The 50,672-nt window shown below is 38.1% G+C and overlaps 6 protein-coding genes across 12 annotated transcripts; 3 read left to right on the top strand and 3 right to left on the bottom strand.

The window, feature by feature from the left end:
- The first annotated feature begins 794 nt into the window (after positions 1-794).
- Positions 795-7,912, top strand: LOC131307776 (beta-1,3-galactosyltransferase 7-like). Of its 3 annotated transcripts, none has more exons than XM_058334460.1 (11): positions 795-1,218; positions 1,820-1,919; positions 2,397-2,455; positions 2,989-3,200; positions 3,275-3,338; positions 4,014-4,086; positions 4,197-4,317; positions 4,430-4,517; positions 4,627-4,752; positions 5,289-5,398; positions 7,328-7,912. In XM_058334460.1, the coding sequence occupies exons 1-11, from the start codon at positions 1,127-1,129 to the stop codon at positions 7,342-7,344; spliced, it is 1,062 nt and encodes a 353-aa protein (XP_058190443.1). In that variant the 5' UTR covers positions 795-1,126; the 3' UTR covers positions 7,345-7,912. The 3 variants fall into 3 exon arrangements, with proteins under 3 accessions (XP_058190443.1, XP_058190441.1, XP_058190442.1); XM_058334458.1 differs by having other exon boundaries at positions 810-1,218; positions 7,374-7,912; XM_058334459.1 differs by having other exon boundaries at positions 951-1,218; positions 1,820-1,889; positions 7,374-7,912.
- A 1,464-nt stretch (positions 7,913-9,376) lies between these two features.
- On the top strand, positions 9,377-16,682 carry LOC131308078 (vacuolar protein sorting-associated protein 9A-like). 2 transcript variants are annotated; one of them, XM_058334896.1, is made up of 6 exons: positions 9,401-9,654; positions 10,918-11,065; positions 11,839-12,009; positions 14,005-14,184; positions 15,322-15,792; positions 15,900-16,067. In XM_058334896.1, exons 1-6 carry the CDS (start codon positions 9,545-9,547, stop codon positions 15,915-15,917), a joined length of 1,098 nt encoding a protein of 365 aa, XP_058190879.1. In that variant the 5' UTR covers positions 9,401-9,544; the 3' UTR covers positions 15,918-16,067. The 2 variants fall into 2 exon arrangements, with proteins under 2 accessions (XP_058190878.1, XP_058190879.1); XM_058334895.1 differs by having other exon boundaries at positions 9,377-9,654; positions 15,322-16,682.
- Positions 16,683-17,218: 536 nt separating this feature from the next.
- LOC131308180 (histone acetyltransferase of the MYST family 1) lies at positions 17,219-24,313 on the bottom strand. Of its 2 annotated transcripts, XM_058335012.1 has the most exons (9): positions 24,001-24,313; positions 23,471-23,559; positions 22,729-22,788; positions 22,423-22,632; positions 21,388-21,456; positions 20,829-20,990; positions 18,634-18,727; positions 18,279-18,421; positions 17,219-17,782 (listed from the first exon to the last, which is right to left on the bottom strand). In XM_058335012.1, exons 1-9 carry the CDS (start codon positions 24,278-24,280, stop codon positions 17,579-17,581), a joined length of 1,311 nt encoding a protein of 436 aa, XP_058190995.1. In that variant the 5' UTR covers positions 24,281-24,313; the 3' UTR covers positions 17,219-17,578. The 2 variants fall into 2 exon arrangements, with proteins under 2 accessions (XP_058190995.1, XP_058190996.1); XM_058335013.1 differs by lacking the exon at positions 21,388-21,456.
- A 1,117-nt stretch (positions 24,314-25,430) lies between these two features.
- On the top strand, positions 25,431-27,469 carry LOC131308319 (glucan endo-1,3-beta-glucosidase-like). The gene is made up of 4 exons (XM_058335229.1): positions 25,431-25,569; positions 26,106-26,488; positions 26,650-26,950; positions 27,061-27,469. Exons 1-4 carry the CDS (start codon positions 25,485-25,487, stop codon positions 27,315-27,317), a joined length of 1,026 nt encoding a protein of 341 aa, XP_058191212.1. The 5' UTR covers positions 25,431-25,484; the 3' UTR covers positions 27,318-27,469.
- A 252-nt stretch (positions 27,470-27,721) lies between these two features.
- On the bottom strand, positions 27,722-32,767 carry LOC131308671 (uncharacterized). Of its 2 annotated transcripts, none has more exons than XM_058335642.1 (5): positions 31,778-32,767; positions 30,970-31,676; positions 30,825-30,887; positions 28,429-29,154; positions 27,722-28,210 (listed from the first exon to the last, which is right to left on the bottom strand). In XM_058335642.1, exons 1-5 carry the CDS (start codon positions 31,881-31,883, stop codon positions 28,094-28,096), a joined length of 1,719 nt encoding a protein of 572 aa, XP_058191625.1. In that variant the 5' UTR covers positions 31,884-32,767; the 3' UTR covers positions 27,722-28,093. The 2 variants fall into 2 exon arrangements, with proteins under 2 accessions (XP_058191625.1, XP_058191624.1); XM_058335641.1 differs by having other exon boundaries at positions 31,775-32,763.
- Positions 32,768-38,017: 5,250 nt separating this feature from the next.
- LOC131308672 (uncharacterized) lies at positions 38,018-46,481 on the bottom strand. Of its 2 annotated transcripts, none has more exons than XM_058335643.1 (5): positions 45,175-46,481; positions 44,372-45,078; positions 44,200-44,289; positions 39,745-40,473; positions 38,018-38,492 (listed from the first exon to the last, which is right to left on the bottom strand). In XM_058335643.1, the coding sequence occupies exons 1-5, from the start codon at positions 45,284-45,286 to the stop codon at positions 38,376-38,378; spliced, it is 1,755 nt and encodes a 584-aa protein (XP_058191626.1). In that variant the 5' UTR covers positions 45,287-46,481; the 3' UTR covers positions 38,018-38,375. The 2 variants fall into 2 exon arrangements, with proteins under 2 accessions (XP_058191626.1, XP_058191627.1); XM_058335644.1 differs by having other exon boundaries at positions 45,178-46,479.
- Positions 46,482-50,672: the final 4,191 nt, after the last annotated feature.

Genomic DNA, 50,672 nt, shown 5'->3' on the forward strand with positions numbered 1-50,672 from the left:
TTTGAATGATCGGTTCTATTCATTTTGTAGGATTCGGCGAGAACTTTAATCATACCACAAATTATGTTCATCGAACTTTAGTAGATACATGATTGGTACACGTGAAATTTAAAAAAACCAAAACTAGGTCCAAAAACACACTGAATCGGAACCCAATTTTGATTTTTTTTTGTGATTTTCACACATGCCGATCATGTATCAAATAAATACCGATGAACACAATTTTTAGTATAAATAAGGTTCTCACCGAACTCTACAAAATAAATGGAGCCGATCATCAAAACATGATCAAAAAATGACCGAAAAATAAGAAACGGACCGGACCTTGATATCCCCGGTATACATAGAAGTTTCTCCCTGGGCTGTCCGAGTCAATCAAGGAGTAAGACTTATTGAGCACATCTGGGCCCTTTCTGATGACGTAAAAACTAGTACTAATTTATAGAGAAACTGTATAAAACATCCGCCAAAATCAAATACTGAATAAATAATAAGTTAAATTAACTGTCTATTCATATTCCATTGAAATAATTTAAAAAAAAAAAAAGCATTTTACGTAATCAAACCAGTCCGATTATTTGAACGGGAGTGGACCCCACACAATTGATACGGGGCAATCTCATTTATCCCAAAAATTCTTGTACTTATGTGCGAGGGGCTTTTCGGGCCTGTGAATTGTATATATTTTTTTGTCTATGTTATAAATTCAACAGCCAAAAAATATTTCGCCACGGAGGCACCCGTTTTCGGGCAGCTTCTTGACACCGATGGATCGATTCGTTCGTCGCCTATTGGCAGACGACAAAGCTGCAGGCCGAACTGGGGCTCGACCAAACACCCCCGTAAGAAAAACATTCCACGCGTTTAAGAGTTTACTTTGACGCTCTCCAAACCAATCACCTGTTTTAATGGCCGTCTCCCAGATTCCGTAAATCACGCGCAAAAATTCCCCCCCAACCCGACCCCCCCCCAAGAATAATCAAAGCATCTTACCATTTCTATTCCCAGGTCAATAGTCGCTCTGGATTCTGTAATTTCTATCTTGTCTATATATACTTACGTGCATCTGAATTGAGGTTTACTAGTAGGAGTATCAGTTTCGTCTCTCTGAAAGATAGAAGGCAAAATGAAGAGCAGAAACAGTGGGAAAGTCTCTGCCAAATGGCTTCCCATTTTCTCCCTCTTCTTCTTCTTCCTGGGCATGCTCCTCACTAACAGGTCTCTCTCTCTCTCTCTCTCTCTCAAAACCCTTTTGGATTGAGGGGTTTGATGAGAAAAGAAAGGAAGGACTAGAGTTTCTGGCCAAATCACTCATTTGGGTTGAGTGATTTGGTGAGGAAATGAAGAGAAAAATTACAAAAATGGTATATGTTTTGATTGGCTCCTTACAACTTCTCACATGGTAAGATTTGGTGAGAAAGGGCTCTCCTTTCTTATTTCGCAATCCAAAGGGGCTGGGATTTTTGTTTTTTTGGAATTTGGGTATGCTCGTAGTGAAAGCAATCTAGGGTTTTAATTACCTCCTGTTGTTGACGATGACGATGCTGTATGTACATATATTTTAGTGTATGTACGTATTTGTGTGATTTGGTGAAAAGTTTCCCAAAAAATGTCCCTGAAAGAGAAATGAATGGTTCAGATTCACTTTGATGTTTGGGTCTTATACAAATATCAAAGTGAATCTCAATAATTGAATTCACTTTCCCTGACATTTTCGGGAAACTTTTCCTGGATCCTAACATTTTAGTTTGGTGAGATCGAGATGGGTTTGTACGGAATTGGTTGCTAATTTGTGACTGGGATTTTGGGTCTTTCTCAGATTGTGGGCTCCACCTGAATCCAACAGCCAGCTCATATCGCGGCATCGACAAGATCAAGAGCTGCAGATCGTATCTGAGGACTGCACTACTAAAAAGAAGGTTTGTGTTTCACACACCCAAGATTGTATTATCTAGATTCAATGTGTTTGAGTGGAGCCAATTTGGCCTTGTGCTACATTCAGACCCACACAAAAGCAAATAAAAACACATAGTAGGCTCCATTTGAATAGATTTGCTCTTTTGAATGAAGGAATTTGTGGTAATTAGTCAATGTGTATGACTTGAATTTAAGTTTGGGAGATGTATGATCTATTGCGATCGATTTGAAATAACTATGCAATGGGATTGAGTTGGAATCATCTATGCTAAGGGTTGTAGTTATAAAATGATCTCACTGCGATACATCTCTTTCAGTTACAACTCTTCGTCCACTTTAGTTTCGACAAGCCACAACTAAAGCTCTTATGTTTTCGTTATAATTAAACATCAGATCTCTTTGTTTGAAATCCACATCTTTTCAAGCGGAGCCTTGGTTTTTTTGTTATTAATTGATGATTTTCAATGTCGATACTGCAGAAACCTGGAAAAGATAAGGATGTTACAGAGGAGGTATACAAAACTCATGAAGCGATTAAGTGAGTTTGAACTCCTTATACTCAAAAGTCTATTGTATTTCCACTTTGAATGACTATGGATCAAAGGAAAAGAAAAAATGAAGAGAAAATTCTAGCGTCCCTTTTGGTTAACAGCCTGCAATTTTGTATCTCACAGAAACTTTTTGAATACACAAGCATCATCATTTTTAGATTGGGTTGATTTTTATGGTTTCGGAATATGTAAAAATAACGAGCGAAACCCTTGTTTTGTGTCGCTGAGACATGCGCCTAAGGAAAAAGTTTTTGCAACCAAAGTGAGCCAAGGAGCCGAGCGACGTTTCCGCAAAAAAATGAGTTCTTTTCCGAGAAGTTCTTAGAAAACAATTTTGGAAATTGTCAACCAAACAAGTTATGGGTTTTTGTGAAAATGAATCTAGAACTCAGATTTTGAAAAATGCAATGAAACAGGCCAATATCCCTCCATGAATCTATGACCCCAATGTAGCCTATATGTCAGTGGACCAGTTGTAGTCTGTTGTGATAATTTGCTCTTAGTTTTTGAGTTTTGTCAGATCTCTGGACAAGACAATTTCAATGCTTCAGATGGAGTTGGCTGCTAGTCGTAGTTCTCAGGAGATGGGCAAGTCTGATGGCTCCTCTGTCATCTCTGCCTCGTCCCATGACAGCCCGCCAAGGAAGAAAGCGTTCATAGTAATTGGGATAAATACTGCTTTTAGTAGTAGGAAGAGGCGTGATTCAGTTAGGCAGACTTGGATGCCTCAAGGTCATAATCTGATACTTTGTGCGTGGATTTGGTTGATCCAAAATTTTCCTGACTGGCGTTTTTTGTTTGATTAGGGGAGAAGCTTCTTCAATTGGAGCAAGAGAAAGGAATTATTATCCGGTTCATGATTGGCCATAGGTAAATGACATGTGTGCATCTTTTCACCAACTGGTTAGCATAGGATTGTTTGAAGACTATTGAAAAGTGTCGGGCCAATTATCTCAATATGACATTGGAATATCAATCCATTGGATTTCCTCGGTATGATTTGTCAAGAGTCAACTGATTGCTACAACAGGAACGTGTTACGAACTTACGATAATACATGCAGCATTACGTCACACGCAGTGAAACTAGTAACGGTGGCAATGCCCTGGAGGTTGGATGAGTTAGATTTTGCTTTGAATAGATATCCAGGAAGTTGTGGCTTAACTTGTTCCGAATATGAACAATCTTAGATTGTTTCATGTTTTCGGATTCTCTAGTGGTACTCAAAACCCATAATTATTTCACTCGGCTATTTTAATAACTTGCATGTCAATCATGTTTTGGCTAGGAAGTACATTACACATGCAGGGGTAATGTCCTTTAGTATACTCTTTTGTTAATTGACAAGTCTGGAAAAAGACAAACGAAAGTAGTCTGGAGACGTTTGTTTCTTTCTAATATTTTTTGGACCACTGGAAACGAAATTGGTTGTGCAAAAGAAACCTTACATTGCATTGTAAAAAGAAATTTTCATCTTCTGCTCTTGCTACAATATATTTGCATCTGAGGCAACTACACAAGTGACAAGTGTTTTGATTGGTGCAGTGCAACGGCTAACAGCATATTAGATCGAGCTATTGACGCAGAAGATGCTCAACATAAGGACTTCCTTAGGCTGGTAAGGATGCATAAATAAGTTGTTGCTTTATAGATACATGTACATATATGATATTTTGGAGATTTCACTAAAAGTTTGTTCTAAGACTTGGTTCTATTGTGGTCTTGGAGGAACATGTTGAAGGGTACCATGAATTGTCTGCAAAAACAAAAATTTTCTTCTCCACTGCTGTTGCAAAATGGGATGCTGATTTCTATGTCAAAGTGGATGATGATGTTCATGTCAATTTGGGTATTTACGTTTTTTCCATCTCTTCTTTCTGGTTTCTCTATTCTTGTTTCCTCCTCGCTTTACTTTTCAGTTCATTAGTGGAAATTTGGTGACACATGTTTTGCCTCTGTAGGAATGCTGTCTGTAACTCTTGCCCGCCACAGATCAAAGCCCAGAGTGTACATTGGGTGTATGAAATCTGGACCGGTTCTTTCCCAAAAGTAATCCTTAAGCTTCAATATTGATTACTTTTGCCTTTTGGAAAATCCCTTCTCACAGAGGTGCAGTAATGTAATGTTTCTTCTTTTTTACTATTGCTTTGTTTTCTAGGAATGTTAAGTACCATGAACCAGAGTACTGGAAATTTGGAGAGGAAGGCACCAAATACTTCAGACATGCAACTGGGCAGATTTATGCTATCTCAAAGGATTTGGCCACATACATCTCAATTAATCAGTAAGGGTTGAGTTTGTATTTCGTGAGCCACCTTTACTTTGTCCAGAATTCGAAAACTGGAAGGGATATCAACTCATGGCCATTTTCCTAAATACAGTGACAAGCATTGCTTAATCTACATGTGTTGTATTCTTGCATCAGCCACAGTTCTTCAAATTGTAGATTGTCATTTTAGGCAAAGCAGGATGAATGTAATTTCAGTTTTTATACTTCATGCATTATTTTGGTTCCACAACATAGCGTTGACCCTGGAGTTCCTTAATTTTTGGTGGTATAAGGGGGCTGCTATTTGAGTATAAGGGGGCTGCTATTTGAGTGGTAAAACTTTCTAAGAGCAGCCACTTTATGCATATATTGCCGAAGGTTAGGTTAGTCTCTAGTCCTCCCCGTCATATCCTCCGATTGGGGATTACATGGGTATTGTTATTGTTGTGTTGTCAACATGTTAAAACTGCAAAACTCTCAGTTTTTGGAAAATGCCAGAATTCACATAGAATTCATATATATAACTTTTGACTGATGTGGCTCATCTACAGGCTCATATTGCACAAGTTTGCCAATGAAGATGTGTCACTTGGTTCATGGTTTATTGGTCTTGAAGTAGAGCACATTGATGACCGCAACATGTGCTGTGGAACTCCACCAGGTATATTTTTATGGTGTATCCAATAAGATGGTGTCATCAAAATATTTGTAACAAATCCAAAACAAAATGAGAAAGGAAGAAGAAACATCGCCGGTCACTTTGACTAAGTTTGGCGCTTGTTCAGTCTTAAAAGTCATCTACAGAGGGCTGTAAACAGGAAACCAAAATGGTTAGACTATATGTTTAGTGTACTTCAACAACCATAGGTACATACTGGGTACTGGTAATTGCAAAGTACTTTTGCATGCATACCGTGCACGCGAAATTAACTTGATGGGAACTTTGTTCTATTCTTAGCATGCTTGTGGAATTAAGATTTGCTATATAGGCTCTTTAATGTAATTGTACTAGCGCACGGCTCCGAATCGATGGACAAAAAATTATTCTTGAATATCCCTCTAACCTCTTTAACGCAAAGGCCAAAAAAACTCAACATAGCATTCCTCCTTTACTCATCAATTTATTTTAAAAAACTCAAAATAGTTCAGTTTTTTTTCCCAAAGAAACATGTAGAAGAATTATGTGTATTCTTATAAAAAGGGTTGTTTTCTTTTCGCGTATGAATCAAAAAATGATTGTTTTCTTTTTTACTGTAGGAAAATCAAACTAAAAGGAATCAACTTAAAAGTAAATATTGAATTGAATGTAAGGAAATCAACTTTAGAGAAATCAATTGAAAAAGGGAGGGGTGTATATTTTTCTATGAGGAAAACGTGTAACTTCTTTTTTTACATTAGTGTAGGTGGATATAATAGAAAATATTCATTCAATCTGACGTCTATAACCTTATTAGAAAGTACGATTGAACGGCTATAGATGCTACTTTGTTTGTATGCCTAGACATTTTTAAAGAATACCGCTCTGTTTTATAATATAGATTGTACTCTGATTGGTATCTTACATTTGGCATTAAATGTGGTTTGTATGTTGCATCCTGATCAGCGAAGCCATTCAGTATTTCTATTCCCTCATTTCTGAAGCACTATATGTAATGCATTCCTCAAAATTGTGAAAATATACTTTTCGCGAACACAATCCTACTGCACTTATTTTTTTTGACACCAGATGCTTGCGCGCACGTTGATCAATTTCGGGGCCCTGAAGTTAATGACCGGGATAACCATTAGGGGCCCCAAGGTTTGGAATGTTTGGCATTTTCAAGATTCGAACATGCAACCTCTTGGGGGCAAACCATTAAATTGCTTTCTCTCTCATACCCACTTGGCCAAACCCCTTTGGGTTACAACCCTACCATACTTGCACCATACCCTTTTAGTTTTGCCTTAGACTTACAGGTATCATGTCAATGCTCAAACTCGTATTATTGCACTTGCTCAAAGGTTAAGAACTTCCAAATAACTTTGGCCATTATAAACCCAACATCTCTAGAAACTGCAGGTATCAACTTTGTGTAAGTTAATATTTTCTGTTTTCTGAAAAGGAGAACATGTTTCAAATTTGTTTTCAGTTTCCACAAAAATGGTAACAATTCTCGAAGCTAATTTTATGATACAAAAAAAATAAAATTAAGGTGTTCTCTCTCCCTCCCTCCCCCACCATCCCCTCCTGCCAGCCACCCTCCATTGGCAACCTCTTCAGCCACCACACCTGCCATGGGCGACCATTCCAGCCACCCCCCTCTCACCAGAAAGCACACTTGCTTTTTAAACAGGTGGTTGAAGATGCGACACGCATGTTTTTTTGTTTCCCTTTATAAATAAATAAATAAATGAAAACATGGTTTCTTTTTTCTCTTTCGCCAATTTACCAGAAAACTGACATCATTGCCAGCAATGGCCAAGAAGTTTGTTCTCCATAAACAGTTTGTAGTTGCGGGTAATTCATGTACAGTTCATATATTGTAAATTAGTTGAGGGACTTGGTCTATTTTATGCTGCCAACTTTTCCTATATTTTTTGTGATTTCCAGGGAGTTTATTTTGTTAAATTGTATCGGTATTCCTACCACATTGCAGATTGTGAGTGGAAGGCACAGGCAGGCAATGTATGTGTTGCATCATTCGATTGGAGCTGTAGTGGAATTTGCAAATCGGTGGAGAAAATCAAATCTGTTCACGAGAGGTGCGGTGAAGGGGATGCAGCTGTTTGGAGTGCTCTAACCTAATGTAATCCTCATGGGGGTTGTTATTAGGTGCCAAACCTGGAGATAGTGAGGCAGGTTCACAAGTCGAGATAGGTCAGTTGATACATATGACAGGAACATTGGAGATGACACTGCGTAGATACTTATAGTTCCGGTCCAATGTGGTTAGACGAGTTTTGGTATTTATACGCAGATGCGTAGTTCTATACAAGTAGATTATTCAAATTGGAGATGACAATGTAAATTGGGTTTGGCCGGGACTTTAGTATGATGGCATTCTTCCAAATCCGCGTATAGTGCTTGTTGTGCAGCCCCTCTCCTAGGTAGCTTGAAATGTCTTGCTTCTTAAACTTGTATCGATTGTCCTTCCAAAGTCAGTGATTTTGTTCAATGAAGCTTCACTTAATGTTATGTTTGTTCTAACGCATGACTAGACGTGCCTGATTGGTCGATTAACGCATTTGTTAGACTATGAAATATGAGTTACACCCAATGACATGTTCAAAGTACTGATCTGGATTCAGTTCTGCGTATGAAGATTTACCGGGTGAACTGACTATACTGAGGCAAGTTCCTATAGGGAAGAGCTATTGGGAAAAATTTCCTTCCAAAGAGTTACCAAACAGAACTGACTAATTTTAAGAGTGGGAAATGAAAGATTAGGAATTGATATCGCAAGTAGTAATTTGACTAATTTTAATAAAAAACAGTTGGAACAAATATTTGGATTCCAATACTCTAGGTAATGGATTTGAACCAGAGGTAGAGTTATATGTTCGGATAAAAAAAACTATATATCTGTTACGCTCGGGTCAAAATTATGGCTCCGCCACTGATTTGACCAGCTCCATAAATTTTGGAAAGTGTGCATTGATAGGAATTTTTCCTGTTTCAAATTATCTTATTTTTTGGAATAGTTGGGTATGTTGAAATGGTCAAAGCATAATTTTGGATAAAAAAAAAAATTTTAATGATGACATCACTTCATAGTGCTTTTCACTAAAAAAGCCTCACTACATTACTATGTATGTAGTATATATTATAGAGCTGTGCACAGCAGCCGTTTTCTCCCGCCTCGGGTCGCACAAAGATGATTGGAGCCGCTCGTTCAAAATATATCGTTTAAGGTCTCTGTAAAAAATGAGCTTCGTTCGATATCGTTTGAGGCGTTAACAAAACACCCAAAATCACTTCAGAATTTAAGCCTCTTTGTGCGACCCGAGGCGGGAGAAAACGGCTGCTGTGCACGAATCATTTCTGTATATTATAATGATTTTTTAAATTGAAAAGGAAATTAAGAAGTTAAAATCACAAGAAAAAATCCCAATAATTATTTTCATTTTTAGATAAGTATAATTCAAATTCTCGGACTACAGTTAAATAGTTTTTTTGGCTAAATAATCCATTTGGATTATTTTTTTGTCCTTATTCAAAAAAAATTGCATTTGTTTGTTTTCATCAATTTTTTTGTAAATAATTGCTTTGTTATGACGAGAGGAATTTAAAAAGCAAAAGATTAATATTGAAACCTAAAATTTTGAATAAAGAAGAAAGTAAACCTCTTATGGCTTATTTTTGTTTTTATTAAAAAATAGATTTTGATCTTAAGTTTTTAAGCAATAATCGGCAAAAAAAATTAACGAAAAGTTAACAAATGCTAAAAAAACAAAGGGAATTGATTTCTACACTCCAGTTTTTGATAACCACACTCACTTTTTTGAATTTTTACCGTTGAAAGTATATGTATTGTTTTGCTAAAAGAGAAAAAAAGAGTGTAGAAATCAAATCCCCAAAAAAAATTGGATAAAAGACAAAAGTTATTTACCAAAATGCCCTTAATAGAGTATAATTTACTTCACTGAAACGTGTGATCCTGTGGTCGACAAATAGTCGGTAGACCTCTCTCTCTCTCTCTGTTCTCTCTTCTCTCTCTGTCATTGAAGCTAACGAAGATTCCAACAGCTCTTCTCCACTCGAAGTTCTCTCTCCCCGATTCCACCCATACCTCCGCCACTAAATCTGCCGGAATTTTTGCTGGCGGTGATGGAGAACGCCGACGTGTTCGGCTCGTCAACGGCGCCTCTGACGTGGCACGACTTCCTGGAGCGCATGCGACAACCCTCGGCGGCCGATTTCGTCAAAGCCATCAAAAGGTCACACCTTGCACCACCGTACCACTTAATTGTCCTAGTTTTTCCTCTAGTCAATCAATGCTAATCGATCACTGCATTTTTTTTTTTTTTGTTGTTGTAAAAACTTCTTTTGGTATGACGCGCTCCAATGAGCAAACCAAATCTGAGCATAATTTGAGAGGGATGATTGCAAATTTGAGAGGGAGAATATATCCTTGTGTCCTTGTCAAATTTAAGTCTCCCTTCATTTGAGTAAAACTTGATTTTAGATGGCATGAGTAAAACTTGATTTGGTATTAGTTTGAGTCAAGGAGTGGAGTTGGTTTTGAGGGCTTTTTACTCAAATATTGGTTTAAGTGAGAAAAGGGCAAGGGCTAAGGACTCTTCTAATCCAAGTATATGCGTACAATGGGAATATGCCTACTATGTGTGTGTGTATATATATGCACACACACACACATTGATACTTTCACTGCTTCGGATTCCAAATATGAATTTAGTGGTTTGATTTGAAACAATTAGTGCTAATAACTGTTCTAATCAAGATCATGCGTGCGTCGATTATATATAGGAACATCTACTAGAGGGTGTGCACGTGCGATGTGTGTGATGTGGATATAAAAAATTGTAACAGTTTTAGTACTTAATCTCTACAACAACAATAACAGAACCCATCTAGTCCCCAATCAGAACCCGTTTCGTACTTAATCACTGTCAGTTGATAATTGTTTGAGGTTGAGAAACGTCAAAGTTAGGTTTGTACTTTGTAGGGGAAATTTGGTATATAACGTGTATCGCACCCAGCTTTAGTTTTGCTTTCATATCAAGGGGTTTGGTACCTCACTAAAATTTTATACAGATGAAGGTTTTTTTTTTTTCCTTTTTCTGTTTCTAGTTATTGTGGTCCATTGGCCAGTTACCATTACTTGACTTGATCGTGTGCCCACATATGGTTTTCTGACCATCCTAGGCAAATAAAATGTCACCTTACTTGAATTTTCATCGATGCCCTAAAATGTATTGACTTGATAAGTACCCTTTATAGATGGATTGAAAAATGTTGTCTATACCCTGTTATTCATTATCTTTGTACTTTTGGAAACATATTCTGGTGTTGTACCCTGTGCAGACAACATTCTGATTGTACACAATAAGATATTTTCATGTGAATTATTTGTAACTTATGTCCTTTTATGAGATGAATGCAACACATCTTCGGGTTATCTTGCACATTTATTGCAAGTCACTCACAGGGTACTGAGTGGTATATATTCCATGTGGCAGTTTTATTGTGTCATTTTCAAACAACCCACCTGATCCAGAAAGGGACAGTGCTGCTGTACAGGAGTTTCTTTGCAACATGGAAGCAGCTTTCAGGGCTCATTCTCTTTGGGCTGGTTGTTCAGAGGAGGAGTTGGAAAGTGCTGGCGAAGTAAGGCAGCCTTTCTTTTGATTTCACCCACTTTATTGGATGATAGTGATTATGGTAGTCTTTTGTGGTATGCAGTACCTCAAGTTTAGATTAAGTATTTTGTGTTTCTTTTAATCTGCCGAGTGTGCCAATGTATGATATTGCTCATATCAGTCGGGTAGACTCTCTTTTTTGACATTCTCATGATGCTCTTGAAGCGTTTAAGTAAATTGCTAATACCCATTATTAGGAACTTGTTCTAATATCTGAAAAAACAAAGGAATACAATGAGATACTCCAAAGCTTTTCCTTGTTCTCCTCTTTCTCTGCAATGAGATTTGTTGTTCTACAGTGCTTAAATCTCTTTAGTCTTTTATCCCATGGCCGAATTCCATAAAACTTCATCTTGTCATTTCCTCGTATAGTTTGCTTTAGCACCCAAAACCTTAATTAGTTGCTATCCAGAATTTCCTACGAGTGTGCCACAACCATTCGGAAGTCATGAATGTAAAACACTGTTGAATCTAAGCAAAACACAAATCAAAATCTTTTAAAGATGAAACAAGGAAGTTTTTCTTTTTTGTGTGTATGGATCAAAGAAGAATTTTATGTTTTATTTTTCCTTTTCTTTGGGGACCAACTACAGTATAGGAGATTTTCTTGCATAATTGTTTTCCATTGTCAGCGTCATGCAATTTCTTGCAGTAATTGTGCTGATATTGAAGGGTTCTGGTATTTATACGCACACGTATATTTGTTGTGTCACATGACAAATTAATTTCTCTCAATTGCAGGGACTGGAGAAGTATGTCATGACGAAGTTATTTCCTCGTGTGTTTGCTTCAGTTCCTGATGATGTGAAAGTTGATGATGAACTTCACGAAAAGATGGCTCTAATTCAGCAATTTATACACCCAGAGAACTTGGATATCCAGCCAATTTTTCAAAATGAAACCTCATGGTTGGTGAGTGTCGATAGCAATGCACATAACTGAAAACTTCTGTGATATGTTGAATTCCTTTCCCTGTCAATGGTCCATCTAAAGGATATTTGTTGGAATTATAGTCAGTTGACACATGCTACTTCTACATAGGAATTAAAATTTCTGTTACTTTCATTATTATAATATTCAGAATAGCATGTTTTATTGGTCTTCAAAAAAAAGAAAAGAATAGCATGTTTTATCAAGTATGGGACCCTGTATGAAGTGATACTCCCTCCTTCCGGATTTAATTGGCTTATCGTGGATGCAAAATGATTGACTGACCGGAATTGGGCCGGAACATGACTGATGTGTTGAATCATAGCTGGATGGTGAAGTAGTATAATACGGTAATACCATGGCAATTCATGTTGTGGACAATGCGTTCCGAAGCATGGGACACCTCTGTCCCAAAATGGTGAATTTAGCGATCTAAAACAATCCCCCAGGATTTTCAAAAGCTCAAATGTACTAAAGTAAAAATCCAGGGACACGTGGGTTTTGAAAAGACAGGGTAAACAAGTTAGTCATTATGCTCCTGTAAATGTGTTTTTCAGGAATAATTTCAAAATTCTAAAGGATGTTTATCATTTGAAGGAAGCACAATCAAATTTTGTACTCTATAGAGGCCTATCCCTAACGTTACCACAATTAGGGCATGTGGCACACCAAGTTCCCTTTTTTGTTTCTCGTAACAGGTTGATCGGCGATCCGGGCAACATATTGTGGCCCAAATTTACATCCAAATAGCAGAGCTCATGGTGGATATAGAGAAACGTAGATACCACTTATACCCTGTTACATGTCATGAAAACATAAGCACTGACGTGAAGTAAACTAGTTGGGTAATATGTATTTGTAACCATATGTGTTATATGTCTACAATCTAAGCCACTTGGCGGAATCACAAAAAGGCTTAAGGCTGTGTATAAGTACTTCTAAAATTGTTAGCATGGTTCCCCCCGGACCGCCCCGATCCCACGAGTGAATCGGAAGTTGGATCTACATTGGATCTCACATGACTTGCCCCATCTATTCTCCTGAGGAGAAATTTGATTTATTCACCCCACCCATGAGTACCCATTTGGGGAGAGAATTCCTGAGTATTGCTTGGGAATAGTTCGTCTTCAACATACTTTTCCCTTTCAATATTTTTCAAATTGGAGTTTCGCTCATTCCGTTTATCGATTACAATATCGGGTAATCCCGCCATATATTAGTAGCACGTAAAAACCTACCAAAGTCCTGAATAGACAAAGTTCTTGTTTGTTATCATATGGTTCACTGATTGTTCCTTTAGTTTGAGAATGTGGTAGCTGTACGCGTCGAAGAACCTATGTTCAGAGGCACGGCTTAAGGGCACCAAATCATTGTCATGCACTGCTGGATCATGGGGTCTTGCAGCTTGGAGGCATTGGAAGGGTTTCTCCTGGTGTTGTAATACCGCGACACAACTGACTTGGGCTAGTACACTAACAGAGGGAACCATCACTCAGCTTACGTATGTCGAGACAGATTTTGGACTAAATCACATCTTTGTCAATATCCTAACAGAATGGGGTAATATCTGGGACCAAGGTTAGGACCGCCTGACTAGCCTTCTATGGGGAGCTTCTCCTAGACCTCTGGTAATTAATTCTTTAGTGCTTCACTGCCTCCCTATTTGTTAGCGGGACTCTTTCCCTTTCTACCCCAGTGTGCCATTGGATCTTTGGGCATCTGAGACGTAGCGGGATTTGGACCTCCAATACGGATATTTACCTGCATATATTGGTGATATTGGCCGATATTCACCTATATATGGCTGTATCACTTTTACTGATACCGCTAGTGACCGATTTTTTCCTCTTTGCTATCTAAAGAGGTTTCTTTTCTGACTTTCAGTAGCAATTCCCATCCTTTTAGCATAGATAAAAAGCAGCCTCAGTTCCTGTTTCAAGAAGCCTTAACAACACTATTGTGCTTCCATTATGTCAGCTTGCACAGAAAGAGCTACAAAAGATCAATATGTACAAGGCGCCAAGAGACAAGCTAGTTTGTATCCTCAACTGTTGCAAGGTCATCAATAACTTACTGCTCAATGCTTCTATTGCTGAAAACCAGAATCCACCTGGAGCTGATGAATTTCTTCCTGTTCTCATTTTTGTTACTATAAAGGTAAGGTTAGTATGCTGCATGTAAATTCCATTTCTCTGGTACTTTTTCCCAAGTGCTTTGTCCTTATTTTGGCTTTGGATCGTGTATTGTCTAAATGTCAATGAAGACTTTTTGTTGCCTCCGAAGTTGTCTAATAAAAAAATTGCTCTTTGGTTTTTTGTCATCTTCAACCATTGATTATCTTTTAAAACTTCATGCCATCTCCCTACTTTCTGACTGTTAAAAAAGATTGAAAATGTGTCTTCTTTAGTTTTGGATAAGTTGAAAAGGGGTCAAAACTTAGTACTCGCAGAAAGAGAAAGGTCTTCTCAGAGCTACACTGAGGGTGCCGGGATGGAAAAAAAGTGTATGTAATACTCACCCCAAAACTTGTTGAAACTTAAGAACTCTTGAAATTGGAATAGATGCTCAGAATTCTGAGGTTCAATAAACTGGTGTAGAGGCTTGGTTTGGTTCGATTTAAAGGCATAAAAGCAAAAGGTAGGCCTAGCACAATCTTGGTTAGGATATCAAAAAGGCATTACTGCAAAGAACTCTACTTCATCGATTGAAGTAGTTAGTACTTTGACAAAGACGTCATCAAGTTGATTTGTTAATAGAGAAGTCTTCATCTCTACAATAGGGAGATTTTTAATGCAAACCACGGAAAAATGAGTAGAGCAAATTGCCAAATCCACATAGGACACATTTGGGACCTTGTATGTTTCTAAAGGCTTGTTGGCTGCACGTACCATGTTTTGTATGTTTCATTAGGTTTTACGAGTTAGAGACAATACGAGATATTCTAGGTTAATTGGACAAGGGCTATGTTCTATAATTTGGTCTTCGGGTCTTATTCTGGGTTTTGATTTTAGGTCTTAAATATAGAATATATGAAGTCAATGGAAGGTTCTTGGACAAAAGAAATTTGCTTCCCCTTTGTTTTTGCTTTCTAATGAAATTTTCTTGTCTAAAGACATAATTCTAGTTTTGGAATGGTGTTTGGGATGGTACTTAAAAACTAATTTTTAATGTCCCAATGGATTTAATTGTTGTCATTCTCATGCATACCTTTTCTTATGATGTGGAATTTGAATATCTCAATTCAACTCAGTTTGACTTGTATATTGGACTTTTCGATCGCATCTTATCCTACAGGCAAACCCTCCGCAGCTACACTCCAATTTGCTATACATACAACGTTACAGGCGGCAATCCCGACTAGTTGCAGAAACAGCCTATTTTTTCACAAATATTCTCTCAGCAGAATCCTTCATTTTGAATATTGATGCCAATGCCCTTTCGATGGGCGAAGCCGAGTTTCAAAATAACATGGAATCTGCCCGAGTCCTCTTGTCTGGCCTTTCAGCAGAATCTGATGATACGTCTAGCCAAAGTGATAAAAACCTTATTGCTAGGGCAGAACCCACTGAGCCTAAGCAACAAGCTTTTACTACAAACAAGCATCAGGACCCTAGAGTGCAATCTCATTTCTCAGTTGGATCATCTGAAGCGAAATTGGGGAATAAGGAGAAAGCATCTGGAAAAGATCAGCAAACAATATCCAATGTTCTATCCACATCAGATTTGGAGAATATAGGAGCATCTATGCTTATGATGGAGGACCAAGTGAGCCAAATCTTTCAAGATTTTCCGTATTTATTCTCCCAAGCCGGTGACCTAACAGTCAGTAATGTAGAAGAGCTCCTAGATAATTACAAACAACTTGTTTTCAGGTATGTTTGTCTTTCTAAAGGAATGGGAATTTCGATTCCATCTCCTCCGTTGTCCAATTCACACCATCAATCTGAACTTATAGCCAAAAATGCAAATGAATCTGAAGATACCAGAGCAGAAGAGTCTAATTATGAGACGGAAAAAGATACTGATAGGACTGATGATGACTCAAATGGTGTCTCGCTGCCTGTAGTGGAAAAGTCGGAATCCAAGATAGTACAAGATGAAGCATTGGAGTCTCAAAGTGTGGTGAATGATTAGATTTCCCCAAGATAACTCGCGAGGCATGCTCTACATGCAGGATATACGTGGATTTATGGAAATGGTGGCCATCCGAGCTTTCTAGATTTCTCAAGGGATAAAATGTCGGTGTTGGGTCCCAATTTGCAAGTTTGGCAGTTTGTTTCTGGATGGACATGGAGAGAACACAGACTGAAGCGAATCCAGAAATTTGAGCAGGAGATATAAGGCCCGAGTAATGTACTTTGCTTCAGAATCATTTTGTCTTCCTCAATGTGTTGAAGCTATTGTTGCATGTGAATGCTGGGGGAGCGGAAGCCCCTTTCAGATGGTAGGAATTGGCTGTCGTCCAGTCTGATTGTAAAACTAGTTGCCATTGTTGTCTAGATCAAGAAACGTGATTTCATGATCTGTTTTGGGAAATGTGTTTTCTTGAAAGTTCCCTTGAAACAACTTTTGGGAAAGCACACTTTTATTGTGTTAAGTGAATTTTTGGGACCTACCGTGAAACCAACGAGATATGATACTGATGTCTTTTCAAATGAATTTGCATTTATGGTACAGCAACACAGAAAATTGTGCAGATCAACTTCCTTACCAAAATCGGGAAATCTTTTTAGCTTAACACTTCTTTTTTGAAAGCGGATGTCCATATCAACTTGCACACACTTTGACTAATCCCGGAGTTCTAAGATTAACAACCGAACAAACCCTCCAGTGACTCAAAAGTTTGAAATGTTCAGCCGTGGTTTTAGTCTTCACACTTCGTTTGGAATGTTTGGCCATGGTTTTAGCCTTCATTTTAGCCTTCACACTTCGTTAACGAGAGGATTATAGACTGCGCAGACCGGTGAGGCAGGCTAATTTATATCCTCCATTTCTATCTTTTCTGGTTTCCCTTTGGACCAATGGTAGCGGACCCTATACAAGTGTTACACCCATTTCCTCTCTCTTTTCATTATTCCAAATTTTTCACTCTACTGAACCATAAGACCTTCATTAATGAAAAACAATTCAAGAACTCCATGAAATTTGCATTTACAACAGCAAAATCAAGAAATAAAGAGACATGCTAAAATAAACTGAAAAGGGCAGACTATTATGAAGCTAGGTAAATGATGTTTTTACCTACTCAAACACTATCAAATATTAATAAGTTGCAACAAACAAGCCCTTATAAGCATTAGCATAATCGAAGACTATACTATATCCTACTACTACATCGATCTTTGAATCTACACATCAGCTATTGTTATACAACTTAAACACAGAAGCTGCAGAGCACCAGCAAGCCAATAGCTTGGAAATATAAACAACTCACTAGTTTCCTACCCTTGCAATCTGTGATTTCTTCAAGTTTATACAAGCAGAGTTGTGTCACAACTGAAGGCTAGTAGAAGCCAAAGACGGGTTAGGAAAATACAAAGGTTTTTGACCGTCAACTTTGCTCTTTATAAGGAGTCCATATCAATTTGCTGACATCTACCTCAAGACCGCCACGGCCTGCAGCTTTTAAATGACGATCCAACACCTTGGGATCTGCACAAATGACGTGCTGCCCTTTGCGATACTGGATCAGTTCTAAGCCCTGAAGAGTGGTCAATATATCCTCTGCCTTAATGGCTGTCATGTCGCTAAGCTCCTGCAGGGAGCACAAGTAATTTAAGAGAACATATATCGTTTTAACAGAAAAAACAGCAAGTAGAAGAATCAAGACATCACAAGCAAGTGCGACACATTCAACAAGAATTCACATGTTCTTCAATGAGGAAGAAGAACACAACTCTCTTCCTTCTTAAACATGCATTTGCTCTTACTAGGCTCAAATTTAGTTCTTTGGGCAGATAAGGTCAAAGCAAAAAGCACAGCAATGACCAATCATAACACCAAAATTTTGAGGCAAAAGATTATTTTGCTTTTTGGCGATAACGTTAATTGCTGCATTTTAAGGAACAATACTGTCTTGTTACATAGAAAGATAAGTATCAAAGACATACATGTACTTCTATGTGGATGGCTCCACTCCAGATGATAATAAGTAGAGGGTGTTTAAGAAAAAGAAATAAGATACAGAGAACAACTAAATGGAGCAATTGAACTAAAAGTTAGATAATTCAAGCACATATTCCGACACCTACCTTGATAGATATGTTGCCCTTGTGCTTCTTCAAAATATCTAACAGAACCCGGGTCCAGTATCCTCTGTAGCTTACCAGCCCCAGGTCCGAAAGGGGTCTTTCAGGTGTGCCAACTTTACTCTCTTTCTTGGAAAGTTCATAAGCTTCATCATGTTAACAATGGCATTAGCGACTATACGGTGACATAATGTTGAATTACTTGCCCTTATGAGCAAGTACATGCACCATTTTGGACAAAAGCAAGTATGCAATATTTATGCGACCTAAAGATTAATATGCAAAAAAAGATGGGGGAAATTAAATGGAACTGAGATGATAAAAAAGAAATGGAGAATTAACTGGAAGTTAAGCTTACAGAATGCAATTAGGAACTTCCCATAGCCTTTCCTCTGATAGGGAGGAAGAGTCAGAATGCATGCCAAGTTATAGGACTCTTCTGAATGCTTTTCCTGCACCATTGGATGACAAAGCTTACCAAGATGGACTTCAGAAATGTCTAAAATATTAGACTGCCTTCAGGTCTCAAAATTTTCAAATAAAACGTTTCTGGTTATAATAATTAATCAGATACAGCCTAACTTATCTCAACGTTCAAATTTATTCAGCGAAGAATTACTAGTTATATGTCGTTCCTTAAGCTGACAGACCACCCAGCAGAATACAATATTCTGAAGACAAACGGTTAAAAAATGCATCTCCTTGTGAAGAAGGAAACTGGACTCTGACATTAATAAAAGAAGGAATGCATAACAAGAGTAAGCAAGTTGAACCTAGTCAGGCAACATCCACTTGGTGATTTCTGGAGTAACCAATACAGAAACATGATCTAAATTGAATGACATTGACCATTATGGTTTATATTTCTCTTACAGGTGCCATCCCATTAACAATTTTTTATTTCAAAGGCATGTTTACCAGTGTTCTAAAAGAAGGATTTAATCGCCGATTAATCGCCGATTAATCGGAAATTTGGCCTAACCGATTAGATTAATGCCTCGAAGGTTGAATTAGTAGGTCAGGAGGTTAATCGGAGTTAGTCGGCGATTAACCGGCGATTAGTCAGTCGGCGTCTAGCAGCGATAAGTAGATTAATCGGTTAATGGGCGATTAGTCGGCTATCGGCGATTAATAAGGGTAAAATCTATAATTTTGGAAAATCAAGGGGTGTAACTGTTATATACTCATACCAGTTTAAGGGTTTTGAATCACAGTATTTAGGGCTTGTTCAACACCCAGTCATCGATTGATTGATCTCGGAGTCACCTGTCATATCTCTGTGTAAAACACGAGATTTCCGAGCCACCTATCGCCTCTCTTTCTCTCAAATTCGAGATCTCCTCTCACTCCACGTCTCCACCGACCTCGAACATTAGTGTTTTTTTTTTTAAAAGCCCACACCCATATTGACACGTTAGTGATTCTGGAAACAAAGTGTAGTAATATTTTTTATTAAATCTTAACACGAAGTGTAGTATTGTTTGGTGTATATAAATAAAGTTATTATAATTGGTAAGTGACTAATAAATGAACGGCCCATACCAATACCAGTTGGTGTTATAATCATGTTAACAGTTTTCTGTAAAGGAGAGATTTCTATGTCATATTTGAAAAACGATTGATGTTGGATTGATAGATGAATGTTTAATTTTTTATGAGAGTTGTCATTGGGGAGTATTTATATATAAATAAATAAAAACCCGACTAATTGCTACAAGCCGATTAATCGGCGATTAATAGGTCTCGAAGCTCGAAGGTGGTGGACCGAGCGACGAACGCCGAGCGACTTTTAGAACATTGATGTTTACAATGCGAAGCTCCTGCCTAAAACACCAGAAATGCTGATTCCAACTTCAGAATCTTGAAATACCTTCTCTAACTTGGCCTTCTGCTTCAGAATCTTCGAAGCCACAAGTTACCACAACTATAGAATGCTGAAATACCTAATTTCACTTGTTTGCTCATATAGTCATATTTGTTTGATTTGAAGAAGTCCACAACTGACTACACTGTATAGTTATACATGTCAAGTCAGGTTGCTCCTGCATTTGCTTATTAAACCTAGAGTGGTACGTGTAAATTCAAGTCCAAATCAGTATGCATTTATGGACAAGGCTTGGTTTGGTTATCAGTACGCATTTATGTGATATAATAGGAGAATGGATGACTTCAATTTCTCATCCACTTTTATTCAAAAGATAGGCCTTTACTGGCGCCTAAAAACAAAAATCAAACAGGTGAACTACAATGTAATTGGTGAAAGACACTCATTTAAGATTGTCTTATTCATCCTAGGATACTAGTTAACATAACCACGCCAAACAAAGCATCAATAGCTACACGTACAAATGAGTGGATATTCAGCACTCAGATACAAAAACGATCTTATTTAACCCTCCTCATACAACATCCTTCTGTTGCATGCCACCAAACTGTGTGACATCAGATAATCTATACACACTGCATCAAACTGCCACTATAACTTCCCACAAAACAGAACAGGACAGCAATAAGGAGGATGATTTCAAAAAACCTTTCAAACTTATTAAATACCTTAGAGAAGTAGCCAACCATGTGGCATCCCCGATCATCACATTCACAAAGCACGTAAAACAGAAACAAGTCAACGTCATAATAGAGAGTCTTGTGATCCAGAAACAATTTTGCCAGATAGCAAAGATTTTGTCCATAAACCTTGTTCTTCTTGCCATCAATCTGTTTCAAAATAATACAAGTCAGAAAAGCTAAACAAACTTCAGAGATGGCATCCATGACACAGTGATAATAAATTGCCACTCAATGCGTACCATACAGAGAAGAATGGAGAATTAGATTTATGTAGCAGACCCCAATTTATCCAGACGCAAGGCTTAATTTGATTTGGTGTAATTCATGCGTAAGATAGAACATTAAAAAGCGGATCAATTGAAAAGCACTAGTTACGTTTGAAAACCTAGCTGAAAAAATATACTCCATACTACAATCTTGAAATCTCATCAAACTAATCAATGATGCAATGTGTAATCTTGACCATGATGAGATTAAATAAAATGCAGGCAAGCTACATCCAAACCAATAGCAAAAGGGTATATAATACAACATGAGAGCGCACCTCAAACATTGACAAGGTGCCACTTCGATATATCTCATCACCAGGGGGATGCTTGAGATCGCATTTTCTCTTCAGAAAAGAGATTAACAAAAAAACAGAAGAATGAATTTAGTCTTGATTGACAAGAAGATGAAACCTTAAGATAACATTATAGAAAAAGAACCAAAACAAATGGATAAAACCCAAGACTTAGAGACGCAAAACCTTTAAGTTCCAATTCAAGATACTACAGGGATTATTCTCCATATATTACTCCAGAACATGAAAAATGTCATCCATTTCAGAAAAAAGAACGTACTCACAAAATATACCACTACGAGACAACACACAAAAGCATATAATAGCAACTCACACCACTACAAGGAAACAGCAGTTATCAAACTAATAGAACTTCTTCCTACAATGATACTCTTTAGCCAAGTAATGAACAACCATCCCTGTCTGCACAACCCTTAACTCTTAGACAGACGGAAGCCTTAAATACCACAAACAAGTAGAGAACTCTAAAACAAACAGCTTCCCTTTACTCCCGCTCAGCATACATGAAGCCTGTGAAAAAATTGAGGTAGATTCTGTCCAAACCACCTCAGATATTAACTAGTTCAATGGGAGGAAAGTTCAGGCGGAGATACATGAGTTTCATCACTACATATGCAAAAAATAAATCACCACCTTTAGAGCCGATACTTATTGGACACAGCTCCCATCCCTGTATCCCTTAGCTGTGTCATATATGGTCAAATCAAATAACATGAAGGCAACAGGGTTTTATGAAGGGCAAGGACTAGGATCGGGTATTCATTAACAACAAGAGAAACTGGTAACGATATAAGCATCAGAGAGGGTAAGATTGCTGCTTAAGAAGCATTTAATATTTAAGGCATACAGCTCACTTTATACATGCAAGAACTTCACTACAACGTCCAGAAAGAGGAGTACTACAATGCTTTTCTTAATCTTTTCAATTATGCATACCAAAATCTGAACTTCAGGAAGTAACATGAATTACAAACAAAAAATTGAGGCAAAGCTCACCATATGCCTCTGAAGCTGTTCTTTGCGCTTCATGAAAGTGAGGCAGAACTCACAAAAGTACAGCTTCAAACAGTCATTGTATTCTGGTGGAAAGGGAGAGAAGTACCATGTCTCAATCTCATATCTTCCAAGTTCTATAGTTGCTATATTTTTAACTTTCGTGAATTCTTCATGTTCACGCAAGCTGGCAGCATCAAGCTCCTCATGGCCCTACATAGTTGAAAAGAACATCTGCATAAAGTTTTTCCTAGAACATGTACGACAACAATAAGTACGAACAGTGGTGATAAGTAATTAAGTACACACCTCCACATGCGTCTCGTCAATCTTGCGCTTCTGGTGGCGCGTCATTTTCAAGCTTGTTGCCTAATACATCAACGACGAAGAAATCCATTCAATGAGGATTGATAACATTACATTTTTCAAAAAGAAATATATGTAGAGATCTAATTTTTAAGCATATATACACAAAACAGTCCCTTCTATGAACCTTGCAAGGACGATGACCATACAAAGTGATTCCGAAACATTACCCCTTCCCAGCATAAAAAGAAAATTGAAGAGAAGGAGGAGCGTATCTGTTCTACAAATTGGTCCAGGCAGGGATCCAACGCCTAGATAAAAATCGGCCTAGGCGCCGACTAGGGAGCTAGACGGATTCTAGGCGCCCCTCTTCCACCCGACTAGCGCCTAGCGGCTTTAGAACACTTACTAAAAAGGGGACAAAGTTGCATGGACATAGAACTCGAAAGAGACACTATATCTGGGTTTAAGCCCTTTTATTTAGGAAAAACACATATATACACACACAGTGAGGTCTACCATTTGTGTGTCTTGAACAAGCACCCAGGCACTTAAACTGGCTTTATACCTCTTTTCACAAATCTAAGAAAGAAATCAAGACAGGTATATAAGGACAACGCTTATGACTTCCTCAAAAGCTTGAAAAGCAGCATTCTTGTCTGAAGCATTTCCAACTGCTATGATTCCAGCATGAACACTTGAGTAACTTGAAGTTTCAAATGTAAACCAAGACCAGAAATAATACCTTGTCCTCCACCTTTTCATCCACAACAGTCTCCACAGAATCAAGATCAAGCTGTTCAAGTTTAACCCACTCATCAAGCCTTCTATTGACTGAAAGACACATAACAGCATGCAAAAGAGGGGCAAAAAATCAGCAACAAAAACCGAGAGCACACTAGAACAAAAAAAAAAATTTCACTACAGAATGTTTCCACTAAAATAAATGGACTAAAAAGCCCATGTTTCCACGAATTTTTAGGCAGGTCATTCCCCTCACATACATCAACTAAAATACTACCATTTAGTGGATACATCTTTGACCATTGTCATTAGCCAGGAGAAAAAATATAGTGGAAACGCACCCAAAATTCCACAAACATAAATCCTATCCCTAACTTACCAATTGCTAAGAGAACAAAGAACAAAGATACGAATTTTTACATTCCGTATTATGGACGTAGTACTCGTAATCGTTGCCCAAACATACACTCTAACCCTAACCCTAATTTACCAAATGCTACGAGAACAAAGAACAATCAGACGAATTCTTACATTCCGTGTAATGCACGTAGTACTCATACTCGTTCGGCCCAGTGCCGTGCATCTTCCTCCGTTCGATGACCTTGACGGGGTGAAACTTCCCGTCCCTCCAACGGCACATGACGCGGGTACCCACCTCCAACGGCAGCACACTCGCTTTCCTCTTCCTGCCCACGTCATTCTCCGGCGCGTATCCGGCAGAATCGGACGCCGGTAGGAGGTGTCCGTCGCCGGCGCCACCGAGAGTCGCGGTCGAGCCGTTCTCCGTGCTCGGCGTGTCTATCGAGCCCATTTTCGTTTGATTGGATTTTCGGAGGAGAATAGGACAAGTACAACTGTACAAGTATCTGTTTTTAAGAAGAAATTACGATCACCACCCTCAACTATAGAGAAAATACAATAAGGGCCATTAGTTTGACGAAATTGCATCAAATTCCATTACATAAATAACTTTGTTTTGGCTTATAGAGAATAATAATCTCGTGGGATTATTTTTTTCTCTTATTCAAAAAAAAAAAAATTCACCTTTCTTAGTTTTGCGTCAATTTTTTGTGGATTATTCGTTTGTCTAGACGAGAGAAATCTTAAGAGTAAAAATTATCATCAAAATCTTAAAAAAGGTTCATTAATGACAAAAATAATCCAAAACAAAGACTTTTTGAATTATTTTTGTCTTTATTCTAAAAAATTAATTTAATTAATTATTTTTTACTTTTTAGATTCATCTCGTCGAGATGAAACAATAATCCATGAAAAAATGATAATCCGTAACTAACAAATGTGAAAAAAATTGTATAAGGCAAAAAAAACTCTTCCTTAATTATTTGGCCAAAACATCTCTCACTTTTCTTTTCTTTTTTGTTTTATTGTTTTGCTAGACGATGGGGTGTTTAAGGCTTAGGCTGCATTTTTTTTAAACTTATCTTAAACTAAGTTGGTTTGTCATAATTTGAATTTTTTTCACATTTGTTAATTTTGCGCCAAACTTTTTGTGGATTATTGATTCGTCTCAACGAGAGCAATCGGAAAAGTAAAAAAAAAATTTACTTTTACCAAAGTATTTTGATAAATAACTACTACTACTTTTTAGCAGAAAATGTGAAATAAGTTTACTTATTTTGAGAAATAAGTGGTTATTTCTCAAAATATTTGTTCAAAAACTGGTACGTACCGGCTAATACGGTACGAGATTCAAAACCTTATTTAAATACGTTTGACTTAACACGAATGAGATTACCTTATTGATCTCTCGAATACCTATTATGATTGTGCTAATTGAAGCAGATTTCAGCAAGCTCAATGCAATCTAAGAAAATTAACCAAGCCCAAAAAAAAAGTGAGGTAAAAGTAATTAAGACTGTGGATTAAAATGAACATTTAAAATGAGAAAAAGTGAATAACATGGCCTGTATAAAACCATGACTTCCCAACCTTAGTACCAGCTAACTTGAATTTTTTTATTTTTTTTTCATTTTTTGTAGTAATATACAGAGCCAATGAATAGGATGGAGCTTAAAATGGAAATGTTCATGTTTGTGTCGACAATGGTACTTGTGACAAATCAATTGCTTCTCTTTGCTGGTAAGGTCCCAAATTAGGTTTTTGCTTACAAATGTAGAGTGATTATTTTGCAGTTTTTAGTCTCAGTAAAAATCAATAGCGAATTCTCAAACAGCCTGATATAAATGGACCTTTATGATCTTTTCATATAAAAATCAAATTACTTGCTAGATTTTGCAACTACCTCAACCAGAGCCCAGTCGCACACCGCCGTTAATTGGAGACTCCTTTTTTTGAGTTTTACATCTGCAGGTTTGGTTTATTAGTGTCTTGACGCTCATTCTATAATGCATTTTAGCGAAATGCATGATTCAAGAATCGCCTCGGGATGAGCTTCTTGAATACTAGTATCATACTTTCATATACAAAACCCTTGTGCAAAATATATTATGCACGTATCGTCTAAAAACTTTCACAGATTCTAATAACACGTTTAGACGGCATGCGCTCGGTTACTATGTGAACTATACCCTATTTGCACCCAAAAACTTCTCGAGGTAATATACCTAGTTTTTGTGCACATACTTGTATCTTATCTGTTGTGATGGTGTATATAGGTGCAGTCCATATTGGCGTTAACTACGGCAGGCTCGGAAACAATCTCCCTCCTCCGAGAGACGTAATAAGCCTTTTCAAGAGGTGCAGAATCCAATCCCTCAGGCTATTTGACCCCAGCCCCGAGGTGCTCAACGCGTTGCGAGGATCAAACCTTCGTGTCTCCCTCGGCGTGAGGAACGAAGATTTGCCGAGCCTCGCATCGAGCCCAGCTGCGGCAACTCAATGGGTTAACAGGAATGTCGCGCCGTACAAGAATAACGTGAGCTTCGGGTGGATCACTCTGGGGAATGAGGTGATACCTGGACCTTTTGCCAATTGCGTTGCGCCCGCCATGAATAATATCCGCAATGCCCTTGGGTCGATTGGATTGTTCCGTACAAAGGTGAGATGTTACAGTAACACACATGCATTAAATGAAGTTTGCATCTACAAAAATAGTAATACTATTGGACAAAAAATCGTTTGAAAATTTTCATAGGCGATAGTTAGCACAAAAATTGAATCGGGTCAATAAGCGTTCCTCACTGTATATACCTTCTACAGGTGACGACAGTTACTACGTTAATCCTTGCAAGTTCTTACCCACCTTCGACAGGAGTCTTCACCAGTGAAACAGTTGTTGTCATGAGGAACGTAACAGCTTTCTTACAGAGAACCCGTGCACCCATCATGGTGAATGTTTACCCGTATTTCGCATACGCCTCGGATCCGGCCCATGTTTCGTTGAACTATGCCACGTTCCGTTCGCGAACACCGGTGGTGGTGGATGGACCATTCAAGTATTTTAACCTGTTCGATGCTCAGGTTGATGCTTACAACGCCGCATTGGAGAAGATCAATGCAGGTACTGGAAATGTCTATTTTCACGTTTTCTGTTTGAATTTAGTACTATTCACGGAATTTCATATTGATTACATGCTGATAAAAACATTGACTTCACCCCAATAATCACAGGCAATGTTCCGATTATCGTGTCAGAGACGGGTTGGCCAACTTCCGGGAACTACCCATACACAAGTATAACTAACGCGCAAACATACAACAAAAACCTTATCAATCATGTCAGCCGCCAGGGCACCCCGAGGAAGCCTAGCCGGATTATGGACACCTTCATTTTCGCCATGTTCAACGAGAATCAAAAACCTAGTGGGGTTGAGCAAAATTGGGGATTGTTCTATCCAAACACCCGACCTGTTTATCCGTTGTTCTAAACTTTGCTAAGCCAAGTGAACTATGGAGCCTTTCGGTACTTCTATATTGTATTTGAAGTCCAACCAGCCATGCATGATTGCAAATAGGACTGCTAAAGAGGCAAGGGTTAAAGATGTTATGACTTTAAAATTAGTAAGAAGAAAATATCAAATCGATGCCTGCTTCCATATCTACATAGGCACAGCAACGGTTTTAAACCATTCAAGCGTAGCATAGGTACGAAGTATGATAATCAACATTCTGCAGTAAAATACGTAGACGAAGCGACACTGAAATGGCACAGTAAATAGCATTCTACCATTTCATTAACCACAATTAGCGTAGAAAATGGCGGGTCCTCGGAGTCAAAGTGAAAAAGATATTGACATGAATCAAGCAATATAAAGAACAGAAAAGCCAATAATAGAAACTAAAAAGAACATCAACCTTTCTTTTCATCTTCCTGTAAAATTGACCAAAACACCATAAAGCTATTCTGGCTAAAATTTATGCCTCTTAAAAGTAAGAAGAAAATAGAAAATAGGTACCAAAAGTTGCACCTTGCTCAGCATCATCCGTAGCAGACCAATATGTCCCCCTATCCTACTCTCAGTGAGGACTTCTGTAACTTATTGTACTAATACTACCCAGAGCTTTCCATACCCTAATCGACAGCCTTCTTCCGAAACAAAGAGATGAAACCAAGAAAAAAAACCATATGATCTGCCAACAAAATTTGGAACTTTCCAGATCCTGTACGTGAGAAAAATCAGTAATACGAGAGAAAAACAGCAAATTAAGCTTCAGTTTCCGAAGATGCCCTGCTTGAACCAGTGATGGGGGATTCAGGAAGCATTGAAAGTTTGGGTTGCAGGCCTCTACACAGTTTTAAGGATGGCCCCATTTTCATGCACTGCACAGAGAGAGAGAGAGAGAGAGAGAGAGAGAGAGGGGTATAAGTCTAAAGAAAATGGGAACATAAAGACAATTCTATATATTGGACTCAAATCTAGTAGCATCTGACATGATCTATTGAAGACGAAGTTAGGAATTTAAACCAAACCCATCAAATTAACTTAAATACTTAGATCACTCAAATAAAGAAATAGTGGCAAAGGTACAGCTTCTTACCTCCTCGTAAAAAGCATTGATCTCCTCCTCTGTAAGCCCATCTTCTTCTCCAGCATTTTCCTCCCAGCCAAGAGAACGAAGAAATGCAGCCTCTTCCTCATCAGGATAAACTGTTCCATTAAGGCAGAAATTCTTCTCCCCTTCATGACTATCCCCATTGTTAGTCACCTCACTACCAGTCTCACTAACACAAGAACTTACATGAGAACTAGCTCCCTCAACGGATTCACCGCACTTCACAGGCAGAGACACAACAGCAGAAGAGTTTGTTGAGGTTTTCTTCCTCATGAGATTGAAAAAGTCACTCCGGCTCCGAGCCTGAGATGATTTCTTTTCCAAAGTGGCTCCAGAATTTAAAGACAAAACAGCTACCTTGCCATCAATGGTAGAAAGATTTGGGCTTTTTGGGCTCTTCAAAGGAGCAGAAGAAAGCATTGGAGCAGCAGCAGAAGCAACCTGGCAATTTACTACTCTGCTGGCATTATCAATTGGGTTTGATACATCCTTTCCTATGGAGGAGACACCATTTTCCCGAACTGTCTTGAGAACAAGAAACTTCCCAGCATGAGATGATCTTGGGGTGTCAGATCTCACTTGTCCACCATGAAGAGAATGATTAGCCAGTTGGGATGAAAGGGGCTGCTGCTGCTGCACACTCTTGGAACCCACCATCGTCTCATTGGTTCTCACTGCTGCTTTAGGCTTTGATTTATCAGAACTAAGAACCTGTAGAGGAAAAAAAGGCAGGAGCTAATTGACCACTCAATGTCCATACAAAACAGAATCTAACATCGCAAAAATTTAGCCAGGAATTTAGCATACAAATAAACAAAAAATCGCAAGGAATAATGCTTCAATAAAGTAACCGAAGAATATAACATCTTGGTAATGATTTGCCATGCCACCACAACAAACCAAAGAAAAAGGTTTGCTCCTTTAAATATCTGATTCGATAACCCTAACAAATGATTATGTATTAGACCAATCATTACGAGAGGATACTGGAGCAAAAAGATTATTTACCAACCACCCTGTAGGATAAACCTCAGATACCTGCAACCACACAGAAGCCACAGGTATCGTGTGTAGGGCTTCTAATCAAACCAAGCTACTCGAGTTCCAGCTCATATTTGTTTGCCAAAAGCTTGTTCAAGGTCAGTTTGTCACATAAACCAAGCTTGACCATTTTTTTTGAATTTGTTAAGGTGTCAAACAAGCTCAAACAATCTAGTACTTGGCTCGTTTGGCTTATGATGTATAAAAATTTCAAGATACTCGAAATTAGCTCGTGTTACGCTTGATTAAAGCTCGTTTGAGATCGGCTCGTCTCATAACCAAGCAAAGTTCAAACATAATCTTAAAGCTTGTTAAGTTTTCAAACCAAGCTTGATCAACCACCGCTCGGCTCGTCTGGCTCATTTATTACCCCTAATTGTGTAAGTCAAGCCAATGCTAACAGGAGTTGAACACAATACCCTGGATACTACCACTTCACACTAACAATCGTAACAGCCCTCATCAACCAACTCGTACACCCCTCTTCTGTAGGAAAACAATTCCATATGTAAAAGCAAAACTAGTGAGGACAAGGGGCGGTTCAGTATACCACAACCCTCCATATTTTGCTAGCATGTCCCGCTTAAGACATGTAGCAAAATGCACACAATAGGAGATACAGGCAAAAGATGCATTGTTCAAAGCAACTTCAAAATAGAGTTTCAACAACTGTGCCTTGTCCCCAAGTGCTAACCAGGAGCAATCTTAAAGCTGACCACCAACCAATTGGCAATTCGACTCCAGGTCCCCCAATCATAACAAAAATGAAGTTATTACTAAAGTCACCTTAAAATCCGATAGGGGAAAAAAAAAAAAAAAAAACAGCTTTGAGGCCCGCCAAAATCATCACACTTGAATAAGCTTAACGAATTGTGACCGAGTACCCATCAGTATACGGAATATGGTGTTATTCCACACCTCCACAAATTAGAGGACAAGAAGTCCTCTAAAGAGAAAACAAAAGAAAACACAGATTCTTCAAACTACTATTCAGCACGATGATGTCCCCTTAACTGGGATTAATAATTCTCTTTGATAGAACTCTACTTTTCTATGTAGAGAGAGAAGTGCAAGCAGGTGCTTATCAAAAGCACAGATGTGAAATGAGTATCTTATCTGCGCAAAGAATCCTAAATAATAGAAAGAAGGAACCACACAATGTAGCATATTTGACGTGCATGGATCAAAGAACCCTTCAGGTAGATAACCTGAAAAGAACTGATCTATCTATTAGACATGTTTACAATACAAAACACAAAACAGTTCATTTGCTACAAAATAACACAGGAAAAGTATGAAAGAAGTTGTATTACCAAGCCTTTACGCATCAAGGGTCTTACCGGTACTAATTGCTTGGATTGCTTTATTGCCAATTCCTCGAGCCTCTGTGTCTTATCAGGAAGCTGCAAGTCAAACAAAATAAACCCTGATACACCAGCCTTGATTATTCCCTACAAAACTACAACAGGGGTAACAAACAGTTACCTGGGGAGTAGTATGAGCTCGAGATGGAGCCTGCGACAATGCCTCAGCCATGTTAAGACTTGCTTTAGGACTTGAAGACCCAGATGATTGGCTCGACATAACACTTTGCTGAACTGATTTGGGACTCATGCTATTGCTGCCAATCATTGTGGGCACCTCTACCAGAGCAGAAGTCCACCCCTCACCACCAATCAAGCCAGGATTTACAAAAGGCAAACACTGTACAGCGGTGGTTGAACCAGGAGATGGAACTCTTCCTATATCAGGCACTCCTTGCTTCTCTCCAGTTCCAAGAGAGGGAAAATCCTTGTCAAAAGAACTTTTCAGGGTGCTCCTAACAAGTTTACTTCCGGAAAGCACACCATTGGTGCTACTGTGATTGCTCCTACCGCCATTTTTTGAGTCCACTACTCTTCGAGGCAATAGCTCTTCAGGTTTCCTATACACAAGGGAATTAGAACGCCTCAACATATCCTTCTCAGCTCTACTAATTAACATATCGCCCAATGGATCATCCTGGTCCCAATGGCTCCCAATAGCAGACCTGTCTTTGTCTTTATCACGGTTCTTATCGCGATGACTTCGACTGAAACTACTGTATGGATGCTTTGAAGAACCATTACTACTTGGATTACGCCGAGAGTTGTCTTTATCACTTACACTCCTAGAACATCTATTTTGCCGGGATTGTGCCGAGGAATGACCATCTACAACAATGTAAACATGAAAAATAATAAATCCTAAAACTACAAACAACAAAACAAGAACAAAAAGGAAGGTTAATCAAAACTGGCGAGAGTACCACTACCTGTGTGCGAAGATGACGCAAAATGGTGGGCTGAATTGCCAGCCCCATTGACACTTCCAGTAGTTCTCAACCATTCTGGAACTAATGTGGGTTCACTTCTGTCCATGAGAAGTGAACATGATCAAATATACAAGAAACCACAACTTGCCTTCCTTTCAAAACCCCTCCCCGGCGGAAAGAATGTTCTCTTCTATCCGTAAAAGATCCAAACGCTTCCTTTTCCCTCTCCGAGTGTATAAAACTTCAACAGCATTCAAATGAAACTAACATTCTTGTCCTCTCACAACAATTAAAAGAGGCAAAAGCCACAAATAGACACGTAGCCCGACGATGTACTTAAACGAGGTCCATCACCGCCCGGGGCAAGTATAATGACGATTACGAGGAAGAAAGCTTCTCTACACCTCCATCTTCACTAAAAGACGGATTCGCAGACGAATACAAATCACTCAGAAGACCCTCATTGCGGCAATAATAACTACCATACGAAACGAATTGAAAGTCGAAACCCTAGGTTCTCAATCACTGGCTCGAATCAATCAGAAGAACAAAACCCCATAAACCAATACAGCCGCAGTTATGCAATTATTAACTTGAGGGACTAAATCAAAACCCTAGAAAATTTGACCAAAATCTAGAACCTTCCACCAAGTAAGTTCTAAAGATCGAAAGCCACGTCCAGTTATATAGAGAGAGAGAGAGAGAGAAATAGCAAAGCAAACCTCCTGTGTGGTTTCCCGTAGAGGAAACCCTAACTGCTCGAATAACCGCCAAAGTAATTGTATATTGTATATATATATATCTGTGTAGAGAGAAAAGGGGGGCGGGAGAGAGAGAGGGAGAGGTGTGGAGTGAAGAGGAGGAAGTTGAAGGGGAAACGAAGTGATATTAGGGCAGATATAGAGAGAGAAAGCGGAGGTGAAATCGCTGTTGGAGTTTTTGTAGAGAGAGAGAGAGAAGAAACGTATGAAGAACAGGGTCTTGGAATGAATTTTAATTTTTTTTTGGGGGGTATTTATTAATTAATAGTAGTAATTAATTATTCTGTTTCCATTTCTTGCTCGCCAATTAAAATCTCCGCACACAACCAACCAAAATAACTTGAACGCGTTGTAACAGGTTACGGGTGTTTTGGTTCTCGGGGGGTTGCAGGTCGGACCCGGGAAGGCTGTCGAGCGCTCCTCGCCAAGCGGGGGCTGTCAAGCGTCATCTAGTCGTTCATTTCAGTGTGAACGATTCTGATTGAATCTGAGCGCATACATGTCTGAATCCTTTATTACTCGGTCAACATTTAAGTCATTAATTTCTAAGATGAACAGTTGCTCCGCACCGCTTCTAAACACTCCGCTTGGCAGCATCTTTTAATCTGGGTTGCAGGGTCCTCCGGACGGTGCACTAGATCCACATTGCACAATCCGATGCTTAATGGACCGAATTAAATCCGAATTCGAATCCGTACAATGCGAGTTCGATTATCGAAATATGGTCTAATTAATTCAGAAACAAACAAATCGAATTCGCATAGATCCCATCCGGTCTGTTTATGAATCTAATCCGACAATTTTACATTTGATCTTTGGAGTGTTAAAAATATATAAACGCAAAAATCGAATATTTCAAGTGCTTAATATTGTGGGTTGGTGTGCTTATCTTTGGATACGCTAAGTGAATCGGGAGAAACTTTTATGCATCTCCGGTACATAATGTGGTTTGGTATACCTCTGGAAAGTTTCTAATTTTTCGGCCATTTTTCGATCACATTTGGATGATTGGCTCCGTTCATGTTATAGAGTTCGGCAAGAATCTTAAACATACCAAAAATCGTGTTTTTCAGACTTTCGTAAATACATGTTCAGCACACGTGAAAATTGAAGAAAACCAAAAATGGGTCAAAAAACACATTGAATCGAAACCCAATTTTGATTTTTTTTTTTGCAATTTTCACATGTCTGATCATGTATCTACTAAATTTCAATAAACACGATTTTTGACATGATTATGGTTCTTGCCGAACTCTACATAATTAACGGAGCCGATCATCCAAATGTGATCGAAAAATGGCCGAAAAATTAGAAACTCGTTGGAAGAGATACCAACCGCTCTTGTATACCGGGGATACATAAGAGTTTCTCGTTCGGACTATCTCATCGTCTCTGTGACCGAGTTATTCATTTGTGGAAACTCCCCCGTTGGTAAACTATTTCCTATTTCATAAAGCGGGTTCATATCTCTCTCCTATCAATAGTGGAACGTGATTTGCTACGAAATGAAGAAGCGAAAAACGAAGTGTGTGTACTTTTTATACATTTTAATACATATTCATACACACGTTATTATCAGTCCAATATAGAATTTTTTTCTTTTTCGAAAACTAACAAGGTGAATTGACACATTTTCTGAGTTCTCTCCAATCTCGTGGATTGTCAAGTGTCAAGTACGTCCATTGTGGTCTAATCTCAATGGTTTGAATTTAGTCAAACATGTAGATAGGTTTTTTGTTTTGTGGTTGAAAAAAAGTAGGCAGTCAATCAGCAAAATCGCATTTCTTGTACATTCGGAAAGTACCAAAAAAATATTTCATATTTACCATTAGGTGCTGTTCCGCCTCTTTTTTAAATCTTCTTTTTCGAAAAGAAAATAATTTCAAACTCAACTATAATGAAAATGAAAAATAATTTTTTAATTTTTTTTGCACCGTTTAAAAATTTTCAATGAGAACTATCAAACAAGATCCATATTAGTAGAAAAATTATTTGCGTAAACATATAATTTTTGAACTTGAAATTATCTTTTTTTTTTAACGCACCTTTTTAAAGAAACTGGAACGGGAAAGTCATTAACGAATCAACCAAACTCTACCCAAACGGATCTGGAATGGGCCCAAAATACGAATTGCTCACACTTGGATCCGATGGCATTACTTGAGATCATCATTTGCAAACAATAATGCCCGTACAACAAACCTAGTGATCTATTTTGCACCCATCTCGAATTCCACAAAGATGATCGGAGCGGCTCATTTTGTTCAAAATAGTTTGTTTAAGGCCTCTATAAAAAATCATCTCAATCCAATATCAGTAAAGACGTTTATGAATCATACAATTTTGCTTCAAAATTTGGCATGAATTTCTAAAGTAAAGTTAGATGATTCATAAACGCTCTTACTGGTATTGAATTGAGATCTAATTTTTACAGGGACCCTAAACAATATATTTTGAACAAAATGAACGGCTTCGATCATTTTTATAAGACCCGAGATGGGGCAAAAAATGAATCTGTACGCAACGGCTGTACTGGTTTTTTTTTTTTTTTTTGTACCTATAGCACTAACCATTTGCAAATCCTTCGAAATTTTTTTTTTTTTTTTTGATCCGCCAAATCCTTCGAATTTGAGACCATCTTTATGAGGTCTTTCAAACTTCCAAACCAATAGTGTTTTTTGCTACCTAAAATATTTACTTTGACAGGATATTGATAAATTTTATTCTTGTGTTTATCAAAACATTGCACATTTCCGGTCACAAGAGTCAAGTTTTTAATGAGATCCTCAAATTCCAATTATTCCCAAGATGTCCTTTTATATTCTAGTCATACCACATTAATAAGATAGTCAAAAGTTTCCAAAATCAAACATTAATTGCTATGCCGATCAAAAAAAATAAAAATAAAGGAGCAACATTAATTGCTATGCAATTATAGCATTTCCATATCAAAGTATCAGTTACACCTTTAATTTCTACGAAACTCAAATGACAAATTGCATAAAAATACTAACAATTTAGAGAGTAATATTTACCCTTTTTTCAAAATATTTAAAAAAAAAAACATAATTCTAAATATTTTTTTGGAGTTTTGCCGGAGACATGATAATCAACCATTGAGAAATTTGCTAAATTTTATCATTACTTGTAAGTTTACCAAATGGATCGAAGATAAATTCACAGAAACGGATGAGGAATAAGATGATGAATTTGCCAAACAACAAGCACCAGAAAGGAATGGCAAATTTGTCGAATCGAAAAATTTATGGACTGGTTTTTGGTGTTCGGGTATGGGTTTGCTAGTTGCCATTTACAACAAACAATATATATATATATATATATATATATATATATATATATATATATATATATATAAAATAAAACAGCTCAGTATTTGAATCATATGCACATAAATCTAACGGCACAAACTTATCCCTCATAAATCCTACGGCTGAGAAGAGTCCTAGGGCTGTAAAGTCCTATTTTCAATCTTCTCCAACCTTTCCTATTCCAACTCTCTTTTGTTATGGAAAGATAGAAAGCAATAAAATTTCATTACCAAAAAAGAGCCGGATTTTGAAATAAAAAAAGGGAAGTAATTTTTGAAACCTTAGCACCCTCGCTCTCCGAAGCAAGGTGAAATCTTCTCTAACTTTTTCTATCCCAACTCTCTTTTGTTATGGGAAGATAGAAAGTAAAAGTAATAAAATTTCATGTATAAAATTAGTGCAAGATAGATCGTAAACTAAACAAAAGGGTAAGAAATATTTTTGTTTATCGGTTGATCAATTTCAATTTTTTTGGTTTGAATACGTTTTTTGTAAACTAAACAAAATGGTAAGAAAAAAATTTGTTTGATCCTAATTTAAGAAAAAATCTTTTCATATAAATCAGTTTTGTTGGCGAGGATGGTCAATAGTTTCGCAATTTATTTTAGTTGTGTTCAAAACACGTTACTCCATCCCTTTAGGCACAGACAAACTCTAGTAGACGATAATTGAGTAACTTCTTAAGCAACTTAATTTTCAAGGTGGTTTGTTAAATTTGTCCAAGACAAAGCTATAATAAACCGGCATTTATGTCTAGACCAAAGCTATAGTTCCACCACACAAAACAAGCGTTAAAAAGTATATTTAGCCTCGTCAAGAGACTATAGAGACTTAAAGTCAAGTATTGAGGGAGAAACCCCAAGTATTAAACCATTTCTTTTCTAGTGGAAGAGCAAGAAATGCATATATAAAAGATAAAGAGTTACAAGGGAATACAACAAACTATATACAAAGATAAAGAGTTGCAAGGGAATACAACAAACTATATACAACAAAGAGTCCTGCTACAGGTACAGATTTTTGTGCACAGATTGTGTACAAATTTTGTGATGGGGCCCACCACGGGTCCCACACAAATGATTCGAGCCGTTCATTAAATGTAAAATATTTTTTCAAGAGTTCCTGTAGAAAATTAGCTCAATCTAATACCTATAAGTGCTCGATCTAATCATCTAAATTTTCATGCAGATTTTCGGGTAATGAAAAGTTAGATAATTAGATCAAGCATCTATAGGTATTGAATTGAGCTGATTTTTTACAAGAACCCTTGAAAAAATATTTTACATTTAATGAACAGCTTGGATCATTTGTGTGGGACCCATGGTGGGCCCCACAAAAAAATCTGTGCACAATCTGTACACAAAAATCTGTACCAGTAGCATTTTTGGTGGAAATAGTAGGAGACATCAGCGCCCATTTGGCTAAACAGTGGGCACGATGAACATCTTTGCGCTCGACTTTTGCTATCCTGCAAAAAGCTAGTTTGGAAATTTCACGACCAATGCTACGCAACAAAAAAAAAAAAAAAAGTGTCTGGGAAGTGGGCTCAGACTGCCGTGTGAGCTACAAGGTACTAGCATCTAATCAATCAGTAAAAGACATGCAACATTTTATGTAGTATAGTTATGATGTATAGACCACTTGATTGCCAAAAGAAGAGCCACAAGTTCGGTTTGTAAGCAAAACTGTATCAAGCGACAGAGGATTCTTGAATCAGTGGAATGAGCATTCCGTAGGAGTTGGATGCCCAGAAACCCAGGTCACTTCAAGATTGACCCGCTGTCCCCGTCCACGTAAAACTCAGGCCACTTCGAGATTGACCCGCTTTCCCCGTCCACGTAAAGATTAACCACCTGCTGCTGGTTAAATAGAATGTTGGGAGGGTATGGTTTGATAATGATCCACGGGACCGCTCACTCTGTGGAGCACCTTGAGTTTCAACTTTTCTCAGGAAATACCCAAACAGAAAAACTTCTCCCCTTCCTCGCGGCGGTATAGACTATAGAGTTATTTTATTTTATTTTATTTTCATTTCTTACAGCTGATTTCATGTTTTCCCATCTCATTCCGGATGAAAAACATAAAGCATCAAACTGTAAAAATATCAACACGAAACAAGCTACATAAAGAATTATGCCAAAAACAGAGACTAAAAAGAACTTCAACCTTTCTTTTTCATTTTCCTGTAAAATTGAGCAAAACACGATAAAGCTATTCTGGAGAAAATTTATGCCTCTCAAAGTAAGAAGAAAATAGCAAAAAGGTACGGAAAGATGCAACTTGCTCAGCGTCACCCATAGCAGACCAATATGTCCACAGCTTCAAAATGCAAGATGCAGACTTCTGTGACTTATCGTACTAACAGTAACCTTTGCTTTCCGTATCCTACTCGACGGCCTTCTTCAGAAACAAAGAGATGAGAAAACAAGAAACAAAACCATCTGTCAACCAAAACTTTCCAGATCCTGTACGTGAGAAAAATCAGTAATACATGAGAAAAGCAGCAAATTAGGCTTCAGTTTCGGAAGATGCTCTGCTTGAACCGGAAATGGGGGATTCAGGAAGCATTGAAAGTTTCGGTTGCACGCCTCTACTCAGTTTTAAGGATGGCCTCAGTTTCATGTACTGCATAGAGAAAGAGAGAGATAAGTGAAAAGAAAATGGGAACGCAAAGACAAATATACACATTGCAGTAAGTCTCAAATCTAGTAGCATCTGACATGATCTATTGAACACAAAGTAAAGAAATTAAATTCGTTATTGAAAACAATACTATAATCTCTACTAGCGTCTGTGCCTATTCGACGGACGGACACAATAAAAATCAGTGAGATTTTTTTTATTGTCCCACACACATCAAACAAGCACAATGCTAGTAATAAATTACTCTAGTTCAAAATTGTGAAAAATGTAGGATACATAAAGAAAACAAACGAAAACTAAAATGTTTGATTTTTTATTCTAATCCTAAATTCTCTCTCTCTCTCTCTCTCTCTCTCTCTCTCTCTCTCTAAAAAAAATCAAAAAACAAAATTGTGAGAATTTAGGATTAGAGGTTTGGGAATTGGGAGGCACAAACACATTTGTATATAGTATATAGATTGATTAAGTTCAGATATAAAAACAAAAATATAAACATCACAAACAACATGAACATTATCAAGATACATAAACAACAAATTCACTAAATAAGCATTCAAATTCATGACAATTTGGACACCACCCAAACTTTCTCAAATTACATTCGTACCTTCTAACACATACCCAAAATGCTCAATGAAAAAAAAAGCGACAAACAATTGGGCGTCCCTGATATGCGTCCGGGCATATCTGAAAGCGTCTGTGTCCTAGACGTGTCGGACATGAACATGTAAGGCCAATAGACATGTGTCTGCTTCTTGGGTACAGAGATAATCTCCACCTTTTGTCTGTTTTGCCCTATGATTTCTGAAAAAGCCTTCAACATTGGAGCTGATTTTTTACAGGAACCCTCAAAATAATATTTTAAAAAAGATGAGCGGTTTGGATCATCTTTGTGTGATCCGATATGGGCCCCACAAAAATGTATGCGCATGAAATGTGTACAAAAATCTGTGCAAGTAGCACAACTGTTTGTTGTTTGTGATCAAATCAAGACTTTCAGAAGTTAAATATTGAAAAACAGGGAATGTATATTTCCGCGACCAATTTGCTTTGCCTCCTACCCTAAAGTGGTAAACAAAAGCCGTCTTAAATTTTGACCAAGTCAGTTCAGGCTGAATTGGCAACAAGATGATGGGGAGACCAGATTGTTCACAGTTTTTTTCCTCTTCAATGAAGAACAGGTTGGGGCCACTCTAAACTATGTAGCATGCACATAAAAGGTATAGCTTATTACCTCGTCGTAAAAGGCATTGATCTCCTCCTCTGTAAGCCCATCTTCTTCTCCAGCATTTTCCTCCCAGCCAAGAGAACGAAGAAATGCAGCCTCTTCCTCATCTGGATAAAGTGTTCCATTAAGGCACAAATTCTTCTCCCCTTCAGAACTATCCCCATTGTTAGTCACCTCACTACCAGTCTCACTAGCACAAGAACTTATGCGAGAACTAGCTCCCTCGACCAATTCACAGCATTTCTCCACAGGCAGAGACACATCAGCAGAAGTGTTTGATGAGGTTTTCTTCCTCATGAGATTGAAAAAGTCACTCCGGCTCCGAGCCTGAGACGATTTCTTTTCCAACGTGGATCCAGAATTTAAAGACAAAACAGCTACCTTGCCTTCCATGTTGGAAAAATTTGAGCTTTTTGGGCTCTTCATAGGAGCAGAAGAAAGCATTGGAGCAGAAGCAGAAGCAACCTGACCATTTACTACTCTGCTGACATTATCAATTGGGTTTGTCACATCCTTTCCTATGGAGGAGACACCATTTTCCCGAACTGGCTTGAGAACAAGAAACTTCCCAGCATGAGATGATCTTGAGGCGTCAGATCTGCCTTGTCCACCATGAAGAGAGTGATTAGCAAGTTGGGATGATTGAGGCTGCTGCTGCTGCACACTCTTGGAACCCACCATCGTCTCATTGGTTCTCACTGCTGTTTTGGGCTTTGATTTATCAGAACTAAGAACCTGGAGAAAAAGAAAAAAAAAAAGCAGGAGCTAATTGACCACTCAATGTCCATACAAGACAGAATCTGTAGCAAAACCAATCGTAAAGTTCAGATGGCTCAGAAAGCAATTCTCATAAATTTAGCCGAGAATTTACAATACAAATAAACAAGAAATCCAAAAGGAATAATGCTTCAATCCTGTAACCAAAGAATATAACATCTTGGTAATGGTTTGCCACACTTCGTAACCATTGTCATCACAACAAACCACAGAACATGGTTCGTTCCTTTAAATATTAGACTTTATACTCCCACAAAATGATTTAGTCTTATATAAATCGCCAAGGGAGGATACTGGAGCAAAAAGTACCATTTTGGACCCGCCCCTGCAGGACAAACCCCGGATAAATGCAACCACCTACAAGCTACAGGTATCGTGCAAGTCAAGGTAATGCCAGCCAGGGTTGAACAGAAGACCCTAGTTTACGGTTGGTCTCAGAGACAACCACAAACAGTCGGGCTACCCTAGCGGTTACCTAGTCATTTGGGTTAAACCTAACACAACACACCCAAACATAGACTGCCACATCACACTAATCATACAGCCCTAACCAACCAACTAGTACACTCCTCTTCCGTAGGACAACAATTCCCATTCATAAAAACCTTAATCCCGACTGCACTAAGCCTGTAGACTGTAGTGCTGACAAGGTACTGTTCAGTATACCACAAACCTCCATTTTGCTAGCATGTCCCGCTTAAGACATGTGTACGCAAATGGCACAACTTTAGGAGATACATGGAGAGAAGTATTGTTCATAACAACTTCAAAATAGAGTTTCAAAGATGGTGCCTTGCCCACAAGTGCTAACCAGGAGTGTTCTTAAAGCTGACACATCAACCAATTGGCAATTCGACTCCAGGTCCCTGAATCATAACAAAAATGACAATCTTACTGAAGTCACCATAAAATCAAATAGAAACAACTTTGAGGCTTGCTAAAATCAGCACGCTTGAAATCCACCTCCTTAATAAGCTTAATGAATTGTGTGTCCGAGTACCCATCAGAGTATTGAAGCTTGCTACTGTTTCAAGATGCACTACCTAAAACGCACATCCTTCACTCTGATGCACATAACGAATCCAGTAAGTGAATCAGTTAATGGACAAATGGTTTGCCCTGAAATGGACAAGGAAACCCTCTTTCTACCCATAATGTGTTCACAAATGGTATACTTAGGGATCCGTCTCCGAGGGATTAGTCGAGGTGATTGTAAGTTGGCTCAGACAAACTAAGTTATCAAAACAAATACTATACTCAGCATTTCTACGGATCACAAATGCCAGCTTCCATATGATGCCTACTAAGCTGAGTTTGTGGTTCTTACACTGCTTGGTGCCAACAAACAAAAACAGTTTTACCAGTATCCCTCTCACTACCTTAACATAAATGCAGTCAAAACTCGCAAGCGATAAAATAAGATCAAAAAGGCAAATGACAGGATACATGACAAAGTTACAAAATTATAATACCATAACAAAAGAACTACTGTTTTGGAGAGAGTGAAGAGAAATAATTCTACAACCCGACTCAAGTTAACTTCCAATTTTGCAGGTGTTGCAGACCGTTACACGACGAGGTGAAAATCTACAAGTTCACAACATGTCTCAATGCATCAACACAATGCACTGAGCATTCAGGATCCGCTTGCATGACAAGTATAATCTACAAGATTGCAACAAAAGATAACATGAACGGGGGAAAACTCACCAGATTAAGAATATTCATTCACCTTCCCTTTTACACAAATGAACTAAGTTACACATCGCTCTTCTAACCTCCTATCCGAGAAGAGTATCCCACTATTAAGTAGGTAACATTTCATAAAGAAATGAAGCCGGTTGAATTTAATTATGGACCGTGGAAATGCGAGTATATTCATGACAACTACAAGATATCTCTATATGGAAACGTGATTTTAATACCACGGATTAAAGGTCATAGAGGAAGGACAAGGCGTTAATATTACATTGACAACAATTTATTAATTCACTACAAGTCTCCAGTTGTCCAGCATATATTCATATTCAGATGGTTATACCAAACCAAACCAAACCAAACCGAGCCTTGTGTCCCAATCAATTGGGGTCAGCTATATGAATCCTATTTCTCCCATTAAGCTCTGTCCAGGGCTAACTGATCACTTAGATTCAGATGGTTATGAGAAACAAAAAAGAACTATGAACTCCATTAAGTCCACACAATGTAGATGAAATAATACCCATTACTGCAATTCCAAGTAGCCAAATGTCCTGCTGCCAACAAAGCAAGATGGCTCATGAAACCTGACAAAGCAAGCTGGCTTCGGCCATTTTCAAAAAGCTGATGACTTATTGTTTTAAATATCTTCTTCCATTATATGACAATAAGCTAAATTAGCGGAAGAAAAATGTCACCCCAAAATCCAACTTGTTTACACCTTCAATGAAAACAACAGGAGGACCATCTATCGTGCTTAACTTAAGCTCCAACCTCCAGATAGTCCTTGTATATTTTTTACTGAACTCGTATAGTCTCCCGGTGCAATCAGCTACTTCAAAAAATTATAATTCTAGTTTCTGTGCACCAATCATCTCCTTGAAGCCTCGTACATGGTGTCAGTGAGAGCAAGATCCATTGCTAGTCATAAAACATCTAAATTTCAAGATGCTTGCAACGCCACATCTTACATCGACAATAACCTCCTTTCAACTGCGAAATAGAAAGTCCTCAAACCAAATCAGACTATGTACATAGTTACCTCAAAACGCTTACCCGTTATTTAGTATAATTGACCAAGTACTGGAAAATGGACTCCTTTTCTATCTAAATCATACTCCTAAATGAAGCAACGGTCAATAACTCATCATTATCCCAAGTTGTCCGTTAAGCCATCTCATTGTTGACAAGCATGCAATCCAGATCCCCCTTCAGGATAACAATTGGTCATCCCTAAACTCTAGTTTCTGTGCACCAATCATCTCCTTGAAGCTATACATCAATTGCTAGTCTTAAAACATCAATAATAACCTCCTTCCAACTGCGAAATAGAACCAGTCCTCAAACCAAACCAGATTATGTACATTGTGATAAATATAAAGCAAGTCTCAATAACTCACAATATCCCAAGTTCTCGGTCAAGCCATTTTATTGTTGATAAGCATGCAATCCCACTTCCAATTCCGGATATCAATTGGCGATCCCTACTTCTAGAGCTATGTCAATTTGTTTTCCAAATCATCATGAAGTTTATGGATTATGGTCTAATTCCACACCTCCACAAATTAGAGGACAAGAAACCCTCTAAATGCACAAATACAAAAGAAAACACAGATTCTTCAACATACTGTTCAACATAATGATATCCCCTAAATAGGGATTCATAATTCTCTTGGTGGTTGGTAAAATTCTACTTCTCTTGTGAGTTTGAGAGAGCAGGTAAGGGGACAGAAGGGTAAGCAGGTGGTGATTGAAACCGCAGAAGCGAAATGCATAACTTATGTCCCAAAGAAATCTAAATAACTGAAAGAAGGAACCATACAATATAGTAAATTTCACGTGCATAGATCAAAAGATAAACTGAACAGAACTGGCCCATCTATTAGATGTGTTTACCAAATGCAAAACTTGAAGTAGTTCATTTTCTGTGAAAAGAAAAAATAACGCAGTTAACAAAAATTAGAAGTAAGAAAAAAGTTTAATTACCAAGCCTTTAGGCGTCAAGGGTGTCACCGGGATTAATTGTTTGGATTGCTTTATTGCCAATTCCTCAAGCCTCTGCGTCTTATCAGGCAGCTGAAAATTAAAGAAAATAAACCCTGATAAACCAACCTTGAGTATTCATTACCAAACTAACACAGGAGGAACAAACAGTTACCTGGGGAGTAGTATGAGCTCGAGATGGAGCCTGTGATAATGCCTCGGCCATGTTAAGACTTGCTATAGGATTTGAAGCCCCAGATGATTGGCTCGAACTAACACTTTGTTGAACTGATGTGGGACCCGTGCTATTGCTGCCAATCATATTGGGCACCTCTGCCAGAGCAGAAGTCCACCCCTCACCACCAATCAAGCCAGGATTTACAAAAGGCAAACACTGTACAGCGGTGGTTGAACCAGGAGATGGAACTCTTCCAATATCAGGCACTCCTTGCTTCTCTCCAGTTCCAAGAGAGGGAAAATCCTTGTCAAAAGAACTTTTCAGGGTGCTCCTAACAAGTTTGCTTCCAGGAAGCACACCATTGGTACTACTGTGATTGCTGCTACCACCATTTTTTGAGTCCACTGCTCTTCGAGGCAATAACTCCACAGGTTTCCTATACACAAGTGAATTAGAACGCCTCAATGTATCCTTCTCAACTCTACTAATTAATATATCACCCAATGGATCGTTGCGGTCCCAAAGGTTCCCAATAGCAGACCTTTCTTTCTCTTTGTCACGGTTCCTATCACGTTGACTTTGACTGAAACTACTGTACGGATGCTTTGAAGAACCATTACCATTTGAACTACGCCGAGAATTATCTTTATCACTTGCACTCCTAGAACATCTATTTCGAGTGGAGGGTGCTGAGGAAAGACCATCTACAACAATGTAAAAATGAAAAATAATAAATGCTAAAATCCAAGCAACAAACAAGAACAAAAAGGAAGGTTAAACAAAACTGGCAAGAGTACCACTACCTGATTGCGAAGAAGATGATGCAAAATGGTGGGCTGAATTGCTACCCCCACCGACACTTCCAGTAGTTCTCAACCATTCTGGAACTAATGTGGGTTCACTTCTGTCCATGAGAAGTGAACATTATCAACTATACAATAAACCACAATTTGCCTCTGCTTCAAATCCCCTCCCCGCGAAAAGATTGTGATCTCCTATCAGTAAATATCTAAACACTTACTTTTCCATCAAAATCAAACTTGCTTTGAAATTAACTCCAATTCCCCAAGTCGCACTCTCTGCGACTACAAAATTTCAACAGTATTTGAATGAAACTTATTCTTGTCCCCTCACAACAATTAAATGAGACGAAAACCTCAAATAGAGCCAGATGACGAACTTAAACACTTGTCTCCACCTCTGTGCAATTATCTAAACACTTACTTTTCCCTAAAAAACCCAACTTGCTTCGCAATTACCTCCAAGTTCCCAGAGTCACCCTCTCTGCGATTATACCACTTCAACAGTATTCGAACGAAACTAACATCCTTGTCCTCTCGCAACAATTAAAAGAGGTGAAAACCTCAAATAGACATTAGCGAGACGATGAACTTAAACAGAAATGCCAGCAAGAAGGTTCATCACCACCGCCGTGCGAATACAATGACAAACAACTAGAAGAAAAATCCTTCTCTACCCCTCCATCCTCAGTGAGAGACGGATTCACAGACAAAAATAAAGCACTCAGAGGACCCTCATTGCCGCAAAAACCCAACTCCCGTTACCAATAACTACCATACAAACGAATTGAAACTTGAAACCCTAGGTTCTTAATCACTGGCTCGCATCAATTAGTACGATAAAACCCTAGAAACCAATACAGCCCCCGGCCGTGCAATTAACTTGAGGAACTAAATCAAAACCCAATAGAATTAGAGTTTCAACCGACCAAAATCTAGAATTATCTGCCGATTAAGTTGTAATGATCGAGAGCGACGTCCAGAGAGAAAAAAATATAAAACCAAACCTCCTGCGTAGTTTCCCGTGTAAGGATCCAGGAAACCCTAAAACTGCTTGAATAACCGCCGAAGTATATATTGTCTAGATATATATGTATAGAGAGAGAGAGCGAGAGAGAGCGAGAGAGAGAGGGCGGCGGTGGAGAGATGGAGAGTAATGGAGTGCAGGGGAGGAATTGGAACGGGAGACGGAGTGATATTAGGGCAGATATAGAGAGAGAAGGCGGTGATGAAATCTCTGTTGAAGTTTATGTAGAGAGAGAGAGAGAAAGAGAGGAGAAACGTAGGAAGAACAGGCTCTTGAGATGAATTTTTTCTTTTATTTTGGTGTATTTATTATTTTCTGTTTCATTTTTTATTGTTTCTTTCGCCAATCAAAACATCTGCACACAGCCAACCAAAAATATCGTGAACCCAATTGTTTTTGTTGCATTTAGGTTAAGGGAATCGGATTATCGGATCGGATATTCATTTTTTTGTCTTTTGAATTTGGATCCTGATTGACTAATACGAAATTAAGAAAATTGGATTCGGGTTTTTTTCTAAAATTATTGAGTAAATGAATTTTGTTTGAATTCAGTCCATTCACAGGCCCATTACTTGCCCAATAGAGATATGCCGGTAGGATTTGAGAAATGTCTTTCATTGAAGTACTAGTGGATGCGGAACGTATTTTAAACACAGTTTAAATGAGGTATCAAATCTCATTTTTATGAAAAAAATTTGGATACAACTGTTGTTTTTTAATTCCATCTCACATAAGTTGAGTTTCGTGTGTATATATCTCACTCCATGTGAGAGGATGTTACGAATAACCATTGAATGGAAGTTTTTCCCTCCTCCCAACAAAATCTACTTATCAAATTTTCAAATTCATAGAATAGTCTAACACGACATATGTTATCAAACCGGTGTAATTCCATTAGTTCCATCCAGGTATAGCAAAATACTGTAATAACTTTAGCAAAACGGAGCCTAACATAAAAGAATCCCAAGAATTTTCGCTTATCATAAGAGTTTCCTTAAGCTAACATAACCAATAATTCTCGCACTTTTAACTATAACCTTCTCAAACAAATAATTGAGATGAAGAACCCATATTCTACCACGCTTAATAATCAATTTATTGAACCAATCAAAAGACTGAAACTTTTTTGTCTGAGTATCAGAACAACTAAATTGTATAATTTTTCCACGTAAGGAAAAAAAAACCCAAAGATAGTTGGTTGCATTAGCAGAATAGGTGCAAGGCCACATAAACTTCAACAAATCCCCAATTTCAGAAATCCTATTCTAGTGCGAAATTGAGGATGGGCTTCAACAAATTCCCAATTTCAGAAACCACTAGCTAGTCTAGTGCGAAATTGAGGATAGGGGAATTTTTATCGGAAAGAGAGAACCAAATGGATTTCGTGGATGTGGAGAAGATCTGAAGATGTGTACAGAGATTGAGGCGATCAATCGGCAACGAACTGATGCAGCGAGTGGTTCTTTGTACGCCGAGGAGTGAATTCTGAGAGAGAGAGAGAGACCATAACTATGGAGGAAGAGAGGAGAGAGGTATCAAATTTTGAACGAAGAGAAGAGGAAACACGTATGGACATGCGAGGTTGGAATCAATGATTCAATCCAACGGCGGTAACCTATTGAAAATGCAATCCAATGGCTGTAGAGGCGCTCATGTTTGTATGAGTAGACAAAAACCGTTCTATTTTATAATATAGATTTTTTGTTTCAAAGGAAAATACACGATTTCAAAAAAATCTACTTTTATTTTTATATAAGAATCCGTATTTATGGGTACCTAGCATTTTTTATTATTTATTATTATTTTTAAAAAAAGGGCACTGTGATAACATACCTACAAATTACCAACCATCTTGGAGTTTTTTTATGGATGATCCATCGATGATTGTTACCGGTGAAAAACTCTAGATATCAAAAGGGGTCTCGTGGTTGACGGATCCGGGGTGCTATAGTGCACCCCATGCGCTACACGTGTAATGTGGTCGATCCGGCCGTCCATCTAAGCAATTGACGACTCGGATTTTAATCCGAATAATCGACGGCTCGGATTAGTAGGAGCTCGGATTAAATCCGAATCCGAGCCGTCCATGCCAAGATGAATGGTCGGATCAGCCTCTTTACACGAAGTAGTGCGGAGGTGCACTGCAGCCCCTCCCAATCCGTGGTTGGCCCATCAAACAAAAATCTTGCATGATTCTTGTTATTTTCCATGTTTTTGTAAATTCGTTGTGAAGTAGTAATACAATCTAGTTCTTGTTCAAAATGCATGCATGAAGAAAGAAATATCATGATCAATATAACAGCAAATTACGTACTCAACGCGAACGATACACAAACATTGTTTTAGGAGTAGTTTGGTTGCTTGAGCAAATGCCTTTTGCTATAATCTGTAGTAATGTTTTTGTTTTGGCAACAAAGATTGGGATTGGTAGTTCAAAGAGATTAATAAAGCCGTGATATTTTTTACGTATATATTTATTTTTCATGTCGTGTGGATATTCCGTAGTTCAATTAGCAAAAAACTAAGTTAAGAGTGTGAATGATGCAGATTAAAATGAAAACTTCAATGTTCGTTGGTAGTTATTAGCAAATGAATTCAATTTTCAACTCTTCATCTTTTGAAAGTAATACATGGTGGCCTCATTTCAAATTCTATCATCTTTTGATATATGAGAAAACGATGAGTTATCATTTCTCAATTAATCATGGGAAATGATATTAACACTTCAAAAATTGATGGAGACACTCTAAAAAACAAAAGAAGGTAGCTTTGGAATTACACTAATGTTGGAGTGTCAATATTAATTCCCTTAATCTATGATTTAATTGCATAATAAACATGTGCAATGTAAACGTAAGTTAATAAAAACAAAACAAAAACCACCTTAGTACAAAAACTATGGTAGTGGCAAAACAAGCCTTCGGAGTTTCCATACGAAGATTTTGTTTTTGTTTTTTTTGGGTTGTTTTGTGTGTGCGCGCGCGCATGTGTGTGGAATAGCTAGACGTCGACACACTCGAGCAAATCCAATATACATACGAAGTTCTAAACAAAGTGCTCCTTACCTAACGACGAAGGATACCATGATTTGATGAAGATACCATCTTTTCATCATATAGATACAGAGATCTATATATGGGTTTTGTGGAATACCTACCCAATGATGTGTGAGCCGAAACATGCTAATCAGGGTAGGGGCAGCTTGGAAAACTGAATAGCTAGCCTTTGAGGGATAACGGCAAGTTTATCGGTCTATGTAAACAAGAGAAAAAGCTTTTTTAGCTAACCAAAGAGATAAATTTCCCCTGCAGTAGCATAGGTAAATCACACTGTATAATTCCTCCAGCTACAGTCCTTTGCTTCATCTACCGAATGACTGTTTACCCGGTTCCCATTTTTTAATTCCTTTTCCTCCCCTCCCTCTCTCTGTGTCCACCAAGAAAGGAAAAGAAAAAAGAAAAAACTAATATTTTAATAGAGAATAGGTAAAATAAATAGTATTGATGTGGTGTTGAAAGATATGTGAACTAGTGCTAACCCGTGCCTACGGCACTACGCATCCCAGTTGGAAGCGGATGGCAGTTGTGTGATTTAGGAGAAAATTATGGGCACTTAACCGGAAAGTGGAAGAATGCACTACAGCCTTTGGATCAAATGAATCTCAACCGTTCCAACAACTTGTCCTCAAATGAATCTCAACCGTTCCAACAACTTGTCCCCACACCCTTCTGTTTTATAATAGAGATAGGTAAAATGAAAAAATTATACTGTTCATTAGCATTTTTACATGACAATTAGTAAACTTGCTCTAAGCGGCGAAGGAATCACATCCCTAACCTTTGCTATATCTCATAGGCCCCCCGGGGAGAAGGATATACGAGGCTAGAGACTTCAATAGAGCCTGGGCTTATGAAGGGTATTGATGGTGGTTGAGTGATTTTGTCACGAGAAAAACTTATTTCCGGCTGTGTTGTAAACAAGTGTTTATAGCACTTCACTGTGACCGTCTAAGAGTGTTTTAGACGGTCCAGATGTTAATGAAATTTTTTTCGGGAAATAGTTAAACTTTTCTCTGAAAAAATTTATTAAAATTTGGACCGTTTAGAACACTTTTGGGCGACTGTAATTGGTTGGTGTTATAAACTTGTTTACAGCACAGCCGGAAAACAAGACAATCACTTTTGTCACAAATGAGGATTCAATCCACTTGTCTTGTTACAAATTGATGGATTCACTAGTCCCTACCACTTAGGGGATACTGCTTGCAATGGGATATCTGTCTTGAAGGGGTTTTCCAAAACTCTTGAATCTGGGTTGAGGAATACACCCCCATTGATTAGTAGAGAATAATCATTGATGATGCACCCCCATTGATTTGCTTTCAACGGTTACTTAAGGATACAAAAGTCTGAAATACCAAGGCCCTCCTCTGATTTGGATGCTAAAATTTTGGCCCAAGATAACCAACATA

This window comes from Rhododendron vialii, chromosome 11a, assembly GCF_030253575.1.
Source record: "Rhododendron vialii isolate Sample 1 chromosome 11a, ASM3025357v1".
Lineage (NCBI taxonomy): Eukaryota > Viridiplantae > Streptophyta > Magnoliopsida > Ericales > Ericaceae > Rhododendron > Rhododendron vialii.

What these genes read in the sequence shown, in the direction of transcription:
- LOC131307776 (XM_058334458.1), top strand. Translation starts at nt 1,127, where the DNA reads ATGAAGAGCAGAAACAGTGGGAAAGTCTCTGCCAAATGGCTTCCCATT. An exon ending in ATAAGGACTTCCTTAGGCTG is followed by an intron (nt 4,087 to 4,196) that starts GTAAGGATGCAT and finishes GTGGTCTTGGAG; the next exon opens with GAACATGTTGAAGGGTACCA. An exon ending in GTGCTGTGGAACTCCACCAG is followed by an intron (nt 5,399 to 7,373) that starts GTATATTTTTAT and finishes ACCACATTGCAG; the next exon opens with ATTGTGAGTGGAAGGCACAG.
- LOC131308078 (XM_058334895.1), top strand. Translation starts at nt 9,545, where the DNA reads ATGGAGAACGCCGACGTGTTCGGCTCGTCAACGGCGCCTCTGACGTGG. An exon ending in TTCGTCAAAGCCATCAAAAG is followed by an intron (nt 9,655 to 10,917) that starts GTCACACCTTGC and finishes TCCATGTGGCAG; the next exon opens with TTTTATTGTGTCATTTTCAA. An exon ending in AGTTGGAAAGTGCTGGCGAA is followed by an intron (nt 11,066 to 11,838) that starts GTAAGGCAGCCT and finishes TCTCAATTGCAG; the next exon opens with GGACTGGAGAAGTATGTCAT.
- LOC131308180 (XM_058335012.1), bottom strand. Translation starts at nt 24,280, where the DNA reads ATGGGCTCGATAGACACGCCGAGCACGGAGAACGGCTCGACCGCGACT. An exon ending in CTACGTGCATTACACGGAAT is followed by an intron (nt 23,560 to 24,000) that starts GTAAGAATTCGT and finishes TGTGTCTTTCAG; the next exon opens with TCAATAGAAGGCTTGATGAG. An exon ending in AGGGCAACATATCTATCAAG is followed by an intron (nt 17,783 to 18,278) that starts GTAGGTGTCGGA and finishes TGCTCCCTGCAG; the next exon opens with GAGCTTAGCGACATGACAGC.
- LOC131308319 (XM_058335229.1), top strand. Translation starts at nt 25,485, where the DNA reads ATGAATAGGATGGAGCTTAAAATGGAAATGTTCATGTTTGTGTCGACA. An exon ending in TCAATTGCTTCTCTTTGCTG is followed by an intron (nt 25,570 to 26,105) that starts GTAAGGTCCCAA and finishes TGGTGTATATAG; the next exon opens with GTGCAGTCCATATTGGCGTT. An exon ending in ATTGGAGAAGATCAATGCAG is followed by an intron (nt 26,951 to 27,060) that starts GTACTGGAAATG and finishes CAATAATCACAG; the next exon opens with GCAATGTTCCGATTATCGTG.
- LOC131308671 (XM_058335641.1), bottom strand. Translation starts at nt 31,883, where the DNA reads ATGGACAGAAGTGAACCCACATTAGTTCCAGAATGGTTGAGAACTACT. An exon ending in GTCATCTTCGCACACAGGTA is followed by an intron (nt 31,677 to 31,774) that starts GTGGTACTCTCG and finishes ACATTGTTGTAG; the next exon opens with ATGGTCATTCCTCGGCACAA. An exon ending in GAGCTCATACTACTCCCCAG is followed by an intron (nt 30,888 to 30,969) that starts GTAACTGTTTGT and finishes TTTGACTTGCAG; the next exon opens with CTTCCTGATAAGACACAGAG.
- LOC131308672 (XM_058335643.1), bottom strand. Translation starts at nt 45,286, where the DNA reads ATGGACAGAAGTGAACCCACATTAGTTCCAGAATGGTTGAGAACTACT. An exon ending in ATCTTCTTCGCAATCAGGTA is followed by an intron (nt 45,079 to 45,174) that starts GTGGTACTCTTG and finishes ACATTGTTGTAG; the next exon opens with ATGGTCTTTCCTCAGCACCC. An exon ending in CCTTGACGCCTAAAGGCTTG is followed by an intron (nt 40,474 to 44,199) that starts GTAATTAAACTT and finishes CTTTTTCTCCAG; the next exon opens with GTTCTTAGTTCTGATAAATC.